Raw genomic sequence first — 72089 nt, 5'->3', positions numbered from 1 at the left:
CATTTGAGGTTATTACACTACTACAAAAATAGGTGTTTAATAGCATTTTTTTTAACTTTTAACATCGCTTAAAAACGCTATGACTGAATCCGCTATTATAGGTCTGGGTGCCTATAATAGCGTTTAAAAACGCTATCAAATATGTACTTTTAATATCTGGTTTTCCAAAAAGCGATCTTGTATCTTCCTGCGCGCGACCAAAGACGTTTTCGGAGACGAGTTTCGATAGCGCTTTTTTGTAAAAGCGCTGTTATATATAATCTATAATAGCGCCCGCGTTTATAAAACGCAATTATAATTCGTTGTCTGGGCTAACATTTAACAGCGCTCGTGTAAAAAACGCTATTGTATGTCCTGTATTGTTTTTTTTTTTTTTTTACTAATCCTGACCCTTTTTTTTAAACAATAAATTGCACTTTTTTTTTGTTTGACAACTTGCTCTTGAACTTTTAAAATATATAGTACCAATATATATATATATATACTTTCAAAATATATATTATCAAATTTTTTTTAAAAAATAGTGTTGTACCACACAAGCTCTAATAAAATGAAAACTTTATAGAGGACAAAAAAGTAATATTTCCAATATATAACATGAATAATATACAAGATTTATGTGGGCTGAAACAATATTCAAGAAGCTAAGTACATATAACTCTCACCACCAAAACAAACTTATGCTAATGCTAATACAAAGGTTCTATGATCTCAAGAAGCTAGCTGAATATATAAAGGTGTTAAGTACAATAAGCTCCCAGCATACCATTTCCTGCAACCAGCTGATGAGTTCAAAACACCAAAGCAATCAAACTAAAATTAACCTAAGCACACTCCTCTGCCATTTTCCAAACCAAGTCAGCAGTACCTCTCATGTTTTCAAGAAGTCCCTGAAAAATTAAGAATATACTCAATACAATCAATATCTTGTGCTCAGGATAAGTTATTTTACAAAATGATGTCAAACAATAGCTATAACATTGCTGTGTGGCAGAATTTGACCAAACTGCTATTTGCGATACACATTTGACAACACTAAGGACCATTCATATTAGAAGACCAAGATGTTTGCATAAATGAAAAGACGTAGGATTTTTAGGAGTCCCTTGTATGTTCATACAAATGCAAGAAAAAGAAGTGATAAAAGAAAAACTACTTGTTCATTGCAACAATCTAGTAGTTCCATCTGCTGAATGCATCTTCTATGCTCAGTTTTTGAATTATATATGCATGAATATGATGAAAGAAAAAAAACCATAGAAGTATAAACGTAACCAACTAGCAAGAGGGAACTCATTTGTTATAATTCGATACCAGATTATTAACTATTGCAAATTTTACATCAATTACCTCATTTGCATCAGTTGATCAGGTTAGAATAGCTTCCTTAGCTTCTACATATTCTTGAACAGATACCAGGTCCTCCTTTTCTTCACTGTTGCTTTGAATCAATTGTAGGTTCTTCCCAACCATGTTTTTGCATATCAATTCTGCTTGCATTTGAAAGATCAAGATGAACATTTTCTTCCGTTTTTCAAATAAAAGTGAAATTCTAAGACAAGAAAAACTACAAATTATAGATCAATGTAACACGTGACCTACAAGTTATGGTATGAAATAACGACGCCGGCTAGGTGCAATTATACCAGAGTTGTTGACCAAATCTACAAGAATCAACATAAGTAACCCATAAGAAACATTAGAAATGATTAAATTAAAAATCCTACATTAAAATAAAACAAAATTTAAGTTGTATGCTGAAAATATCTCATCCAACCAGCCTTGGTCATGCCAATACCATTGTCAACAATGGTTAGAGTGTTATGTCTTGTCAAGAATGATGTGGAATCAGATAAACAATTCTGGCTGCCCATCGAGCTTGCTCTTGTCCGTTAAACTCTCAAAACATATTTTTTCCAAGGTTTACAGAGATTCACACAATTTTTGTAGATAATAACTATATAACAAAAACACAACTAAAATTCCAACAGATAAAGCACTTAGGATCAAAGGGAAACAAGGGTCAAATTCAATTCCAACTGAATAAAATTTACACTAAGATAATGCTTCTTCAAAAACAACCACCACAACAAGGATCAAAATTAATTCCAACCCATTAAGGTTGACACTAACTAAGATAATGCTTCTTCAAAAACAAACACAACAACAATAAAACAAAATAGACTTAGTAAAATTCACACTAACCATCTTGTTTTGTGGAACTTTAAAGTTAATTCAACCATTTTGGCCTGCATACAGATAAACCCTATTCCTAAAAAAACCATTAAAAATTAATTAAAAAAATCCCACAAGAGTTTAATCTTAAAAATTAAATTACATAGAGAAATTGAAATTACTTTGAGCACCTGCAAAGCAACACGAATTTCCCCAAAGCTAGCCTTTCCAGGTATGTTGATTCTTTGCCTTTCGCGTAACAACCTAAAACATATACGATAAAAGAAGGGCGTGAGGGAAACAGAGGTATTCATAGCAAGAATTTAGGGTTCAACGGTGGGTTCTTTCTGGAGGTATTGAGTCGAAACAAAGGAACTAAGGATTTAGGGTTCAATGGAGATTGAGGTGCTGGGTTGAAACGAGATGGAGTTCAACGGAAAGAAGATGGAGGTCCATCGTGAAATCTGAAGATGTATTTAATTTATTTTTGTTTTATTTTATTCTTTCCTATTTCTAACAAAAAAAAAAAAAAAACTACCAAGAGGTCAAAGGTTCGACACTCACTAGTAGCGAATTTCTATTTTTTAATTCTTTTTATTATAGCGCTTTTGTCAAAAGTGCTATTATAGGCTATCAAATTTAATAGCGCTTCTCCTAAAGAGCTATAATAATGTTCCGCATTCGTAATTATGATAGCGCTTTTAACAAAAGCGTTGTTATATCGTCCTTAAATTCCAGGCTTTAATAGCGTTTCTTCTTAAAGTGCTATTATAGGGGCTCCGTCTTACCTTTTAAGAGCGCTTTTTAAAAAAGCGCTATTAAATTGGCGCTATAATAACTCAAAATTGTAGTAGTGTTAAAAGATGCTCATCACTTGAAGAGTTGTATTTCAAATATAGTTTCAATGAATTTTGTAAGGAAATAGCCTTACCTGAGTTGAAAAGATATCATATCAATGGTAGAAGTTCCTTTTATTCGGAAGGACAATCCAGGTTTTCCAAATATGTTGTGTTTTGTGGTGATGAAAAGTGTCAATTTTCAAAAGGAACACTCAAGTACTGCATGCAAACAGCAGAGGCTCTTTTTCTAGAAGGAATTAAGGGGGAATGGAGAAATCTCATGCCTGAGATTTTTCCTTTAGAACACGGTATGAATGATCTTGTTGAACTTCATTTGGGTCGGATTTCACAACTACGGTGCCTCATTGACACCATTGGTTCTCATGTACCGATCTTGTCCAACTTGGTTGTACTAGAACTGGAAAACATGGAAAATTTGGAACAACTATTCAATGGTAAGCTAAACCTCTGCAATCTAAAGAGAATCACACTTAAGAATTGCCCTATGTTAATTTCTATACTACCTTTCCTCTCTGCTAAAGACCTTCCAGCACTAGAAGCTATCAGAATAAGAAAATGTGATGGATTGCAATATGTGTTTGGTCAATCTCAACATGTTGAACTGGTTTCACTAACTGAATTGGAGCTCTCTGAATTACCAAACTTCATTGGTATTTTTGAAGAATGTGTGAAGGGATCATCTTCCACTTCCAAAGCACAAATACAATTAGATCCTATGCGTGATAGGGATCAACCGCATGACTGCTCAGTGGCATCGGTAAGCCTTTCTTTCTAGTAGGTTGAATCTTATATTTATTTATACATAGAGTTTGGCATAAAACACCCCATAATTGAAGACTACTGTTAATATTGTTGGAAGGAAGCTTTAATAGGTGGAGAAAGTGTTTAAATAATTTGAGAGAGGATATGAAACTTGTTGGAAGGGAATTCTACTTATATTATTGAGTGTTTGTAATTTTTGGCTTGATTTAAAAATGACTACCTCTCCCCTATTTATAGTCTTCAAGGGAGAGTTCTACATACTCCTAGAGACTCTTCTACATACTTCTAAGAGAGAGTTCTACATAATTCTATGAGAGACTTCTACACACTTCTCTCTACTACTACATATTATAACTTCTACTAGTTATTTCTACATATCTCTAGAACATTCTTTAGACTTACTACTTATTACTAAGTTTGGGCTTAAAATTCCTAAGGCCCAAAATTAACAAACCCAAAATCAATTTACATATTCAACACTCCCCCTTAAACTTGATTTTGCTACTCCAAGTAAATATCTTAACTTGACAAAGTGTTCACGCTTGAGAGGCTTGGTGAAGATATCAGCTACTTGGTCATCTGTCTTCACGTACTCCAACTTCACATCATTGTTAGAGACACACTCTCTAATATAGTGATAGCGTGTATCAATGTGCTTACTTCGATCATGGAAGACTGGGTTCTTTGCCAAAGCTATTGCTGACTTATTGTCTACGAATATCTTGGTTGGCTCCTTTTGCGGCAGACTTAACTCCTTTAATAGGTTTCTCAACCAGATTGCATGACAAACACATGAAGTGGCCGCCACGTATTCCGCCTCACATGTGGAAAGAGTGACAATCGGTTGTTTCTTTGACATCCATGTGAAAGCTGTGTTTCCAATATAGAAAACAAAGCCGCTTGTACTTTTTCGGTCATCCACGTCTCCTCCCCAGTCACTATCGCTATATCCAACGAGCTTGTAATCATCAGAAACAGAGTAGTACAAGCCTAAGTTTGTTGTACCTTTGATGTAGCGAAGAATCCTCTTTGCTGCCTTCAGATGAGTTGTTGTTGGATGCTCCATGTATCGACTTACAACTCCGACCGCATACAAGATGTCAGGCCTCGTGCATGTTAAATATCGTAAGCTTCCAACCAAGCTCTTAAAGAGTGATGGATCCACTGTTTCACCTTCCTCGTGCTTTGATAGCTTGATTCCACATTCCATTGGCGTGCTAACTGGGTTTGCATCATCCATCTTGAACTTCTTGAGTACCTCCTTAGCATAACCTTCCTGAGTGATTAGGATTCCATGATCCTCTTGTTTCACTTCAATGCCAAGATAGTAAGACATGAATCCAATGTCGGTCATCTCAAACTCCTTTGTCATCTCTTTCTTGAACTCTTCAAACATGGTTGGATTGTTCCCCGTGAAGATCAAGTCATCTACATATAAGCACACAATCAAAATATCTTCGCCTTGCGCTTTGATATAGAGTGCATGCTCATATGGGCATTTGATGAAGTTCTTATCTTGGAAATACTTGTCAATTCGAGCATTCCAAGCTCTTGGGGCTTGTTTCAACCCGTAGAGTGCCTTCTTTAGCTTCAACACCTTTTCTTCTTCTCCCTTGACTTCGTAGCCTTGTGGTTGCTCAATGTAGACTTTCTCGAACGTGTCTTCATCTAATCCTTGATAGATTAGACAGAGAGCCTTCTTGTCTCTCTTCCTCGAGTCTCTCAAACTATCCTTTTGAGTTTGAGATAGAGTACCTTCATTCTCCGGGATTACAAGGCCTTTCTCGACTATCTCCCACACGTCGTGTGCGCCAAGGAGAGCCACCATTCTTAGACTCCAATTGTCGTAGTTGCTCTTTGTGAGCATCGGGACTTGGAGAGGAACACCACTATTCGCCATCTTTAAGAGGACCTTCAAGCTCTTGATACCACTTTGTTGGAAGGAAGCTTTAATAGGTGGAGAAAGTGTTTAAATAATTTGAGAGAGGATATGAAACTTGTTGGAAGGGAATTCTACTTATATTATTGAGTGTTTGTAATTTTTGGCTTGATTTACAAATGACTACCTCTCCCCTATTTATAGTCTTCAAGGGAGAGTTCTACATACTCCTAGAGACTCTTCTACATACTTCTAAGAGAGAGTTCTACATAATTCTATGAGAGACTTCTACACACTTCTCTCTACTACTACATATTATAACTTCTACTAGTTATTTCTACATATCTCTAGAACATTCTTTAGACTTACTACTTATTACTAAGTTTGGGCTTAAAATTCCTAAGGCCCAAAATTAACAAACCCAAAATCAATTTACATATTCAACAAATATATCAGAAAATCATCGATTATAATAGCTAAAATTTGAATAGTAACTTTTCCTTAATTTTTGTGCACATTACAACAATGTTTGCTTTGATTGAATTCGATCCTTTTTCATTGGGATTACATAACTACATTGCAGGAATCAAATTCATATGGCCTTAACATATGGGAACGTCTTGGAATACAATCAAAGATCCTCTGCAATATTAAAGAGATTGTGCTGACTCATTTTCCGAAGATGAAATCAGTATTTATCCTATCTATTGATCTAATAATGCAGTTGGAAACTTTGAAAATTAAGAATTGTGATGAACTGAAGCACATAATAATAGATACTGGATATCATAACATTGGTGGCAACATCTGTGTCAATGTCTTCCCAAAATTGAAAGAGCTCTCTGTTGAAGATTGTGCTCAATTGGAATACATATTTGGACATGACACTAGTAGTGATCATCAAAATGATATGGGGATTCAGCTTCATCTTCCAGAATTGAGAAAACTCCATCTTGCCAGTCTGCCAAGTTTGATCGCCATGTGTCCCAAACAATATCGAATAACATATCCTTGTTTGAAATATCTTTGTATCTGGAAATGTTCCCAGGATAATACAATCATTAAGGTATCCCTCTTTCCATATATCTTTGTTATTTGGTATCCCTCTTTAAATTTATAAATAAAAATACTTAATTTCTAGACAAAACATTTAAAATATCATGAAATAGATATATCCATAAATCCTAGAGATGAAATTTTTGAAATAGCCAAGAAAATATGAAACTAAGTTAATCAAGTATCATTGAAGTATGCAAAGAAAACCTATGAAAAAAAAATCATGGCCAAAGAATACTAAATAAATTCCTATGATCTTTTAACTGCCTATAATTCATATTTAATTTTATAAATGTTTTTCCATTGAATTCTAGAAATTCTATTATCTTACTGGTAATTTATTTGATGTACGTACATGTAGGAATTGAGTGGGAACATTGATCTTTTTCTCACTTTGGAAACACTCACGGTATACAATTCCAATGTAGAAAATATATTTTCCCTGAATGAAATTGATGAACAGCAACTGGACTTAGCTTTGCGATACATTTTCTTGATTGATCTGCCTATGATGACTTGTCTTTTTGTGGGTCCCAAATATTCATTTGCCCTCACAAACCTTACACGCATAACAATCATGCGATGTGACAAATTGAAAATTGCATTCTCCACTTCCATTTTAAGATTTCTACCACAGTTGTTTTATTTAACAATAGGAGAATGCAAAGAGTTGGAACATATTATTGAAGATCATGATGGTTTGGAGAATAAAAACAATTCAACAACATGCTTCCCAAAGCTAGAAGGACTTGCTGTTATAAAGTGCAACAAGTTGAAATTTGTCTTTCCATTCTCTGTATGTAAAGAGCTTCCGAAGCTAACTTTTCTGATGATAACAGAAGCAAATGAGTTAGAGAAAATATTCAAAAGTGAAGATGATCAGAAAGTTGATATTCCAAATCTAAATGTTTTAGTATTTGATATGCTGCCAAGCCTCTGTTGTGCTCAGGGAAATCAATTCCAGACTGTAAAAAATCGCTTCATGCGGGATTGTCAACAAATCAAACTGACTTCAGCATCAACAACCAACACCTTCATAGAAATTGAAATTGAAAAGATACGTTACATCATGGGTACCGTCATAGGTACCGTCATAGGTACGCTTTGTGGGTCTCAGTTTGATTTTACCAATATGTGATTTTTGTTTTACCTTTATGTGATTTCAATTGCTTTTAATTAGTCCTTAACTACATTCTTGGCTGATTAAAATTCATCTCTAATTGAATTTTATATAACAGTGGTAAATTCTAATGATTAGGCACACCTGGACTTCTTTAAATTTTAATTTACGATTGAAAGTAGTAGATATTTTGATTTTATAATATTAATGCTTATCTATCTAATGATGTTCATAATGTATTTTTCTATAGATTATGGTTTGTATGAGAAAGTGGTAGATCTATTTAATCAACCACGAAGTGCAGAATCCACCAAAGATTTTGATACTGAGTCGAATTTAGCAAGTGTTGAAATTGTTGAAAATGCTGGGATTGAACAACTGCCAAGTGCAAAAATCACTGAAGATTTTGAACTACCAGTTGATCAAGGTATATATTTTTTGGATCGATTTTATTTTCAAATGTTACCTCATCATTCTTTGAATTTTGAACTCCCTTCTTTTCCAAATGTTGTTCAGATTCTCTAAATAAATGATAATGTTTTCATGAAAATAAACTCAAATGCTGTGGAACAATTTTCTAAGGGTGATGAAATTATTGTTTCCAAATCTAAACCTTGTCCTAACATCACATCTCTTATTGCATCTATGTTTTATTTTTAATTAATTTGTTGTGCTCAAATTGGCATAATAATTCTCTCATATACTTTCAGGGGATCCTTCTCAAAAAGTAGAAGATTTAGCAATACTACCAACAAACTCAAAAGTAAGTAATTTTCAGGCCATGTCAGATTTATAGTCTAAACCCATACTTATAGTAATACATGAAATTAATAATTTTAATAATAATCACCATGACTATGTCTTTGAATCAAACATGCTATTTATTGTACAGATTCAAATGAAACAAACACCAAAGACAGAGCATGAATTTGTTGAAAATGTTCCAGATTTAGCAATACTACCAACAAAATCAGGAGTAAGTAATTTGCAGGTGCCATGTCAAATTTATAGTCTAAGCCCTTACTTAGTGATACATGTATTTAATAATTTTTTATCTTATTACAGGAGTTGCAGAATGAACAATCACTTGGAGAAACTGATACTACATTCCAATTTTCTCAAGTAAATAATATAATATAGTACCACACCACCTCATTTTGCATATAAAGCTAAGAATAACTATTGAAAAAACAATTTTATTTAAAATACTACTTAAATATTATATGCTGCAACTAATCTACATTTTACGCGCTATAAAATTAGTTGGAGGGATCAACATCAGAAAAAACAGCAGTTGCAACTGTGTCTTCCATTTCAAGAACAAAGAATGAGCCACCAATGCAAGTAGTTACATCTAAACAAAAGGCAATTCCTCTTATTTTTCCTTGTATTCTTTTGACTCTATTTCGAATGTACGAATTGAATTATACTTTAAACATAAACATCCTTTTAAATTTTAAGCAGGGTATTGAGATAGAAGGAACTTCTAAGACTAATAATGATCAAGGTAAACATTTTTTGGTCAATTTTATTTTCTTATATTATCTCTCCAGCCTTTTAATTTTGAACTATCTTCTTTTCCACATGTTGTTTAGTTTCTCTAAATGGCGATGCTTTGATGAAAGTAAACTCATATGTTGAGGAACAATTTTCTAAGGATGATGAAATAATAGTTTCCAAATCTGAACCCTCTCCGAGCATCACATCTTCTGTTGCATCTAAATGTATTCTATTGCTTTGTTTTATTTTTAATCAAATTGGCATAATGATTCTTCCGTATACTTTCAGGGAATCCTTCTCAAAAATTAGAAGATTTAGCAATACTACCAACAAATTCAAAAGTAAGTAATTTGCAGGCCATGTCAAATTTATAGACTAAGCCCTTACATAGTCTATAAATTTTGATCATAATCACCATGGAAATGTCTTTGAATCAAACATTCTATTTTTTGTGCAGATACAAATGAAACAAACACCAAAGGCAGAGCATGAGTTTGTTAAAAATGTTATGGATTTAGCAATAATATCAACAAATTCTGAAGTAATTTGAATGCCATGTCAAATTTATAGTCTAAGCTCTTATATAGTAATGCTTGTAATTAATAATTTCGATCTCATTACAGGAGTTGCTGAATGAACAATCACTTGGAGAAACTGATACTATCATCAAACCTTCTCAAGTAAATAATGTAATATAAAGCTAACAAGAAATATTTGAAGAAATAATTTTATTTAAATATTATATGCTGCCACTAATTTACATTTTCTTGCTATGGAATTAGTTGGATGGATCAACATCAGAAAAAACACCAGTTGCAACTATGTCCACCATTTCAGGAACAAAGAATGAGCCACCTATACAAGTGGTTGCTTCTAAACAAAAGGCAATTATTCCCCTCATTTTCGTTGTATTCGTTTGACTCTCTTTCGAATGTAGGAAGTGAATTTTACTATAAACATAAACTTCCTTTTTAACTTATGAGCAGGGTATTGAGGTTGAGATAGAAGGTGTTTCTAAGACTAATAATGATCAAGGTAATGTATCAATTTTGTTTTCTTATCTTACCTCATCACCATTTTAATTTTGAACTCTCTTCTTCTCTACATGCTGTTCAGTTTCTTCAAATGGCGACGCTTTCATTAAAGTAAACTCAAATGTTGCCAGATCTAAACCCTCCTTTCCTAGCATCACATCTCCTATTGCATCTCAGGGTATCTTATTGCTTTGTTTTATACTTTCAGGTGACCCTTTTCTTGTCAAGAGGGAGCTTGAGGAACTGGTCTCCAAGAATCATTTGGATTATGAGAATATGTCTTTATTAACTGATTTTCTTGTTAGGAATCCTTCTGTTCGTTTAAAAGACACTTCACTTGGTGATATATACAAGGGTTGTGCCTATAACTTCCTAGCTAAGCTATTGAAATTCCTCGAAACCCATAGTTTGCTGGAAGTATCAGGCTCGAGCCACTCTGAATTTGTGGAGCTATTACAAGTTGTGCGAAACTTTGCTTTTGATAAGGAATGGTTGGTTGGTGTCGAGAGGCGTGTTTTATTTCCTGAAATACAAGTATCTCAAGATGCCTTTGAAAAATTATTGGATTCCAAGAAACGGGTTGCTAAGGATGTTGAAGACTTGCGTTTGAAGATAGATTTTTTAAGTCAAGTGGCTGAAGATCTTAAGCATCAATTGACATCCTCTGAAGCTGTTTTGGAGAGTATCATTCAACAAGAGGCAATTTTAAGTGCCCCTATTGGTTATTAGACTATATTTTCATTGCTAATTTGCTATGCTTTTCATTGTGTGTGTTATTGTCCATCAGTATTGTTTATTCCTTGAGTGTGAGGTTTCATCATTTCTCATATGAAATGAACTTATGAACCGTCTTATTTTGTTTGTGTTGGGTGGATTCATTCCTCAAGTGGAAATTAAAAGGAAAAAAAAAAAAAAGAAGAAGAAAAGAAAAGAAAAAAGGAGAAAAAGAGAAGAAAAAAAACGAAAAATAGGTACGTATTTGTGTTTTAATAGGTCATTTGTGTGGAATTTGTGTTATTAATTGATTTCTACCTTTGGTGTGTATTGTTGTTCCCTAGTGTTTACTAGGTAGACTATTGTGTGCTTGTTATTATTCATAGTGGAAGATTTATCTGGCTTTGGTCCCGTGGTTTTTTATTCTCTTATATTGAGAGGATTTTCCACGTAAAATTCTATTGTGTGATATTTATTATTCTGCTTTGGAATCGAATTTTTTTGGTTGTCTATTTTTTTCCACTCAAGAATTGCATTGGTGAAATAAATCAAGCAACCAATCAACACGTGACATCTGTGACTGCTAATGTTTTAGATGAATTTGGCACATTCATAATATTTTCCAATGTACTACTGTCTATTGCACTGCCTACTGATACATAGTTAGAAGGATCTTTGTTGGTTATATATGATGGATGATACAGAGCCTTTAGGAATCTATATTTGGTTCCATTTATGTGCAAATGTGAATGATAAGAAAACGATTTCAGAATGAAATTGATACTTTATACAAAAAAGAACATTTATATATATATATATATATATATATATATATATATATATATATATATATATATATATATATATATAGTTAGTGATTTTGTCTAAATTTTTGTCTTGAATAGTTGGTATAATTATAAATTTTGCATTTGTTGTTCATTTAAAAGAGGCTAAATCAAAGTATATCTTCAACTATCTTCTTCTCTTACTAAGAAACATCATTTAAAGAATTCAAGTTGAACAAAGTCAACACTATTACTACTATTTTTATCTTTATGTATGCAAGTGGAGCATATGTGGAAATGGAAATGTATATGGAATTTTTATCTTTAGTTAGTGAAGAAACACAAGAAAGGAGATTTCAGCATTGCGAGTCAAGATGATTGTTTATATTTATATTTTTCATTTCAAACATTCACTATGTCATTTGTATGATAATATAAAGATATGTGAGTCTGCTTGATGAAGGGTTCTACACTTCTACTACTCTTTCTCAAGTCATGGATGGACTGAAGCAAGTTGATTAAGGTACCGTTTGACCTAGCTTTTTTTCCTCTTTTTTTTCGTTAGAAGTAAGAAGACATGTCAAACAACAATTATTAAAAGCTCCATTAAAAAAAAAACAGCTTCTATATTTTAAGAAAAATTATAATATATTATCAAACATATTTTTTAACTTTTTTGTAAAAAAAAGTAAGATTTACGAAACAACTTTTATTTTAGTTTTAAAGCTATTATTTCTAGTTTTATGGTTAAAATAACATCTACACCTAAAAAAAGCAGGGTCAAACGATACCTAAATATAGAAAAACAAGTTAACTGCGCTTTAAACAAGGTTGTAGATATTTTTTATTATGAAAATAAATGGTGTTATGTTTTTCTTCTAAGACGATCTCTATTTGGCTGTTGCTTCTCCGGAGAAAAAAAATACCCTCTCTTTTGGATTGCCTTCAAGTACCTCTATTTGATCTAAAGGACATCCAAATGGAAGATGTTTGTAAATTGAGGCTAGCACCGGACATTCGAACATAGGAGTTATAACAAATAGCGTATAACTGATAAGGTAGGTGATAGATTATAACTTATGGTTGATGATTGATAGCTGATAGTTTATAGCTCATAAACTAATTGAAATGTTTGATGAAATTAGTGGTTCCAAGTTGTTCGTTGGTCGATTTTAAAGATATTAGCTGATAAACTAATTTCTTAATTTGGTGATTGTGCAATGGTCGATTTTAAAGAAAAAATGTTTTGATCGTTTTAGTGCGGAAAAACGTTGCTTGTTGGTCACGTTATGGCATTGGCAGATAAAAGTGTTGTTTGTTGATCGCTTAGAACGGATATAAAACATTATTCTTAGGTTGGTAGAACAAAGAGATATTCATTCAATTAATCTTTTTTTAGTCCAATTTTTGTTTTTGTTAAAGAGCATAGCTCAGTTGGCATGGATATTGCATTATATATGCCAAAAGATCGGGATTCGAACTCCGGTAATCTCACTTACCCATCTTAATGGTGAAATTTCTAGTCACTATACTACTCGTCTTTTCAACTTATATTGTATTTTTTTAATCCTATTTGTAGAGGAGAGATATTCTCTTTGTTCTGTTCTGCCTCCCCCTTCCTCTGTTTCGGTTTGCTTTTATATTCTGTTTTTGTATTTCCCTGTTTCCAAAACCTGTTGCTTGCAAGCTGTATCTAAGATGTGGGATTGGCAAATAAAACTAGACTTACAAACTAAGGGGGTGTATTGGATTGAGATTTCAATGGATTTTAAAAGACTTTTTTATAATAAAAAAGTCTTGTGGTATTCAATCAAGAATTTTATAAAAGTTAAATAAATCTTGTGGTATTCAATTAAGACAATCATGATTTTTTTTCCAGGGTAATAAAATCTGTTGGTATTCAATTGAGATTTCTTATCACTTTTAAAATGTCTATCGGTATTCAAAAGTCTATAGATTTTGATGGACTTTTTTTGAGATGGATTTCAATGGACTTTTTAGTTGAAAATATAAATACTTTTGTCATCTAACAATCTCACTCAAACCCTCAAGACTTTTCTTTTCTTCCAAAAACTTTTTTCTTCTTGCAAAACTGGAGTTCACGTTCTTTCTTTTACTACATCCTATACTTTTCAATCATCTTCTTGAATGATTATCATTATCATATACAATTCCAATTTGCAATTGTTCATCGTATACATTCATCTGCCAAAATAAACAAGCAAACCATATATGTTTCATCATTTCAATCATTATATATGCCACTTTAAAAAATTCCGGAACATAATTTTGCAACAAAAAATTATTCTGCAACGAAGCCTTTTTCTTTTATAATTCATAGTTGTTTTTATAGAATTTTTTATGATTCTGCAACGTCATAAAAAAGTGGTAAGAATCATAAAAAGACCACTGTTTTCTTTACAACGTTTTATTTGTCTTTTTTTTTTTTTTATAATTTTTTTATTAAAATATTCATTTATTTGATATTGATGATTGTTGATGTTTTTAAGTAATGATTCATTTTCATTGATTCATTCATTATTATTTTAGAATATATTTGTATCGAATTTATTGAGTCATTAAATTTTAAAAGTCTATAAGGTATTTTGAAATCTCAAAAATCTGTGTTATAAAGTCTTACAAATTCTTGTGTTAAGAATCATGATTGTAAAAAGTCTTTCAAAAAAATCTTCTAAAATCTCATAAAATCAATACAATCTCACAAAGTCTTTTAAAATCTTCAAGATTTTTTTTGCTAAAATTGTCTTATGAAATCCTAATCCAATACACCCCCTTAAGTGTATAAGTAAATAATTAGTTGTTTCATATTGAAAAATATGTAAGAAAGGAAAGATAAAAACGACTATAAAGTAATAAAAAAAATAGGCTAAATTGGTTACCTGGTCTCTTAACTTATTTATTGGTTTTATTTTCATCCTCTAACTATTTGTTGTTACATTTAGGTCTCTTAATTATACTTCAGTTAGTCAAATTGAATGATAAATTTTTTTAACTCTGATGAATAACAAAAATAATAAATTTTTTTATTTATTCAAATGGAAGAAAGTACATTTGTATGGTTAATCTGAAAATTTTCTCTATGTTGGGTTTTTGTATGTTGGCTACATTTTGCAAAAACATATTTTAGCCAAGTGTTGAGACATATGTGCTGACCCCAAGTGTTGTGACAAATGTTGGTACACTTTGGAACAACACCTATCTGTGTATCTGTGCGCGCCAGCTAGCGGGTTTTAATTTCTACTCAATCTTTTGAAGATTTGATTGAAGAATGAAATCTGGCACGCAGTGAACACAATGCTGCACAAGATGCTATAGCACACGTTGCAGCAAGACAGTCGCAGAACACAGTAAATAAATAAAAAATTGCAGAATAATAAATAAGACAGGTAATTGTTAACCCAGTTCAGTGCAACGTCACCTACTCTGGGGGATACCAATCCAGGAATGAATCCACTATAATAGCTCTAGTTCAAAGCCCTCGACCAACACCCGGTACTTGACTTCTCGCCTAGACACTACCCGTGCAATCCTACCTAAGAACCTCTTAGATAATGAGACCCCGTCCCAAATTCCCTCTAACAACACGTACCATGTTGCTGTCAATAATAATAATCAAGATGGAGACACTCTCCTAGAAACTAGACCACACTCTTGCTTAAAAGCTTATGAGTGAATCACACACACTAACTCCGTGCTTCAAAGCTTAGGAGTAGTTTACAATAAACAACCAAAACACAGTCCTAAACTTGCATCAAATTGACACAAGAAAGGCTGACAAAAGACAAAAACTCTAAACCCTAAAAACTCACACTTTGTAAAGAACACGGTTTAGAATACATGAGTAGAATAGCTTGAGGCTTCACATATTTATATTCTTCAATTGTCTTGATGGGCAAGCTAGGTCTTCAGACAAATACAGCTGTAGGAATTGTGGCCAACCCTAAATTATTTCCAGAAATATAATTCATGTTGTACCAAACAAAAAAAAACGCCAAAAATATAATATAATTATATTTTTGTTTTAAATAACATTCCTTCAACCGACTTCAATAAAACTTGCTGAGCAAGGCTCGTTTTGCCCAGACGCACGTGCCTGAATATATAATTGAAGCAAATCTTGACTCAGATTTGAAATAAAAATTCTGCACGAAAACAGAGTATCAGTATGCTGTACTATAATGCTACAGCATCTCAGTCCAGCATCTGGCTGGTTGGCTTTTGCAAAATGTAGCCAATCAAAACACCAACAATCTCCCCCTTTGGCAAATTTTGGCTAAAACAACCTTAGGCCAGTGCATAGAGAGATACAGTCTAAACTTTCCTTCGAGTCAACATAAGCACACAACTAAGAAAGAAAGTAGGAAATTCATCAGATGAAAAGATAGCTAGCACGTAAGCATCAGAGGCATGCAACAGCAGAACATAACACATCTTAGCCTCAAAGTACAGATAGAGAGAAATAAACTCTCACATAGTGGATTCAAGATCGGAGAAATAAACTCCTTAAAATTTAAGCAACGCCACAGAGAATAGGAAAAATAAATTCCTATATGAACACTTCAGACATGCATATCATAAGTAGTAGAAAAATAAATTCTACCTACTCCCCCTCAATATATGCATAAACTTCACTCCCCCTCAAAACATGCATATCACATAAAACCAACAACATGCTATACTAGATGCTATAGCATTATGCATCACATCATGCACAACATTTTACTCCCCCTTTTTAGCCATAAATTCTGACAAATAAAGTCAGTATCACATAGTAGGAGCAAAATACATATTTCCACAGAGTTATCAGATCATAGAGAACATAGAGTGCAGAGAGAGTCAGAGCATAGGAACTCATAAAGTACATATACAAACCATCAGGGCATAGAAAACCTGGAGTATCGGGCCCAAAAGACATGGATTGTGCATGTTACAATCCAGAGAGCATCAGGGCGTAGCCCACAAATTAAAATCCAAAAGGACATGCAAATAAAGCATAAGCAGGTCACATAGAAGGACTTGCGTCAGAGTCCTCCTCCTTTACCTCAGTATCACCACCTGCAATATCATTAAGAACACCAGGATTGACATTGAAAAAACACCTTGAGGTCAACAATCATTTGCTTCCTAGGCAAAACATCAGTTGACTGATTGACAGATGATGCAGCACAGTCTGCAGCATGTGTACCCTCAAACAGTCTAAAATCAAAAGACAAATCACAACCTTTCTTACTAGGAACACCAGCCTTAGTACAAATGTCAGGATGTTGAGCTAGAATAATGTCACACATCAGTGTAGGAAAGACTATAGGCATCTTCACAGTACATGACTTACCATGCAGAACAGTTTCATCAAGAATATAAGAACCAAAGGCAAAAGGTGATCTGGTCTCTACAACATATATAAACCTAGCCAAACCTGTAGCCACAGTATTAGAATGAGTAGTTGGAGCCCAGTTGCAGTTTTCATCAATCCAGCTGCATTAATCAAATCAACAAGCTTTTGGCATTGTAAAAAAACTTCACTTAAATTCCTTTCCACAGCAAGCTCCTCAAAAGCTTCTTCTTTGGCTCAGAGGGCCCAGTAATCTTACTCCACTGTCTTTTAAGACCATAGATTTTCTTTTCCTTAGCAGTCTTGACAGGAACATTAGAAACAGCTACACCTTTACCAGCATTGCTCCTTAACCTCCTAGTACTAGGAGCAGGAGTCCTCTCTGTAAGGGTGAGATTGTCCACATCAATAACATTGGAATCTACATTATTATCTTTCTTAGCAGATTCATCATGCACAGACAAAGTATTCAAACTTTCATCAGACTGAGAGATAACAGCAGTGTTACTATCAGAATACTTCCCTTTATCAGGGATAATAACATCATTTGGAGATTGAGGTACAACTATGTTCTCCAAATTTTCCTGTGCTGCAGATGTTGTAGCATCATGTGCAGCATCCTTCTCATGAACACTCTTCTTGACATGTTCCAACATAAAGTCAATATCATCACCAATAGTAACATCTTCTTCTTTTTCATCTCCTTCCTTAGAATTTGTTAAATACAGCAGGGGAGAACACCACATAACTTCTACTAACAAATACTTTCTCACCACAAGAAACATCTTTATCATCAACAGACACAAAATTATTACCAAATCTTCAGATGTTTCAACATTACCCATAATAGCGTGCATTACTAAATAAGTTGAAGAGAAAACTGCACGCCACACTTGCAATAATTGCTATAACACTTCAGATAGGCAAATCCCAAGTTTGCCTCGCAATTTTTCAAATTGGACCGCATCTAGAGCCTTAGTAAAAATATCAGCCAATTGTTCTTCAGTTGAAATATGCTCAAGAGTCACAATACCTTCTTCAACTAGGTCTCTAATAAAGTGGTGTCTAATATCAATATGCTTCGTCCTGCTATGTTGGATAGGATTCTTTGAAATATTGATGGCACTAAGATTGTCACAGTACAATGCCATAGCATCTTGTACCACATTGTACTCCAGCAACATTTGTTTCATCCATAATAGCTGGGAGCAGCTACTACCAGCAGCTATGTACTCAGCTTCAGCTGTAGATAAAGATACACAGTTTTGTTTCTTGCTGAACCAGGATATAAGATTGTTGCCTAAAAAGAAAAAAGCTCATGAGGTGCCTTTTCTATCATCTGCACAACCTGCCCAATCAACATCACAATACCCCTCTAGCATAGACTTGTTCTTGTACACCCACTTGGTACCAATCACATTAGTATTTTCTGGTCTAGGAACTAAGTCCCAAACTTCATTCTTCTTGAACTGATTTAGCTCTTCTTGCATAACATTTATCCAAAACTCATCGGTGAGGGCTTCCATCACATTTTTGGGTTCAAACTTAGAAACAAAACAAGCATTAGGAACTAAGTCAAGTGTCCTTCTAGTAGTAATTCCATGATTATGATTACCAATAATCAGATCTGTAGGATGATTCTTTTGAGTACGAATGGATGACCCTTTATTTAAAGTAGCAAAGATTGGTTCAGGTGTAGTAATCTCTGTATCATTCTTGAATTCCTCAATAGTTTCAGAATCTATACTACCTGGGATAGATGCTGTAGCATCTTCTGTATCATCTTTCACAACTTCACTCGAAATATCATCTATTACTACATTTATAGATTCCAACATGGTTTTGGTTCTGTAGTTATATACTCTGTAGGCTCTGCTATTTGTTGAGTATCCCAAGAATATGCCTTCATCACTTTTAGGATCCATTTTAGTTCTTGGTTCTCTATCAGACAAGATATAACATTTACTTTCAAACACATGAAAGTACTTAACAGTAGGTTTTCTACCTTTCCACAATTCATACAGAGTAGATGTAGTTCCAAATCTCAAGGTGACACAATTATGAATATGACAAGTAGTGTTCATAGCTTCTGCCCAAAAACCATGAGAGAGTTTCTTTGCATGTAACATTACTCTTGCAGACTCTTGTATAATTCTATTCTTTCTTTCTACTACACCATTTTGTTGTGGTGTAATGAGAGATGAAAATTCATGGATGATGCCTTCAGAGGCACAAAAGTCAGAGAATCTAGAGTTTTCAAACTCCTTTCCATGATCACTTCTGATCCTTAACACAACATTGTTTTTCTCTCTTTGAAGTAGAATACATAGATCTTTGAATACGTCAAAGGTCTCTGATTTCTTTCCAATAAAATTTATCCAGGTATATCTAGAGAAATCATTTACAACAACATAGGCATACCTTTTTCCTCCTAAGCTTTCAGTTTGCATAGGTTCCATCAAATCCATGTGTAGAAGCTCAAGAACTCTGGTAGTGGTAAGATGCTGCAGCTTTGGATGTGGCTTCTTGGTTTGTTTTCCAATTTGACATTCACCACAAATGCTTCCTTCTTCGATCTTGAGATTTGGCAAACCCTTGATGGCTTCTTCAGGTATAGCTTTCTTCATGCTTCTTAGGTTGAGATGACCAAGTTTTTGGTGCCACAATTTTATTTCATCTTCTTTCGTGATTAAGCATGTCGACACATTTGCCTCTTCTTGGGGAACCCATAAGTAGCAGTTGTCTTTTGATCTGACGCCCCTCATCAAAATTTCACCCTCATCATTTGTAACCAAACATTCAGACTTGGTGAAGTTTACCTTCATCCCTTGGTCGCATAATTGATTGATGCTTATTAAATTTGCAGTCAATCCTTTTACTAACAACACATTGCTTAGTTTAGGCAAGCTATTACTGTTGAGCTCCCCTATACCAACAATTTCTCCTTTAGTACCATTACCACAAGTTACAAAACTAGTTGAGTAAGACTTTAAATCAACAAGAAATTTTCCAATTCCGGTCATGTGTCTTGAACAACCACTATCGAAATACCAGTCTTCCCTTGATGAAGCTCTAAGTGATGTGTGAGCAACCAGAGCAGTAATCTTCTTCTCAAGTTGAGCACCATCACTGGTCTTCACATTCTTATCTTTAGGTTTCCATTCTTGTTGAGTGGAGGCAGTTGTGGAAACTAGTTTAGGCTGATGATGCCTGTTAGGGTATCCAAACAATTTGTAACAAAAAGGTCTTATATGCCCTTTTCTACCACAGTAGTGACATACACTACTAGAAAAGCTGTTTTTAGCGTCGGATGAAAGCCAACTCTAAAGGGCTAAAAACCGACGCTAACACTCTTTTAGAGTCGGATTAGCGTCGGGGTCGGGGTTGAAGCTAAAACGCTTGAAGCTAAATCATAGCGTTGGACAACTACCATCCGACTCTATGTTAGATTCGGCTTAGCCGATTCAAAGCCCGACTCTATTAGTATCCGACGCTTATTATATACATTTCTGAAAAGTCAACAAAATTATGTAGCCTCGGTCAGGCCGACTCTAAAGTCAACATATGAAAAGTCAACAAATTTTGTAGAGTCGGATCAATCCGACGCTAAACAGCATAATTATTTTAAAAAAAATTATAAAAAACTACACCTGATAACCATTATTGCATCTAATACAACAATATAGGAATCACACATCAAATCCACCACAAAAAGTCATAATGCATAGTTAGAGACTTAGAGTAATAAATTTTTTAGTAAGAAACTAAAAATAACAAGGTACTACTAGCACAACAAAATTGATGTCAGTTGACTATGTTCAAACTTGTTCAATCTTAAAAGTAAGTTGAAGCCATACTTTAATACAACGTACACATAATCATCATGAATAAAAAGCTTAATAAAATTACAGTATATGGTAAGCAAGATTTACTGTAATTGATGTACACCAACTAGCTCTCTATAAAAACAAATACCTTGTAACATATATTCTCTGGTTCTTATATATACATTATGAAAGTCTTGACTTTTTCATTGCAATAAGCTTGAATCTGAACCTGAACAATGAAGAGTATTAGCAAAATGCCAGATTTCCTCTTATGTGTTTATAACAACTCATCAGGGAACAAATCATTTTCAAGATTATTGGACTGCAATTGAAAAAATTAGCATATCAATAATTAATTTCTCAAAAAAACTGTACTGCCACAGCACATATCTAAATTAAGAAAAACATAAACAACTATGAATAAATTAGTAATAAGTTGTACAAATGTGAAAAGCAAAATCCATAAGAGAATGAGTACACAAAGCAGTAGAAGGGTGAAGTTATTCGGGAATGAAGCAAAGAAACTACACCACTACAATCATACATATAAAAGCAAAAGCTTACCCTACAAATAATTTCAATTTGTCAAATACTTACCCAAAAAAAATTAAACCATTCTTTTAAAGTGTCTCTGTGTTCCTCTTTGTCGAATAGACTCCAATTATAGATAGGCATATAAAACGTCTTTCGTATTGCGTAATTTATGGCCTTTGCCACTTCACCAGAGCCTGCAAAGTATTGAAAGAATCTGATTTATCAATCAGTCATGAAATAATTGCACACTTAAAAATAAAAATGCATCATGTAGTAATACTAGATATATAATCATATATGTAACTTACCCTTTACCCAAAGGTCGTATAATGATCTTCCCATTTTCATCAGTCATATGCACAAAAGGAAGAACATTCCCTTGACCCACCACCTCCTCATCGGATATTTGTTGCACATTATTCTCCTCTATCAGAGCCTCACGTGAGGCGCATTGTGAAGTTCCAACCATTGTTCGAATGCCCATTCTTGGAGTTGGCATAAACATGAATACTTCAGGGGTAGAACTATGGGCCGATGCTGCAGGCTGAGCCAATGATGCAGGCTTAGCCGATGCTTCAGTATGAACAAATGACTCGGTGGTAGACTTCTGAGAAGGTGCTGCAAGCTTAGCTGGTGCTTCAGGCTGAGTCAGTGCTGCAATATGAACAAATGACTCAGTGGTTGACTTCTTGTGACAAATGCGATTCCGCTGATCACTAAGTTTTCCCGGTGGTCAACTGTTAGTCAACTTTTGTCATAAAATACAAAAGGTTAGAACAAAATTAAGTAAAAATAAATCGTTTCATATGAATTCATCAACGACAAAATTCAAGGCCTATAAATTGGAGAGAAAAACAAGTAAAAAAGGGTGGACAAAGAAGAGTAGAATAATAATACTACCTACCTTCAACTATGGTATCTCCTGCTCACTTTTTTGCAAATGCTATAACGAAATTGGCTTCCTTTTCCTATTGCTTTTCTACTTGATAACCAGTAAAAAATAAGATAAAAAATTCATTACTTAACCAACAAATGTTATAATGTAAATTGCACATAAATGAAAACGTGGTTGAAGAATTACTATGTAGAAGTGAATGTAAATTGCTATAAATAGGCACTTAACTATTGACCAAACAAACAAGTAAAAATTCTGCACTGATAATGAACAAAAGGTCCAATTTTTTACACTGATAAAATTTTACTTAAGTAAAACTACGAAATATTCGTGAAATTCTGCACTATTAGAGATACTCTCTCTTAACATTCTATTATGCACTGATAATTCTGAAGTAAAACTGGGAAATTTTACACTTGAGTCTCTTTCCACAATCTGATAGACTTTTAAGTGTATGCAATGAATCTATAGTAGTTTTAAGAGGGATTTTATAATTAAAAAAATAAACGAGTACAAGGAGTGGAAACTTTGATCATCATATTAGAATACACATAACCAAAGTACATCAAAACTGAACAAATCTAATAAAAAATTCTGATAAATCCACTTTCAGTGTAGAATGATATTATTAGTTCATTTCTACTAGTAATACTATGTGATATTGTAGAAAGAAATAGTAGCTAAACAATAACCAATTCTATATTCCTTGCAACCCCCTAATACACAATATAGTAGCTAAACAACATTATTGCTGCTAAACACTAGTCTCAGTTACAAGTCTGTATCATGTCTCAAAGAGGAAAAAAACATTAAATTTCAACGCTTCCATTCAAGAAGATTGAGCTGGAATATTAAAAAAATTCAGTCCAATCTCCAAATTTACTTCTAAAGTCACACAACAACACTTTTAAAGTTACAACACTACAAAACATATGAACAAAAGAGCCTTAATATTTTTCCAGCAACCATTCTTGACAAACATAATTCTTGCATAATTAAGCTTATTCCAAAACAACTCAGTTTGTGCAATATTCCCCTAGAATCCTTCAGGACAGATCATATGCAAAACCAATTTTTAACCCAATTACCTATTCTTTCTAAGGAGCTATTAGCTTTGAGCCATCATCTTCCAACAATAACCATTAAACCAAAGATTCATTTATTTAATTAATTGTTATGTATAATGAAAAGACAACAAAAATATTGTCTTATGTTTACAAATAATATTAATCAGAAATCAAAAGATGTGGGTGCTTCAGTCAACAAAAATGAAATCAACAAAAAACAACAATCACAAATCAACATGTTACCACTTTGAAAATAGATTCAAATAATTTCAATCAACAAAATTTCACAAATCAAATAGATTAAAAAAATCAGGAAACATAAATAGGTCTCTGTCAACAAACCTCTCCCACGATGTACCCAATATTCTTTTTCTCCAATTACAGTGGGTGCTTGAAGAAGAGACAGGTGACGTTTGAGAAAGGGAAAGAGGATACGATTGAGAAACCAGTGAAGTTTGAGATCTCCGGTGAGGTAAGGGAAAGGTGAGTGGTGAGTGATTCAGTCAACGGTGAGGGGTTTCGGTGGATTTCGGTCGGTGAGTGATACCGGCGAGGTCGAGTGATTCGTGAGTGAGTTATGTGACATTTCGGGATTTTGTGAGTTGTTGGTTCATCGAGTTAGGGTTTTGTGAGTTTGTGAGTGAGACACTTTGTTCAGAGGTTTTTTTTCTCTTGTGAGTGAGTTTGTAAGTGAAATGAAATAAAAGAGAGAAATATTGTTTTTTTCTTGACTAAGATAAGAGTTTTTTTTGACAAATGATAAAAGAAGAGTTTACAATTGGGATTGTGCCAAAAAAATAAGAGGGAAAAAAATGAGGGAAATTATTTTGGGTAAAAAATATCTGCCAAAAAAATAAGAGGGAGAAAAGTGAGGGAAAAATTATTGGGTAAAAAATATCTGTCAAAAAATAAGGGAAATTCTTTTTGGGTAAAATAATATTAGAGTCGGATGGCCCCAGCTAAAATGTAGCGTGAGTCTTTTTGTGGCTTAGCGTCGGATAGGCCCATGCTAATATTTTAAAAAAATTAATTAAATAAGGGTGTTGTCTAGCGCAGGTCAAATCCGACTCTAATCTGACTCTATTAGCGTCGGTGTCGGGGGCCGACGCTAAAAACGGACTCTAAAATCCTGTTTTCTAGTAGTGATATCCAAGAGTGATGTTTTCTTTTGTTCTTTGACAAGGGATGCTGCTTATGATGCTGTAGCATCTGTTGAGGCATCTTTTGCTTATGAGTTTCTTTTGGATGCATGTACGTGAGATCTGAGCTGTAACCTTTGTGTTTGTTGACATTCTCATAACTAAGCCCAATATGTTTAGGCTTTAGAACATTTTTCTCTAAGATTTCTTCTAGTTGACCATCAGCTTTATGAAGTTTATCAAGATGATCATCATCTTTATACAACATGTCAGAGAATTTTCTCAAACGCCAAATGTCAGCATTTAATTTTTCAATGACTTCCTTAGCTTCATCAAGATCAGAGGATAGATAATTTACCTTCTTCTGGAGCTCATCCATCTTTGATATATTTTCAAATTTTTCTACCTTCAATTGATTGATGGTTACCTTTTGTTTCTCAATGACTCTGCATATTTCTCCACTCTTGAGGCAGAGTTCTTTGTAAGAATCAGCAAGTTCTTCGTAGGTTACCTCTCCATCACAAGATTCTGTATCAGATGTAATAGTACCTGTTAAGACTGAGATATGTTTGGCAGTCACAGATGCTGTATCATCTTCTGAGTCATCATCATCAGACCAACTGACAGTTAGTCCTTTCTTCGTTCTTTTCTGATATGTTGGACATTCAGGTCTGATGTGACCATATCCCTCGCATTCATGACATTGAATATTCTTGTTTAAGCTTGACTTTTCATCACTCTTAGGTTTTCCTTGATTCATAATGCTGCGCATAGTGCCTGGAGCATCATTCTTAGAATTTGGTCTGGGTCTTTTGTCCATTTGTTTTAGAACTTTGTTGAACTGTTTTCCCAGCAACTCCATAGCTTCAGAGATACTTTCATTAGATTCTTCTTCATCCTCCAGTTCTTCTTCATTATTTTTAGATGAGAAGGCAATGCTCTTATTTTTCTTTTCACTTCTTCCATTTGCAACACTTTCATAAGTTTGGAGTGATCCAACCAGTTCATCCAGCTTCATCTGAGATATGTTTTTGGCTTCTTCCATAGCTGTGACTTTCATATCAAATTTCTTTGGAAGTGATCTAAGCATTTTTCTTACTAACTTTTCTTCGGGAATTTTCTCCCCCAAAGCATCAAATTGATTATCATAGTCTAGAATAGTCATATGAAAATCTTGAATTGTTTCCTCCTCCTTCATGCGTAAATTTTCAAACTGAGTAGTAAGAATCTGTAATTTAGACATTTTTACCTGAGGAGTACCTTCATGAACAGTTTCAAGAATCTTCCAAGCTTCCTTTGCTGAGACACATTTTTTGATCAGTTTGAAGATGTGTTTGTCTACCCCATTGTATAATGCATATAATGCTTTTGAGTTTCCCAAAGCAAGCTCATCCTCTTCTTTAGACCAGTCCTCCTCAGCTTTTAGTTCAAGTGTTGGCTTTCCATCCTTGTCCATGACCACAGGGGGGTCCAATCCTTTCAGAACAACCTTCCAAGTTTTGCTATCCATAGATTTTAGGAAAGCAATCATGCGTGATTTCCAATAATCATAGTTGGAGACACCAACTAGAAGCGGTGGTCTGCTTACAAGCCCTCCTTCTTTTTCCATGTTGCCAGACATTCTCCCTGGAGCTCACCCTATAACCAGAAAGGGTGCCTGCTCTGATGCCAATTGAAATCTGGCATGCAGTGAACACAATGCTGCACAAGATGCTATAGCACACGTTGCAGCAAGACAGTCGCAGAACACAGTAAATAAATAAAAAATTGCAGAATAATAAATAAGACAGGTAATTGTTAACCCAGTTCAGTGCAACGTCACCTACTCTGGGGGATACCAATCCAGGAATGAATCCACTATAATAGCTCTAGTTCAAAGCCCTCGACCAACACCCGGTACTTGACTTCTCGCCTAGACACTACCCGTGCAATCCTACCTAAGAACCTCTTAGATAATGAGACCCCGTCCCAAATTCCCTCTAACAACACGTACCATGTTGCTGTCAATAATAATAATCAAGATGGAGACACTCTCCTAGAAACTAGACCACACTCTTGCTTAAAAGCTTATGAGTGAATCACACACACTAACTCCGTGCTTCAAAGCTTAGGAGTAGTTTACAATAAACAACCAAAACACAGTCCTAAACTTGCATCAAATTGACACAAGAAAGGCTGACAAAAGACAAAAACTCTAAACCCTAAAAACTCACACTTTGTAAAGAACACGGTTTAGAATACATGAGTAGAATAGCTTGAGGCTTCACATATTTATAGTCTTCAATTGTCTTGATGGGCAAGCTAGGTCTTCAGACAAATACAGCTGTAGGAATTGTGGCCAACCCTAAATTATTTCCAGAAATATAATTCATGTTGTACCAAACAAAAAAAACGCCAAAAATATAATATAATTATATTTTTGTTTTAAATAACATTCCTTCAACCGACTTCAATGAAACTTGCTGAGCAAGGCTCGTTTTGCCCAGACGCACATGCCTGAATATATAATTGAAGCAAATCTTGACTCAGATTTGAAATAAAAATTCTGCACGAAAACAGAGTATCAGTATGCTGTACTATAATGCTACAGCATCTCAGTCCAGCATCTGGCTGGTTGGCTTTTGCAAAATGTAGCCAATCAAAACACCAACAAAGAATTGTTTCAAGGTTTCTTACAGAGGAAGGCGCACGTGTTTAATGTGTTTCAGGAGGCAGCCGAAACCCTAGTTATATTTTCTAAAGGAATTATATTTTTGGAAAATATATTTTTGTGTTTCAAAAATAGAACTATTATTTTCAAAAATATATCACTGCTGCCGCAATTCAAGAAGCCCTAATTTTGTCTTGAAGCCCAAGTCGTTCTACTACTATAAATACGAAGGCAAGCATATGGTTTCAGGCATCTAAAATCGTGTTATCACAAAGCGTGAGTTTTAGGGATTTTAGAGTGTTAATTGTGAGCCTTTCTTGTGTCTCATTGATGCAAGCTTAGGACCTGAGTTTATTGAGTTGTATGTGTGAACTTCTCCTAAGCTTTGAAGTACGGAGATTGTTCTAGTGTGTTGTGTGGTTTGCTCGTAAGCTTTTAAGCAAGAGTGAATCCTAGTTTCATAGGAGTGTGTCTCCACCTGTTGTAATCGTTGAGGTTTATAACAACGCTGTCTGTGTTGTTAAGGTGTGAATTGGGACGGGGTCTCATATCTAGGAGTTCCTAGGTAGAAGTGTCATTGGGTAGTGATTAAGTGAGAAGTTGTAAACGGGTGAGTTTAGCTTCGAAGTAATACTGCTGATAGTGGACTTCATTCCTGCATTAGTATCCCCCAGAGTAGGCTTTAGGCTGAACTGGGTTAACAACTCTTGTGTGTTATTTACTTTACTGTTTGTATTGTTTTATGTTATTTGCTCTGTTTATAGACAAGTGTTGGCGCACCGGTAAACAACATCTGTCTACAACAGACAAGTGTTGATACACCTTGATCAACACCTGTCCACTGTGTGCCAGGAATTTCACTCTAGAAAAAAATTTTGGGTTTGTGAGATATTCAAAGTTTACATGCCGATGATTCAAGAATGAATAAATATTTTTCATCTCGCTCTATCATGTAACATCCTTAAACATATATTATGAAAATATTATCTTAATTTTATTGTAAAATTTTAAACCAAAATTTTCAAATAGTATTTCAAAATAAACACTTGAATGATATTAAAAACAAAAAAATCTTTGCATGGGCTACATACTAGTAATATCATATAGATCATTCATAATTGTTTTTTAAAAGAAATTAAAAATTATTTGATATATTATTAAAACACATCAAGATTAACGGTTTAAGATTGTTATTAATTATCATTAAAAATAAAGTATAAAGTATTTTGCCAAATATTAAAATAGTGTCTCAGGAATACTCGTTAAGAATTCAAATTTAAAAGTTTTTCTTAAAAATGATGGCGTCAACACAATAAAAATCTAAATTTTGATATTTTCACTTCAAATCTTTTCTTTTTATTTCTCCTTTTACTTTTATAGTTAATGATGACACGTATTGTGGAGTAAAGTATATACCTTTTTTTTTTGACAAAATGAGTAAAGTATATATATATACTAAAACACTTGTCGAAGTAAAGTATAAAGTATGCACATAAATAATTAATAAAACAAAGAACCGTTGGCGGAGTAAAGTATATACTTAAACATTTATTGTGGAGTAACTACTGTACACATATTTTTATTTTTATTTAAAGGGTTGGTTGTTGTAAAGCATAGATTATTGGAGTTAGAGAGATATTATAGTTTCTCTCTTGTTTAAGGTTTCTGCTTGCAATTTGAAAAACGGGGAAGGAAGGGTCCGGAAGGAAATATAGTTTGTTCACTGAACGGAAATGAGTCATGAGAGGTAACCATGCATTTCATTCAAAACATTTTTTTTTTGTTGTTGATACCTCCGGCCAGTTTTATAAATGAATTTTTTTTATGTGTATATATTCCGCGCCAGTTTGTGTTTATTACACAAACTTATGTCAAAAAAAAAAATGATATGTCATATATTATGATGAGTTTTTTAATAAAAGACTTTTGCTGCTAAAAAAAACTTATGTTATGGTAAGTTTGTTAATAAAAAAAATTTGCTACTAAAAAAAAAATGTTAAGAGTATTATTTTTTTTTGAAGAAATGTTAAGAGGACTATTGGTATTATGAAAAATCCACACCAAAAGTTTATATATATATATATATATATATATCATTAATTTATATTACTGTTAATATTTTTATTTGTATTTGAGTACATTTCTTTCATTAATGCACGCCTTGAGATGATTTTTTTTTGTCAGGTAGTCTAATCGCTAGAAATTTCACCCTTAAAGTGGATAAGCGGGGTGTCCGGGATTCGAACACCGGCCCCTGCATTTATTTATTTGTTATTTAAATTTAAATCCACCACGATATTTATAAATTTTTAATAAAAATAAAATGGTTTTTTTTTTAAAAAAAAAACAAAATGATTTTAATTTGTGTTTTTTGTGTTTTATTAAAAATTTATAAATATTCGGATGAATTTAAAAGTAAATAAAAAAATTACAAATACGCATGTCACATTACTAAAATGTACAGCTATATGCCAACATGTGTGGTCAGGGGTTATAAACATGAAATCTTTGAATTATAGGGGGATAAAAGATTTTTTTTTTACAAAGGGTAAAACAAAACTCCCAAAAGGCGGAGCTTCCATCCTATCCCCCTGGCAAGGATAACGTGGCCTTACGGGGGGGGAGAGTGGAACCTCGAGGACTAAAAACTGAGGGGGGTGGCAAAAGGTCTGGACTCGGGGCAAAAACACCTATTAACCCTGAGAATTTCTTTTAGCACCCTACCATTTTTCTAACACGCCTTGCTAAATTACTAAAATATTTATGTCCGCTACTTAACTAACAAACATAATCACTATTAAGAATAAGTGGAGTGTCTGAAGTTCGAACCGCGACTCCAATGATGTCCCTACCAACTAAGCTAAGCTGACGGGGCCGATAATGAGATTACTCTACTTGTGTGTTTTGTAATTTTGTATGTTTTCAATCAATATATTTTGCTGATTCTAAAAAAGAATATGTTACTTATTATTATTTTTTTTGCTAATCAGAGTATGTAAAATGGTGACAAATTTAAAGTGTGGTCAAAGCATTGAATTGAGCTTACACGTGTTATAGTGTCTATTGCTTTTGCTTAATGCATAACTTCAACTACATTAAACATCACATGATTCTTTGTGTGTAGATTGGACAAAGAAGAATATTGTTCATAAAACTTGATCATATGCACCGAAAGTACGCAAAACAAGGTATACAAATATTCATTGCCTTATACTCTTTTAGCTTTTTTCGTTGGATTTTGATGTACGATTAAAATTAGAGATAAATATATTATATGAAATTAGAATATACTTTTGAAGCAATAATTATGTTTATTAGAATAGTTGATATAGAAATCATCGATATGTTAAACCAAATCTTCCTTTGTCTGATCACATGCTACATGATTTGAAGTTATCAATGTGGCAAACCTCAGACAAACTTATTTCGGCGTGATGCTCGCCTGATAACGTGCTGGCAAATGAGACCTAACCTATCTATTTATAAGATAACAACCCTAGTTAGTACTACCCATCATGTACCCTAGGGTTGGGCCTACTCTTTGTTTCTGCACAAATCAGAATTAGTGTTCAAAAACCCATTATTACTGATCACATCGGGCCTAAACATCATCAAATGGATCACAATTTTTATTAAAACCAAAAACCGACAATTGATTGCAGCTCACAAAATATTAGAAAATATTCTAACATTGTCTCACTTGGACAAAATCAATTGTGTATATTTAATATCAAGAAAACATTTTAAAAATGACTCACTGGTTGATAACGTATTTATTAATGTGGCTACAATGATCCCAAGATGCATCATCTAATTAAGACTCCATCCAATAAAGTTAAATGATATTGAATCATGGTGGTAATTATATCCTTGTTGATACAACACCTTCCACCAAACTCCATCGACTAGTCGTTTGTGTAGAGTGTAGCGGGAAAATGCCTTAAAGCTAATTAAATTATAAGCTCTATTTGATTAAAATACTTTTAACATTACAAAGGAGTTAATATAAAATTTAAACTCCCACTAATCAAGCATATAAAATGAATCTTAATTATTTGTCACATACTCAAATGTTCTTTTCAAACTCCCACTAATAAAGCATATTAAAAGAACTCACAATTAATGTTTGTGCTTGCAATGTTACTCCTTAAAACAACAGACCTCAGTCTCCTAATTAGGGGATCAACTAATATAAAATTTTAATAAGATCAATGCGTTAATCAATTGTAATCAATTCTCTCCCACTTACCCAAATATTCCTTCTATTCAGGTGTGCTCTCCACATTATTCATAGACTCATTCTCACAAATCTTGCTTTCATTTCTCATAATTTTATTAAAACAAAAAATCGACAAATGATTGCAACCCATAAAATATTAGAAAATATTCTAACATTTGATTCCTTAAAATCCTATATATTTCTTACATTTAGCCTTTGATTGGTTTGAGACCGATAGAGACGAGATAGATAGAGAAGAGAGAAAAAGAAGAGAATTTGAAAAGTTCTCTTGTGGACAAGGAGAGAAATTGAGAACACGGAAGAATAGTTTAGAAGTCCCACATCGGCTGCGAGGGCTATCCTCACCTTACAAGCCGGTTTGTAGGGTTGATTTAGGCCAACTCTCAATTCTAAGATGTTATTAAAGTATCTCCACGATCCAAGCCGTCTACTATCAAGTTTCTGCCCTGAATATAGGTTTATAATTGAGAATAATTCTCACCTTACATGTCGATTTTCTAGGGTTATCAGGAAATATGAAAGATGGACCTTTTCATAGTAAAAAGTCATTAAAGTATATGGTGGGTCCCATATTATTACGTTAAAATAACTAAATTACTTAAAAATAAAAAAATAAAAAAACTCTCTTAGGTCGTTGTTATAAGGAACACTTTGAACAAATCACATAGATCAAGGAAACACATTGTACATAGTTATTTTCATTTAATACTTTGTAAATTTAAATGTATTTCATGTATACCCTTATTTAATTATTCTTAATTCAACTAACTTAGTTATTTTTAATATTCTCTCTCATAATAAATAAGGGCATGAGTGAAATTAAACATTTGAAAATTGATCAAACTTTCTTATAAAAATGACCAATTGTTTTTCACTTTTGTTTCTTATATAAATAACCGTAGGGAGTATAAGGATGTTATTTTCTTTTTAATATTAAATAATATTCCCTCTCTCTCTCTCTCTCTCTCTCTCTCTTATTTCTTTTATACCAATCAATATATCAAATCTACTCTATTTCTCATCATTTTCTCTCTTCTTATACTCTATCTCTCACCTATTTCTATCTTCTCACAATTTAAGATATTTTTTTGTCTTTACGATTAACATAAATGCACTTATGCTATACATATTGAAAAGACAACGAAAATTCATACATTTTTCTCTTTAACAAACACACACTCTCTCTTTTTATGCATATTTTAGTCAAATACCCTCATGTTTTTATAAATTTCAGTCAATTATTCTCATGTGAAAAATGACATATTACATAAGCACTTTACATCTGTGGAACATATATCAGATGTGAAAAGCTATATTGAGTGGTCTTTTCATCTGGTTTCAATATCCACAGAAGTGAAAAATACATGGGCAAAACATTTTACATCTGATTTCAATTTCACCAGAAACAAAACTGAACGCGGTGGCAATCCTGTAATTATGACGAAAATTGTCTAAAATAAATATATATCTGTGCATAATATCCACAGATGTAAAAGGTCAAAAAAATAAAATATTTTTTTTGGAATCAAATAAGTCAATTATAAGAGTAAAAAAAAAAACTCAATCTTATCTCTCTCGATACCCAAACATTCACGCGAACAAACCCTCAGCCTTCCTCTCACACCAAACTCGATTGATTCCTCTCACGCCAGCAACCTAAAATCAACTCACCACCACCCGCTTCTCTCAGCCGTCCTCTCTCTCTCTCTCACTCCCTCTCTCTCTCTCTCACTCGTTCTCTCGAACTTGTCAAATCAAAGCTTCTCTCTTGAACCCTAGCTCCAAATCGAAGCTATAAGGGGAACGAATTGAAGCTTCTCTCCACTCTCACTATTGTCATCCTTTCTCTTTTTTCTCACCGGTCTCTGCTCTCACGAATCGAAGCTTCTCTTTCTCTTTCACTATTGTCGAACCTTCATCGATTCAGGTACTCTTTTTTATTTTATTTTATTCCTTTTTAAATATTTCCATTTTCTGTATATTTATTGATGATTCTAGAATACTTGTAGAACTATTTCTAGTAGCGGATTCAGGTTTTTATGTGATTTCTTTGTGTTTGTGGTTTGTTACTTGGTTTTAGCTCTTAGAACTGTTTCCATTCTGGTTTTACTGTGTTGGTTTTTTCTAAAATTTTTCATTCGTGCACTTCATGTGTAATGTCTCTTTGTAACTTAATTTGTTGCCTTCAAGGTGTTTGTTATTTGACTTATTTTTTCATTTGTGCACTTAAAATGCTGGTGTACATCTTTGTGTTGTTATTTGACTTATTTGCACTTAATGTGTTGCCTTCAAGGTGTTTGTTAAATGTCCTAAGTGGTGTTATTTGAATTTTTGTTATCTCAATTGATTGGAAATTTTATGATGGTGTTTTGTGGATTTGAATGAGGTTTAATCTAGCAACTTGAAAATTTACTCGGTGCAGAGTTGAGATCAATTGTTGGTTCTAAAGTAATTTGGTGGAAAAATTATCTAACCATCGCTTGTGAAAAGAACAAATATTCTACTCTGTTAGGCTATAGTAGTTTCAATTCAGTTTCTAAAGTTATTATATAAAAGTTATTATATTTTTGAAGCTCCCTCTCACTCGAACCCGTTGAATTTTGTATATGCTGAGTTCTTGAAGATAACGCGTACCTTCTCTTTCATTTCTCAGGGATCCCTACTTAGAGTGTGTCAATTCAGACCATCAAAGTTTGTTGGCTTAGCTATGAGCAAGGTCAGTCATTAAAGTTTTCAGTTTATTCTAGGATTGGACTATGTATAATATTTCTCCTTACCAATATAAAATAATGCATCAGTTGTTATAGTAACAACAATATAAGTACTAATAACTAAATGTTATTTATGTCTTTACTTGAGTGTTTACTAGTGTACCAAGAACAAGGAAAGTGATTTCCTTGTCCCAATCCATTGGTGTTTTTATCTTCATGGGGTGGCAGACATTGTCTCATATGCTATGCAACAATGGTTTAATTTCAAGTCTTAAATGTAAAGAATATACTTGAATATGCTAGAATTTTTCAAATTGTAAGTAGCATGTGTTGTAGGTGACATTAGCATGCCTCTTTTTCAAATTGAATATACTCAGATTGTAATTATTGGGATTATGGTAACCGTTGATTCTCGATTGTATTTGTTATTGTGTAGTTTCTAAAAAGACTCATAATTTTTGTCTATAACAGGAGATTATATAACTTGGTCTGTTTGGTTGAGAGAGATCAATGGTTGCTATGGCCGGGCAGAAAGTAATGCACTATTGTCATATGGTCACAAACTAGAGTAACTAACAAATGTTTCTGATATGACCAAAGGACCATAATAGTTTCTATGTAAAGCTGGTGAGTTTAGAGTTTTAAGTTAAAAGGAAAACTTTTTATTGTCATAGCCTGCAATGTTTTTATTTCATGTGTCTTTGCGCATGTAAGAACTAAGAAAGTGAGAAGAGTACATACATGAACGCCTATGAATGAATTTATATGTTATGAGAGGTTTCTCTTATTCTCTTAATCGAATTGGATTTTATGATAACATTGAAATTATGATGGCTTTATTTGTTTGCCAATATCATTATTTTTATTGGTGAAAGAAATGAAATTTTACAATGGTTAGCATTAAAGGAGCTCTTGATTCCTTGTCTTACATATAAAAATGTGTACAAAGGTATAATGTGATTACTTATATAATAGGTTAGTTTTACATAATTTATTTAAGTGCAAATATTTTGAACATATTTCTATGATATGTGTGTATTCTGAATGTGTAAATTTTGCCCATTAAGTATGTAAGAATGATACTAGAATGCTTCAGGTATGCTATATATAGTTTTGTTTTAGACAATTCATGCCACTGTTGTCATGTTATGTTTAGATGGCCCTAATTATTGTGTTCTGGCCTTGCTGTAGTGGGATTTGGCAGGAATGTAGTAGATGCCACTCTATATGAATTATAAATGCATAATTTAGCATAATGAACTAGAGAATAATGTATATGGTACTTGAAGTTTCTTTTGGTATGTTCTTCATGTGTATATTCGTACTTGGTGATGCTACATGCTAGGTTTCAAGTTTGCAATTAAGGGATAACTCATGAGACAACTGGTTCAATGTTGACTTGGACACTTTATCTTCCAAGTAAGCTAATAGTGTAAACCATAATTAGTAGAATAGAAGAGACTTTAGTCAGAAGTAGGAATGAAAATTTCTAATTTTTTTACAGAATAAGTTATTATTTTAATTAGTTTGCCTTAGTTTGCCTTGGTTTGAAATATTGTATGACATTTGGTATTTTGGATGATGTTGAATTTTAATGACATTTGATTATATTATGTAATTGTATTTTGGTTGAATGTTGAATTGTAATGCTATTTTAGTTTTTTTTTAATTACAAAATAGGATTTAAAATATATATATAAAAAAAAGCAGGTTTTTGAAAAGAAAAAAAAAATAAAGTTAAGATTTCACATCTGGTGGACTCGGTCAGATGTAAAAGGTCCAATTTAATTTTAAAAAAATAATATTTGATTTTCGCCTTGGTCAGAGGTAAAAAGTGTTTTTTTACATCTGACTACGCCAGATGTAAAACGTATATACTTACTAAGTCTCGTGCGCCTACATCTGACATTTTTCAGATGTAAAAAGTGATTTTTGCCAGATGTAAAAAAGCTTTTTTCTACTAGTGCCTATTTCTATCTTCTCACAATTTAAGATATTTTTTTGTCTTTACGATTAACATAAATGCACTTATGCTATACATATTGAAAAGACAACGAAAATTCATACATTTTTCTCTTTAACAAACACACACTCTCTCTTTTTATGCATATTTTAGTCAAATACCCTCATGTTTTTATAAATTTCAGTCAATTATTCTCATGTGACACATTGATAAGTGACATATATGCAGTTAACGCTACATATTATCACCATTAATGGAGTAAATGGCAATAGAGTGTAATTTGATAGATGAGACACAATACAAAATTTTAGAGTGAGATTTGACATTTAAAAAAGAGGATGTTTGACTATGAACTCCAATATTTTCACTTTCTTGATTATCTTTTTGGTGAATATAAGTGAATTTATGAAGCTCAAATGTAGAGACTAATAGATTTAACTAGTCTTCATGCCCGTGTGTTCGCACGAGTCAAAAATTATAGATCAATTATATTATATCTCTTTGGGCTATAAACAAAGTAATTTATACACGTAGAAACCAAAAGTATTTATTGTCTAATTTATTTCCACCAACTTACATAAACATGAAAGTACAAACAATCCTACAAATTATGAAAAATTTCTTTATAAACTATATTTGAAGTGGTATTTATAAGGTTGTTGTTATCATCAACGACTAAAATCTTCAAACCATTTCTCGATGTGACTCTTGACTCTTAACTGACCATGTGAAAATACTAATCGCAGAAGATACACTCCAACATTTTTTAGTGACTGACCCCGACTCTTGTTAATAGTCATGATAAATGAAACAACGATAGGAAACTGCCGACGTTGAAATTTTAAAGGAATTCAGATATCATATGGTGTTAAGGATAATCCTACAAAACAATCCTACAAATTACGAAAAATTTCTTTATAAACTACATTTCTTTAAATAAATTGTTCACAAGAGACACACCCCGGGTTCGAGCTCTGCTAGTGTCTTTGGAGGAAGATAAATATAATTATTTTTGTAAGTTCTTTTTGAGCCCTAAGATCTTCTCTTCATTGGACTGTGGCACCATCCCCTCACCTTAAATTTTTCCTTACCAAAAAAAAAAAAAAATACAACTAGGACCACTATAAACAAATTAAAAAAAATGCACATCTCATAATACTCCTCTGTAAAAGGCATGATAGGCTCCTCCCTATCAGCATCACATACAATTCTCCATTTTGGTGGAATTTGGTATTTGAAATTCTTAAAAGAATTCCATGAATTCCTCTTGATTCCTCTTGATTATTGGAGTAAGAGTGATGTTATAGGTTCTTTCTCCTTCTAACTGTTTCTTTAAGGTTTCTGCTTGCAATTTGAGAAGATAGATAATTTGTGCAGTGAACATAAATGAGTCATAAGAGGTAATGAAGCATTTCATTCGGATCATATTTTTTTCATGCTGTTCATACCTCCATTTTTATAAATGCATTTTTTCATGTGTATATTTATAATTTGGGTTATGCTAAATGGTGTTTTCGGACACTTGTTAAAGATATTAAAAAAATAAAGTTAAGAATAAAATTAATGTTAAAAAGATATTATTTTTTATGTTTTTAAGCTATTAAATGTATAAGTTTCAAAATAAAATTTCTATATTAGTATACTTAACTAGTGTCGGGATCCTGTTTAACATTTTTCAGTATTTTTATGTGTTTGAGACACTTTGAGTACACATTCCTTTCATTAATGCATGACTCAAGACGATTTTCTTTTTTTATTAATAATGTTAATAGTATTTGAGTTTATTTGAGAAGGTAAATAAGCTAGTTTATAAGTCCGTTTGATCTGCAATATATAAGTATTTGACAGAACAGTACATGACAGTACAAGACAGAACATCACATGACAAAATTTAAGGTGTTGAACAAATTTTATCTTTGTACCATGTTTGGTGGACAAAAAGTTGTCTCATGGTTCAATGAGGACAAGAATATAGGATTTTCTTATAAACTAATAACTCCCATGATAGATCAAAGTTTAGCGGAGTTAACAAAAAATAAAAAATAAGATTAGTGTGTTTCCGTTAAGAAACAAAATTAGTTATTTATGTTTAGGATCAAAATTACAAAATTAACCTTTATAGGGAGTGTTTGTTTTATGGTTAAAAAATTTATTTTCAAGAATATAAAACTTATAAATATAAACTCCTAAGTTTGTTACAAAGTTAGGAAATTAACTCCAAGGAATAAAACATTCTCAGCAAAAAAGTAATTTACGCCTTAATCTCAAAAAAATGGATAGGAATAAAAGGTTCCCATAAAAATGGGAATAAAATCAAAATAACTACCCACATACCCGCTCTTACATAACTCCAAGGAATATGATTTTTACTAACCAAACACATTTTCTTTAAAATACCTGAGAATAAAATGGCCATTATTATTTCTTGGGAAAGTTATTCCCGATAGTGAAATTTTCAACCGTGAAACAAAAGCCCTGTAGTTAATGTTGTTTTTTTTTTTTGAAGACAATGTTGGTTTAAAATAGCACCCACTCCGTCCTAAAATATAAGAGAGAGAAAATCAACTTTTATTAATCTTTTTTAAGAAATTTTTTGTTTATTTATTTATTTATACTTCTAACTATATATAAAGAGAATACATAAGTTTGGTGTGAACTTTTCATAATACCAATAATACCTTTGATTTTTTTAGTACCAACAAAAATATGTTATTAACAAACTTACCATAATATAAGGCACATCTTTTTTTTTAGCAGCAAAAATCTCTTATTAACAAACTGGCCATAACATAAGACATTTTTTTTTGACATAAGTTAGACACAGGCAGAAGCGGAACGCGCCTGCCTGACCCGCTAGTTCTCATAAGAGTAAATATAAATTGCATTTAATTTTTTTTTTGAAACAAACACAATCAACTTAATTCATTAATTATAATATGTTCAATACAATGAGGGACAAATCAAAAAAAGTGCGACAAGGCCAAGAAAAGGCCGCCCTAGCTAAGGTATGGGCCGCCATATTTGCTTGATGCTTTGTGAACTTGGTCTCAAAGTTCGGATTACACTGTAACAATAAATTAATTGACAAAATAATATAACTCAATTCCGATACGCCTCTATGGCTAGCTTGTATAGCATCCACTACAATTTTGGAATCACTTTCAAAGATAATGTTTGTCCACCCTCTAGTTGAGGCTTCGCGAATTGCTTCCAAAATTGCCATGGCTTCACCTTCTAATATTGAGAGGTGATACTTGTTGATGTTTGTACCTGCTGCAACAAAGTTGCCATTAGAGTCACGGATGCACCAACTCCAGCCGGTATGGCCAGATGTGTTGAAGAAGCTTGCGTCAACGTTGCATTTCCACCAACCGACACGGGGCTGCTGCCATCGTTGAAGTGCATGAACTGGCGCAGAAATGATGCGCGTCTGCTGCTGTACATCATTTACAGCCTGCCATTCTTGTGTCATGTGAACAGCTCTCATCGCTATGCTCTTCGTCGTGTCCTTGAGTCCGTTCCAAACCCAATTATTACGATTATTCCAAATACACCAAGCTATTGTTGCAACGGCTCCTACAACATTAGGAGTCTCATCCCTGAAAATATCAAGAAATATAGATTTTACTTTATTAGTATGTTGCATCGTTGGCTCAATGACTCCCCTCAATCCGGCTTCAATCCACACACTTTTACTCTCTCTACAACCAAAGAAAACATGCCAGTCATCCTCCTCACTTCCTTCACATATAGGACATTCACTTGGGCACATCACATGACGCTCCCGTAAGCGAGTTCGGGTCGGTAAAATGTAACACCCTAACCCATACTACCCTTAAAAACGTAATTTTAAAAACTTTTCAACAAGTGTAAAGGCAGAGTGCCACGCGGTAATTAAAACACATGCATACACACAGAGCATCATGAAATTTAACATGAAAAGCAACAGCGGATTCCAATCAAACCAAGCATGCATATATATACATATATATATACATAAGCCATATTCATCTCTAAGGATGTCACTTATACAAGAACTAGCATAACAAAAAGGTAACACCGATATACGATGAATTCCAAGCGTAACCCCGACTCGATGTTACATTACCAGAGCATTCACTATTTACAAACTCTAGTCAAAAGCTAGTACTAAGAGGAGTAATCTATGCTAAGTCTCCTCACCAAAAAGTACTTCAACACCACGCTAGAACAGCAGTCTAAACGTCGGCACAATCCTTAGCCTGAATATCTGAACCCCCAAAGGTCCAGCAAATAACACAAAGCAGAGAGTTAGAAAACATAATCGCATATCATACGAGCATAAGAAAGACCTTACACTTTCGAACTACATCATACATATTCTAACTCACGTCAAAACATCGCACTAAACAATTATCAATTAATAAGGTTCAACACCATTCAACCAAATAATGTCACTTACCATTTATCAAATATATGCGCATTTACCCTAAGGTATCTAATGCCAATTAATTCACTGTCATGCCATCCCTAGACATAACTAAATGCATGTGGTACCAAGATGTCTCACCAACGGTGGACCAAGAACAGTTTTATATCATGCTGGATATGTCGGAACTTACCGAACCATCTTATCTCCCTTGGATAAGCCAAAACAGTTTTATATCCTGTTGGATAGCAGCTCTGGACTCATGGATTCATCTAATCCGATCCTCGGCTTCATTATGGACACATAATCCATTTTCGTTATTGGAACCCAAGTTTCCAATGTTCACATACAATCATGAATGCATGATTACTTTTAAACACATCAAATACATGACGCTATCTAGCTCGAAGCTATTCATTCACTGATGCGGAAACACAATTCCAACATCTAACACATTAGGATAACACAATATCCTATCACTCAATTCATAATTATTCACATGATAATTATCTGCATACTCATTTTTATACACACAAGGTTTCATTTACACTTATGACATAAAACATACATCATTCTCTTATCATTGCAAATTAATGCTAAAACATATACATTGCTCACTTTAAGCTACAACTTATTGCACACACGTTTATTGATCAAATAACGATTAACAATAAGCATTAACAGTATCAACATGTATCAACAATCATGTAAGGATACTCTTAAACCATGTTACAAGTGCCTAACCACACTTACAAACATCAACAAGAATTGCTGTCACAGAGGCCTTCGCTAAGCGAAGCCTTAGCGAGATATGGCGAACCACGTTCCCGGAAGTAACCTGCTCATGGCGAGCATTGGCGAGCTTCAACGAACTATTCGCTGAGCGAAGGCTTAGCGAGCCTCAGCGAACATCACCAGAGAATCACCTGCTCAAGGCGAGACTTGGCGAGATCCAGCGAACCTGTTCGTTACAGCGAACCCCTGGTCGCTTAGCGAACTACACCAGAACAGAATATCTGTTCTTGAGTTATCTAAGGCGGTTTAACCTTAAATCAACTCAAAAATTCATCTAAACATGTTATAAATTCATATAAACAGCCATTCCAAACATATATGGTATCAAGGAACATTAATCATCCCTTCCAAACATCCAAATACCTCTAACAATCAAAATCAAGCCAATTACTTGAGTTTTAAGTAACTTTCTCAAACTTAACAAAAATGATCCAAACACATACATATTCATCATGGAATCAAACTAGTGATTAACACATACAAAGTGATGATGAAGAACATCACACTCACATACAAAAGCTTAATCAAAATCTAAAAGAAATTGAGTGGGAGAGTTCGGGAACGGAGACATAGACAATCTCCCCTCTCCTTACCACTCAAGAATCATGAATTCTAATCTCTTACCTTAAGCAAAGATGATGATCCAAGCCTTCTCTTGCTCAAGCTTTCTCTCTTGATCAAACCCTAGCTTAGCTCTATGGTTTTGCTCTTGCTCTACTCACTCAAAACTCAAGGAAAATGAATTTATGAAACTATTCATAAGTTTGACTTGCTACTTATACTATTTCCCATGAGTCATGAACCAAGCCCAAATGGCTTAGGCCCATGCCTCTCACGCCCATAAGCCCAAAACAATGGTTCTCGCGTCTAATAACTTACGTTCGGCTAAATAATTATTCGCCGCTTACTAAAATAATAAAAGCCAATTAATAAATAAAATACATTTAATAAAATATACGAATACGAAAAACGGGTCGTTACAATCCTACCCCCCTTAAAAGAATTTCGCCCTCGAAATTACCTAGAAACAGATCGGGATAAGAATCTCTCATCTTGCTTTCCAACTCCCACGTCGCATTCTCACCAGCCGGTCCTCCCCACACGACTTTCACGGATGCAATCTCTTTGTTTCTCAACCTCTTCACTTCTCTACCTTCGATTCTCAAAGGCACAGTCTCGATGGTCAAGTCATCCCTCACTTGAACATTGTCCGATTCAATCACGTGTGTCGGATCAGACACATACTTGCGCAACTGTGATACATGGAAAACATCGTGCAAATTCGCCAATGATGGCGGTAATGCAATCCTATACGCAACTTTCCCAACTCGCTTCAAAATCTCAAACGGTCCAATAAACCTCGATGTCAACTTCCTTGACTTCAACGCACGCCCTACTCCAGTAGTCGATTTAACTCGTAAGAATACATGATCCCCTTCTTGGAATTCAATGTCCTTCCTCCTCTTATCATGATAACTCTTCTGTCGATCCTGAGACGCTTTCATCTTCTCACGAATCATCCGAATCTTCTCTGTTGTTTCTTGTACCATCTCAGGTCCAAGAATTGCACCTTCTCCTGTTTCATACCAACACAGAGGTGTCCTACACCTTCTCCCATACAAAGCCTCAAACGGTGCCATTCCGATACTAGAATGGTAACTGTTGTTGTATGTAAACTCTACTAACGGCAAACAAGAATCCCAATTCACGTTTTGCTCCAAAACACAAGCCCTCAACAAATCCTCTAAGGATTGTATCGTTCTCTCCGACTGACCATCTGTCTGAGGATGATACGCTGAACTCAACCTCAACTTCGTTCCTAAAGCTTCTTGCAAGCTTTCCCAAAATCTGGAAGTAAATCTCGGATCTCTATCCGAAATAATACTTGTTGGAATACCATGTAGCCTCACAATCTGCTCCACATAAATCTCGGCCAACTTAGGCACTAAAGTACCTTTCCTAATAGCAATGAAGTGAGCACACTTCGTCAAACGATCTACTACTACCCAAATCACCTCGTTACCTTTCTTGGTCTTCGGTAAACCTCCCACAAAATCCATTGCAATGCTATCCCATTTCCATTCTGGTATAAACATTGGTTGTAACAAACCAAACGGCTTCTGATGCTCAATTTTCGATTTCTGACAAGTTAAGCATGAATAAACAAATTCAGAAATTTGCCTCTTCATTCCCGGCCACCAAAATAACTTCCTCAAATCCTGATACATCTTGGTTACCCCAGGATGTATACTCAAACCACTTCTGTGACCTTCTTCCATGATCATTCTTTTCAATTCGGGTACATCCGGTACACAAACTCTTCCTTGAAATCTCATGACTCCACTTTCGTCAATCTTGATATTGGTCTCCTTGCCTTCATTGATGAGTACCATCTTCTCCATCAATCTCTTATCCGATTTCTGACGTTCTTTAATATCTTCAAGAAAAGGATTCGTCAATCTTAACATTCCAAGCTTCACACTTGAAGAAGTAACCTCACACACAAGACTCAAGTCTCGGAATTCTTCAATCAACTCTAACTCTTTCACCATCAATGATGACATATGCAAAGTTTTCCTACTTAATGCATCGGCCACCACATTGGCTTTTCCAGGGTGATAACTCAATTCAAAATCGTAGTCCTTTAAGAATTCGAGCCATCTACGTTGCCTCATATTCAACTCCTTCTGGTCGAATAAGTACTTCAGACTCTTGTGATCACTGAACACTTCAAACCTCGATCCATACAAGTAGTGTCTCCACACTTTCAAAGTAAACACCACTGCGGCTAACTCCAAATCATGCGTTGGATAGTTCCTCTCGTGAACCTTCAGTTGTCTTGAAGCATATGCTACCACATTACCCCCTTGCATAAGCACTCCACCAAGTCCTAACTTCGAAGCATCGCAATACACGACGAACGACTCTTTGGCATCAGGTAAAATCAACACAGGTGCAGTAGTCAACCTTCTCTTGAGCTCTTGGAAGCTCTCCTCACAATTACCATCCCAAACAAACGCTTGATCTTTCCTCGTCAACTTGGTTAACGGTAAAGCCAACTTCGAAAAACCTTCGATGAATCTTCTATAATAACCGGCCAAACCAAGAAAACTTCTAATCTCTGAAACAGATTCCGGCGTTCCCCACTGTGACACAGCGTCAACCTTCGCAGGATCTACCGCGATTCCTCCACTTGAAATTATATGCCCTAGGAAACTCACCTCTTTCATCCAAAATTCACACTTCGACAACTTGGCATACAACTTCTTCTCCTTCAAGACTTGCAAAACAATCCTCAAGTGCCCTTCGTGCTCTTCCTCGGACTTTGAGTAAATCAAAATGTCGTCGATGAACACCACCACGAATCTATCCAAAAATGAATGGAAAATTCGGTTCATATACTCCATGAAAACTCCAGGTGCATTGGTCACACCAAACGGCATAACTGAATACTCGTAGTGCCCATACCTCGTCCTAAATGCAGTCTTAGGTATGTCTTCCGTCTTTACTCTAATCTGATGGTATCCAGATCTCAAATCGATCTTACTAAACACACAAGCTCCAACTAGTTGATCCATCAAATCATCTATCCTCGGAAGTGGATATTTATTCTTGATCGTCACTTTGTTCAACTGACGATAGTCTATACATAATCTCATGCTTCCATCTTTCTTCTTTACAAGCAATACTGGCGCTCCCCATGGCGAAACACTCGGTCGAACAAACCTCTTCTCAAGCAGCCCTTCAAGTTGCTTCTTCAACTCATTCAACTCTGACGCTGACATTCGATACGGCGCCATCGATATCGGACTAGTTCCAGGTACTAGGTCGATAGAAAACTCTACCTCTCGCTTTGGAGGCACGTCAGATATATCATCCGGAAACACATCTGGGAATTCACAAACGATCGGTAACTCTTCTATCTTAACTCCTCCTTCGAGTTTCAATGATGCAAACATCATGAACATCTCGGCATGTTCTTTCAACGCTTCCGATACTTCCTTCCCGCTCATCAAATGCAAGTTCTCCTCCGGCTTCGGAAACACAACGGCCTTCTCACGACAGTTGATATGAATTCGATTAAAGATTAACCAATTCATACCAAAAATCACATCCATACCACTAAGTGGAATACACACTAAATCCATACCAAAATGCCTACCAAAAATAGTTACGGGGCAGTTACGACATACTTGTCGGGTAATCACTGAACCATTAGCAGGAGTTTCTATTTCCATCCTACCCATCATATCCGTTAAAGGAATACTAAGACGCTTCGCACAATCCAAAGAAACAAAAGAATGCGTCGCTCCCGTATCTATAATCGCAATTAAAGGAGTGTTATAGATGAAACACGTACCTCTAATGAGATTGTCCTCAAGGCTAGCATCCTCTCCACTCAAAGCAAACACCTTGCCCATCACCTTCTTGGGCTTCTTACAAGTCGGACTCTTGTGGCCTTCCTCACCACAGTTAAAACACACCACTTTTGTCCTACACACTTCGGTCTTGTGGCCCAGCTTTCCACAATTCTTACACCTATCTCCTTTCTTAGGGCAATCATAAGACATATGACCCCTTTCTCCACAGTTATAACAACTTCCATTCACTAGCTTCTTACCACCACTGGTATTACCCCTACCGCGGTTATCATAAGGTTTTCCGCGCTCTTGTCCTTTCCCTTTTCGGTCATTCACAGCCTTGTAGTAGTTCACCTTAGCTCTACCATCTTCATCACAAATCCTACTCTTGTTCACAAGGGTCGCAAAATCCCTTATCTGCGAAAATCCAATCATATGCTTAATGTCTGGACGTAGACCACTTTCAAACTTCACACACTTGTCGTTCTCCGCTTCCATAGTGTTGTAATGCGGACTAAACGCACACAAAGTCTCAAACTTGACGGCATAGTCAGCTACCGTCATATTTCCCTGTTTCAACTCCATGAATTCCACCACCTTCTTATTCTTCACATCCACAGGAAAATACTTAACCAAAAATTCTCTTTTAAACATTGCCCACGGTATAGCCATACCACCGGGTCCTAGCCTCAACTTGGCATTCTTCCACCACACGTTCGCTTCCTCACGCAACACATATGTCCCAAGGGTTGTCTTCCCTTCTTCGGAACAATCCATTGCTTCAAAAATTATTTCAAGTTCCTCCAGCCACTTGTGAGCTCCATCCGGGTTGTAACCTCCGGTAAACGTTGGCGGTTTCTGCTTCATGAACCTTTCCAACCTCATCTCTACCTCTCTTCCAGGTTGATGATCTCTAACCACAATGTTGGTAAGTGCGGCCAAAGCTTCCGCAATCTGAGCATTCGTTCTCGCAGCAGCCATGATTCCTGAACGAATCACAACTAGACGTTAGAAAGTACTAACAGTGTTCCCTACACATGCTCATACGGGGAAAAGAAAAGTCCTAATTGGTTCACACGAACCGACCTGCTCTGATACCACTATTGTAACACCCTAACCCATACTACCCTTAAAAACGTAATTTTAAAAACTTTTCAACAAGTGTAAAGGCAGAGTGCCACGCGGTAATTAAAACACATGCATACACACAGAGCATCATGAAATTTAACATGAAAAGCAACAGCGGATTCCAATCAAACCAAGCATGCATATATATACATATATATATACATAAGCCATATTCATCTCTAAGGATGTCACTTATACAAGAACTAGCATAACAAAAAGGTAACACCGATATACGATGAATTCCAAGCGTAACCCCGACTCGATGTTACATTACCAGAGCATTCACTATTTACAAACTCTAGTCAAAAGCTAGTACTAAGAGGAGTAATCTATGCTAAGTCTCCTCACCAAAAAGTACTTCAACACCACGCTAGAACAGCAGTCTAAACGTCGGCACAATCCTTAGCCTGAATATCTGAACCCCCAAAGGTCCAGCAAATAACACAAAGCAGAGAGTTAGAAAACATAATCGCATATCATACGAGCATAAGAAAGACCTTACACTTTCGAACTACATCATACATATTCTAACTCACGTCAAAACATCGCACTAAACAATTATCAATTAATAAGGTTCAACACCATTCAACCAAATAATGTCACTTACCATTTATCAAATATATGCGCATTTACCCTAAGGTATCTAATGCCAATTAATTCACTGTCATGCCATCCCTAGACATAACTAAATGCATGTGGTACCAAGATGTCTCACCAACGGTGGACCAAGAACAGTTTTATATCATGCTGGATATGTCGGAACTTACCGAACCATCTTATCTCCCTTGGATAAGCCAAAACAGTTTTATATCCTGTTGGATAGCAGCTCTGGACTCATGGATTCATCTAATCCGATCCTCGGCTTCATTATGGACACATAATCCATTTTCGTTATTGGAACCCAAGTTTCCAATGTTCACATACAATCATGAATGCATGATTACTTTTAAACACATCAAATACATGACGCTATCTAGCTCGAAGCTATTCATTCACTGATGCGGAAACACAATTCCAACATCTAACACATTAGGATAACACAATATCCTATCACTCAATTCATAATTATTCACATGATAATTATCTGCATACTCATTTTTATACACACAAGGTTTCATTTACACTTATGACATAAAACATACATCATTCTCTTATCATTGCAAATTAATGCTAAAACATATACATTGCTCACTTTAAGCTACAACTTATTGCACACACGTTTATTGATCAAATAACGATTAACAATAAGCATTAACAGTATCAACATGTATCAACAATCATGTAAGGATACTCTTAAACCATGTTACAAGTGCCTAACCACACTTACAAACATCAACAAGAATTGCTGTCACAGAGGCCTTCGCTAAGCGAAGCCTTAGCGAGACATGGCGAACCACGTTCCCGGAAGTAACCTGCTCATGGCGAGCATTGGCGAGCTTCAACGAACTATTCGCTGAGCGAAGGCTTAGCGAGCCTCAGCGAACATCACCAGAGAATCACCTGCTCAAGGCGAGACTTGGCGAGATCCAGCGAACCTGTTCGTTACAGCGAACCCCTGGTCGCTTAGCGAACTACACCAGAACAGAATATCTGTTCTTGAGTTATCTAAGGCGGTTTAACCTTAAATCAACTCAAAAATTCATCTAAACATGTTATAAATTCATATAAACAGCCATTCCAAACATATATGGTATCAAGGAACATTAATCATCCCTTCCAAACATCCAAATACCTCTAACAATCAAAATCAAGCCAATTACTTGAGTTTTAAGTAACTTTCTCAAACTTAACAAAAATGATCCAAACACATACATATTCATCATGGAATCAAACTAGTGATTAACACATACAAAGTGATGATGAAGAACATCACACTCACATACAAAAGCTTAATCAAAATCTAAAAGAAATTGAGTGGGAGAGTTCGGGAACGGAGACATAGACAATCTCCCCTCTCCTTACCACTCAAGAATCATGAATTCTAATCTCTTACCTTAAGCAAAGATGATGATCCAAGCCTTCTCTTGCTCAAGCTTTCTCTCTTGATCAAACCCTAGCTTAGCTCTATGGTTTTGCTCTTGCTCTACTCACTCAAAACTCAAGGAAAATGAATTTATGAAACTATTCATAAGTTTGACTTGCTACTTATACTATTTCCCATGAGTCATGAACCAAGCCCAAATGGCTTAGGCCCATGCCTCTCACGCCCATAAGCCCAAAACAATGGTTCTCGCGTCTAATAACTTACGTTCGGCTAAATAATTATTCGCCGCTTACTAAAATAATAAAAGCCAATTAATAAATAAAATACATTTAATAAAATATACGAATACGAAAAACGGGTCGTTACATAAAACACCTCGGCACACTCTCCACATTAGATGTTTATTTTTTGGGGCTGTTTTGATACGCCATAGTGACCCCCATTCCTTTTCTAATGTGTAGTTTTGTTCAATTGCTCTATTTTTTAGGTAAGTCTTGTACCCGGATTTCACTGTGTAATTCCCACTATTTTCAAATTGCCACAACAAACAGTCCTCTGTCACTTCCTCAAGTAGCGGTATCCTAATTATACTCTCTGCCACTGATGCTGAAAAAAGAGAATATAATTTCTGAGTATCCCATCTTTTAACTCCCTATAATAATAAATTATTCACATTTAAATCATACATACTATGGTTTTGAGCAGCCTGCATCCAAGGATTGTCCTCCCCCCGCAGCCATGGTTCAGACATGATATTGATTCTACTCCCGTCACCAATTTTCCACCTACATCCATTAATAAGAACATCACGTGATTTTCAAATGCTTCGCCAAGCAAAACTAGGATTTGCACCGATCTTTGCATCAAATAAAGAGGACCGAGGAAAGTACCTAGCCTTATAGATTCTAGCCACCAATGTATTGGGTTTTGACATAAAGTTCCATGCTTGTTTTGCAACCATCGCCATGTTAAAAGCATGAAAGTTACAGAAACCTAACCCGCCGTCAGCTTTTGGCCTAGCCAATTTATCCCACCGCTAACCACATAATCCCTTTATTATTAGTTCCTCCACCCCACCAAAATGAATTCAACATTCTCTCTATATCATTGATTATAGAATCCGGGATCAAAAAAATACTCATAATATAAGATGGGATAGCCTGTAAAACTGATTTTATCATAACATCCTTACCCGCTTTGGATAGTGCTCTCCCTCGTCATGAGTTAATTTTCCTCCACATTCTATGCATTTAATTTACTCTCTTTCTTATCTTTTTATAAAACCTATTTAAAAAAAAAACACATAAAAATATACTCCAAATTATTAGGTTTTTATTTTCTTAATAAATTAGTTTAAAGACATGTGCATTCGCTCATGCACAGGTCCACTGATTTTCTTTACTCTCTTTCTTATCTTTTTTATCTTTCTATAAAACCTATTTAAAAAAAAAACACATAAAAATATACTCCAAATTATTAGGTTGTTATTTTCTTAATAAACTAGTTTGAAGACAAGTGTATTCGCTCGGGCACGGGTCCACTGATTTTTATTCAATATTTGAGTGTGTCACTATATTAATGTAAAAAAATATTAAATTAAATATTTAAAAATTTATAATTTTTTTTATAGATGTTATATAATATTGTTAAAATATAACTGAAATTATTATGTTTTTATCTATAATCTATTTTTTATTCAATTTTTTTTCTATATTTTTTATTTATTTTTATTTTAGTGAAATTACAATGAAACGTATAAAACTTGCAACGTGGTTAAAACTAATAGGGATAAATTAGTAATTTTGGTGGTAATTGATTTTAATATATTAGTAATAGATGTGATTTTTATTCCTATTTTTAAGCATATTATCTTTCTATTTTTATTCCTATAAATAGATGTTATATAGATTGTTATGTTTTGTTTCTATCTATAATCTATTTTATTCTTATTTTTAAGCATATTATCTTTCTATATTTTTTATTTATTTTTATTTTAGTGAAATTACAATGAAGCGTATAAATTTGCAACGTGGTTAAAAGTAATAGGGATAAATTAGTAACTTTTGTGATAATTGATTTTAATATATTAGGTAATAGATGTGATTTTTATTTATATTTTATTAATTTAAAACAGAGCAAGTAAAATTATAATAGGAGCAAATTTGATATCTTTCTCTATAATAGTCGGTCTCGTCCCAATATATATTAAGATTTTTTGCTATTTATAGTATGTTGAATTGAACATACACTGCTTTTTTTTTACTGCATAACTTCAATTGCATTGAACATTACATGATTCTTTGTGTAGATTGGTGAAAGAAGAAGTCTGTTCATAAAACTTATGCATTGAAAGTACGGAAAACGAGGTATACAAATATTCATGCTAACTATTTACTACTTTTTTAGCTTTTTTGTCTGCATATTTATATTGATCCTAATACCTTTCATTCTATATATGCCTGACTTTGTTTTCTTGAAATTGATTTAGATGGCAAGTTTCCTCTGTGATTTGGTGAAGAAATATGTGGAGAAATTGATTGATGGCGCAATAGCAGAAGCACGTTATGTATTTTGCTTCACATGCATTGTTAAGAAATTTGAAGAAGAAAGAACTACGTTGGAACCACAAAGGATAACTATCGAGCAACGTGTCAAAGATGCAAGAGAAAGAGATAAAGATATTCAAGCTATAGTTAGTTCTTGGGAAAAAGATATTGATGAGCTCAATCAAGTGGACACAAAAACAAAACAAACATGTTTTTTTGGATTTTGTCCTAATTGTATCTGGCGATATAAAAAGGGAAAGGAGTTATCAAATAACTTGGAGAAGATCAAACAACTAAAGGGAGAGAAATTTGAAAATATTGAACTTCCTCGCCCTGTTCCAGGTGTTGAACGCTATTCATCCAAAGATTACATTTCTTTTGAAAGTAGAGAGTCAAAATACAAAGAACTGTTGGATGCATTAAAAGATGACAATAACTATATAACCGGATTGCAAGGGATGGGGGGCACTGGAAAGACAACAATGGCCAAAGAAGTGGGTAAAGAGCTAAAGCAATCTGAAATATTTGCTTATGTCGTTGATACGACCGTGTCATTTACTCCTGATATAAAAAAAATTCAAGATGATATTGCTGGATCTTTAAGACTGGAATGGGGGGGTTGTAATGAACCAGACCGACCCAAAAAACTATGGAGTAGATTAACAAATGGTGACAAAATTCTTGTGATACTGGATGATGTGTGGGATCGAGGCCCACCTCTTGATTTTGATGCAATAGGAATTCCAAAACAAGACACACACAAAGGTTGTAGAGTTCTTGTAACCTCGCGTAATCAAGAAACTTTCAACAACATGGATTGTGATAAGATAATTGAATTGGGTCTTTTATCAGAAGAAGAAGCATGGATCATGTTCAAAATGTATGCCAAGATAAGTGATAGCACCTCTCAAAAATTGATCGATAAGGGACGTAAAATTGCAAAGGAATGCAAACGATTACCTGTTGCAATTTCAGTTATCGCCAGTAGCTTAAAGGGCCACCAACATCGAGAGCACAAATGGGATGTGACATTGAAATCCTTGAAGAAGCCTGTATCCATGCATGGTGTTGATGATGATAAGGTTGGAATTTATAACTGTTTGAAGATTAGCTATGATAATTTGAAGGATGAAAAAGCCAAGGGGTTGTTTCTCTTATGTTCGGTTTTCCGAGAAGATGAAGAAAATTCTATTGAAGTTATAACAAGACTTTGCATAGGTGTGGGCCTTTTGGGGGAAGAGTATGGTAGCTACGATGATGCTCGAAACCTAGTAGTTCTAGCCAAAGACAAGCTCGTAGATTCTTGTTTGTTGTTGGAGGACGGTGAAAAACGTCTAAAACTGCATGATTTGGTCCGTGAAGCAGCTCAATGGATAGCGAACAAAGAGATTCAATGTGTAAAATTGTTTGATAAAAATGAGAAGTCATCGGTTGAAAAGCAAACAAATATCAAATATTTATTATGTGAAGGGAAGTGCTTGGATATTTTTAACTTAAAGTTTGATGGTTCCAAACTTGAGGCATTAATTATCAAGGCGGATACCGACCGCGGATGTACAGAAGTTCCAAAGTCTTTTTTTGAAAATGTTATCAAGCTTCGTGTTTTGAATTTTTCTGGCAATTATTATGACTCACCTTTATCATTACCAGATTCAATTCGGTCATTGACCAATATTCGATCTATGTTGGTTGATAAAGTGGATTTAGGTGACATCTCTATTTTGGGAAACCTACAAAGTCTGGAAACTCTTGATTTGGTTGAATGCACAATCAAAGACTTGCCAGATCAAATTACAAAACTGAGGAAGTTTAAATTGTTGAAGTTGGAACATTGTGAAATTAGAATGAATAATCCATTTGAAGTTATTGAAAGATGCTCATCACTTGAAGAGTTGTATTTCGAATATAGTTTCAATGATTTTTGTCAGGAAATAACCTTACCTGAGTTGCAAAGATATCATATCAGGAATGATTGGAAAGCCTTCTATTCAAACAAAACCAATTTATCCAAATATGTTGTGTTTTGTGGCAATCAAAAGTGTCAATTTTCAGAAGAAACACTCAAGTACTGCATGCAAACAGCAGAGGCTCTTTCTCTAGAAAGAATTAAGGGGGAATGGAGAAATCTCATGCCTGAGATTGTTCCTTTAGAACACGGTAAGAATGATCTTGTTGAACTTCATTTGAATGGGATTTCACAACTACGGTGCCTCATTGACACCATTGGTTCTCATGTACCGATCTTGTCCAACTTGGTTGTACTAGAACTGGAAAACATGGAAAATTTGGAACAACTATTCAATGGTAAGCTAAACCTCTGCAATCTAAAGAGAATCACACTTGAGAATTGCCCTATGTTAATTTCTATACTATCTTTCCTCTCTGCTCAAGATCTTCCAGTACTAGAAGCTATCAGAATAACAAAATGTTATGGATTGAAATATGTGTTTGGTCAATCCCAACATGTTGAACTGGTTTCACTAACTGAATTGAAGCTCTCTGAATTACCAAACTTCATTGGTATTTTTGAAGAATGTGTGAAGGGATCATCATCCACTTCCAAAGCACAAATACAATTGGATCCTATGCATGATAGGGATCAACCGCATGACTGCTCAGTGGCATCGGTAAGCCTTTCTTTCTAGTAGGTTGTATCTTATAGAGTTTGTGCATAAAACACCCCAAAATTGAATATTATACTGTTAGTAAATAATCAATTATAATACTATTATTACAATGTAATAATAACTTTTCCTTAATTTATGCTTATTTGATTGTTGAAAGATAGTAGTAGCAAATAGTGTGAGGATCACTTAGAGCAAGAATAGATTATATGCCTGGATGGCATGTTCAGATCCTTGCTTCAAGATCCTTCATGATATGTCCTAGTACAAATCTAGTACTATCTTATTCTACTAACTACTCAAGTAATCTAGAAAGTTTCATCACTTGATTACTATTAGTTATTCTACAACTTACTAATGAATTCAAGTAAAATCTAGAAATGTGCATCATATTCTAACAATTTATGTGCACAGTACAACAATATTTGCTTTGATTGAATTCGATCCTTTTTTCATTGGGATTACATAACTACATTGCAGGAATCAAATTCATATGGCCTTAACATATGGGAACGTCTTCAAATACAATCAAACATCCTCTGCAATATTAAAGTGATTGTGCTGACTCATTTTCCGAAGATGAAATCAGTATTTATCCTATCTATTGATCTAATAATGCAGTTGGAAATTTTGAGAATTGAGAACTGTGATGAACTGAAGCACATAATAATAGATACTGGATATCATAACATTGGTGGCAACATCTGTGTCAATGTCTTCCCAAAATTGAAAAAGCTCTCTGTTAAAAAGTGTGCTCAATTGGAATACATATTTGGACATGACACTAGTGATCGCCATGTTTGATCGCCATGTGTCCCAAACAATATCGAATAACATTTCCTTCTTTGAAATCTCTTCACCTCTTGGAATGTTCCCAGGATAATACAATCATTAAGGTATCCCTCTTTCCATATATCTTTGTTATTTGGTATCCCTCTTTAAATTTATAAATAAAAATACTTAATTTCTAGACAAAACATTTAAAATATCATGAAATAGATATATCCATAAATCCTAGAGATGAAATTTTTGAAATAGCCAAGAAAATATGAAACTAAGTTAATCAAGTATCATTGAAGTATGCAAAGAAAACCTATGAAAAAAAAATCATGGCCAAAGAATACTGAATAAATTCCAATGATCTTTTAACTGCCTATAATTATGCGATGTGAAAAATTGAAAATTGCATTCTCCACTTCCATTTTAAGATTTCTACCACTGTTGCTTTATTTAAGAATTGAAGAATGCAAAGAGTTAGAACATATTATTGAAGATGATTTGGAGAATAAAACTAATTCAAAGAAGGAAATCTAAAATGCAATTTCTTTTTACACCTAATTTCTTTTTACAATCGTTAAGGTAATCTAAAATGCAATTTCTTTTTACACCTAATTTTAAAAGGAGATCACATTTAATTTTATAAATGTTTTTCCATTGAATTCTAGAAATTCTATTATCTTACTGGTAATTTATTTGATGTACGTACATGTAGGAATTGAGTGGGAACGTTGATCATTTTCTCACTTTGGAAATCCTTGAGTTATGCAATTCCAATGTAGAACATATATTTTCCCTGAATGAAATTGATGAACAGCAACTGGACTTAGCTTTGCGATACATTATCTTGATTGATCTGCCTATGATGACTTGTCTTTTTGTGGGTCCCAAATATTCATTTTCCCTCAAAAACCTTAAAGACATAACAATCATGCGATGTGACAAATTGAAAATTGCATTCTCCACTTCCATTTTAAGATTTCTACCACAGTTGCTTTCTTTAACAATAGAAGAATGCAAAGAGTTGGAACATATTATTGAAGATGATTTGGAGAATAAAACTAATTCAAATTCCTTGTCTTCAACAACATGCTTCCCAAACCTAGACTTACTTATTATAAAGTGCAACAAGTTGAAATTTGTTTTCTCCTCTACTTCCATGTTAAGATTTCTACCACAGTTGAGTTCTGTAACAATAGTAGAATGCAAAGAGTTGGAACATATTATTGAAGATGATTTGGAGAATAAAACTAATTCAAATTCCTTGTCTTCAACAACATGCTTCCCAAACCTAGACTTACTTATTATAAAGTGCAACAAGTTGAAATTTGTTTTCTCCTCTACTTCCATGTTAAGATTTCTACCACAGTTGAGTTCTGTAACAATAGTAGAATGCAAAGAGTTGGAACATATTATTGAAGATGATTTGGAGAATAAAACTAATTCAAATTCCTTGTCTTCAACAACATGCTTCCCAAAGCTAGAAGTACTTGTTGTTAGTAATTGCGACAAGTTGAAATTTGTTTTCTCTACTTCCATGTTAAGATTTCTACCACAGTTGCGTCGTTTAAGAATAGAAGAATGCAAAGAGTTGGAACATATTATTGAAGATGATTTGGAGAATAAAACTAATTCAAATTTCTTGTCTTCAACAACATGCTTCCCAAAGCTAGACGAACTTCGTATTATAAAGTGCAACAAGTTGAAATTTGTTTTCTCCTCTACTTCCATTCCATGTTAAGATTTCTACCACAGTTGCGTTTTTTAAGAATAGAAGAATGCAAAGAGTTTGGAGAATAAAAACAATTCAACTACATGCTTCCCAAAGCTACAAGCACTTCTTATTATAAAGTGCAACAAGTTGAAATCTGTGTTTCCATTCTCTGTATGTAAAGAGCTTCCGAAGTTAAATGTTCTGTTGATAACAGAAGCAAATGAGTTAGAAGAAATATTCAAAAGTGCAGATGATCAGAATGTTCATATTTCAAATTTAAATGTTTTAGTATTTGATATGCTGCCAAGCCTCTGTTGTGCTCAGGGAAATCAATTCCAGGCTGTAAAAAATCGCTTCGTGCGGGATTGTCAACAAATCAAACTGACTTCAGCATCAACAACCAACACCTTCATAGAAATTGAAAAGATACGTTACATCATAGGTACACAATATATCCAATGTCTCAGTTTGATTTTACAAATATGTGATTTTTGTTTTACCTTTATGTGATTTCAATTGCTTTTAATTAGTCCTTAACTACATTCTTGGCTGATTAAAATTCATCTCTAATTGAATTTTATATAACAGTGGTAAATTCTAATGATTAGGCACACCTGGACTTCTTTAAATTTTAATTTACGATTGAAAGTAGTAGATATTTTGATTTTTTAAAATTAATGCTTATCTATCTAATGATGTTCATAATGTATTTTTCTATAGATTTTGATTTGTATAAGAAAGTGGGAGATCTATTTAAACAACAACGAAGTGCAGAATCCACCAAAGATTTTGATACCGAGTCGAAGTTAGCAAGTGTTGAAATTGTTGAAAATGCTGGGATTGAACAACTGCCAAGTGCAAAAATCACTGAAGATTTTGAACTACCAGTTGATCAAGGTATATATTTGTTCAGATTCTCTAAATAAATGTTACCTCATCATTCTTTGAATAAATGATGTTCAGATTCTTTAAATAAATGATAATGTTTTCTAAGGGTGATGAAATAATTGTTTCCAAATCTAAACCTTTTCCTAACATCACATCTCTTATTGCATCTATGTTTTATTTTTAATTAATTTGTTGTGCTCAAATTGGCATACTAATTCTCTCATATACTTTCAGGGGATCCTTCTCAAAAAGTAGAAGATTTAGCAATACTACCAACAAAATCAGGAGTAAGTAATTTGCAGGCACCATGTCAAATTTATAGACTAAGCCCTTACTTAGTATAATAATTAATTTGTTGTGCTCAAATTGGCATAATAATTCTCTCATATACTTTCAGGGGATCCTTCTCAAAAAGTAGAAGATTTAGCAATACTACCAACAAATTCAAATAATTTTAATAATAATCACCATGACCATGTCTTTGAATCAAACATGCTATTTATTGTATGTACAGATTCAAATGAAACAATTACCAGAGACAGAGCATGAATTTGTTGAAAATGTTCCAGATTTAGCAATACTACCAACAAAATCAGGAGTAAGTAATTTGCAGGAGCCATGTCAAATTTATAGTTTAAGCCCTTACTTAGTGATACATGTATTTAATAATTTTGATCTTATTACAGGAGTTGCAGAATGAACAATCACTTGGAGAAACTGATACTACAGTCCAATCTTCTCAAGTAAATAATATAATATAGTACCACACCACCTCATTTTGCATATAAAGCTAAGAATAACTATTGAAAAAACAATTTTATTTAAAATACTACTTAAATATTATATGCTGCAACTAATTTACATTTTACGCGCTATAAAATTAGTTGGAGGGATCAACATCAGAAAAAACAGCAGTTGCAACTGTGTCTTCCATTGTAAGTAGTTACATCTAAACAAAAGGCAATTCCTCTTATTTTCCTTGTATTCTTTTGACTCTATTTTGAATGTACGAATTGAATTATACTTTAAACATAAACATCCTTTTAAATTTTAAGCAGGGTATTGAGATAGAAGGAACTTCTAAGACTAATAATGATCAAGGTAAACATTTTTTGGTCAATTTTATTTTCTTATATTATCTCTCCAGCCTTTTAATTTTGAACTATCTTCTTTTCCACATGTTGTTTAGTTTCTCTAAATCACTACTAAAAAAGTACAATTTAGTGACGGAATTTTGTGAGGGAAACATATCCCTCACGACTTGTGATGGAATTTGTGACGGAATCTTATATTTTTAAATAAATTAAAAATGTTAAAGTCTAGCGATGGAATTTGTGAAGGAATATATCCCTCACTAAAAATCCGTCATAAATTCCCTCACAAAAACTAACAAATAATCGTTAGGGAGGGATTTGAATACAAGGACAAATTCCGTCACAAATCCCTCTATTAATTTTCAAGTATTTTAAAGCTGTTTTTTGAATATAAAAACCAATGAAAATGACCAAACCCCTGAATATATGGCTGAGTTTCAAAATTCAAATCCCTCGCGTGTTCATTTCCTTTCCTAGATTCATCGATCGTCCTCTCGCGTGTTCATCTTCCTCCAACAACACCGTTTCACCGCTAAACCAAAACTCTCCGATTGAGTTTCAACCACCGCCACACAACGAAGAAGCGCCACCTCCACCTCCGCTTCTTCTCTCTGATAAAACGACGTAACGGAAGAGACGTTCATAAATCATACTTCTCAATTTTCAATTTTAATTTCACTTTCTTTGATTCGATTTGATTTGATTCGTTTTGTTTTTAGGTTTTTGAAGAGAAAGCGTATCTTGTTGGTGTTGAGCAGCAGATTCATCTTCCTCTCGCGCCTCAGTCCCGGCAATGCCGCCACTGCTTCATCTTCTCCAAGTAATGTCTCCGCTGCTTCTCTTTATAAATGAAATTAGGGTTTCATTAACCGCCGTTTTTTTTATTCCCTTAGATGAAATTAGGGTTCTGCTTTGATATTGTGAAGATGCCTCCGCTAGTATTTTGAATTTGGAACATTAATAACGTTGCAATTCTTCAAAAGTCTATTTTAGCAATTTCAGGGTTGATTGTTATGGTATATTGGTCATTGCTTACTTGTAGAATTCATCCTTACTTAGCTTGACAATTTACTTTCACGTGAATCTGCCTTGTGTTGCTTAATGGTAAATTTGGAAGCATCACTTAAATTTGGATTGGTACAAAGAACTCACATGGCTTGGAGTTAATTTGAAGCATATATATTAAAAATGTGCTTGATTCATGTTACTGGATTCAATAGTCATATTCATAATTACAATGTTCGAAATTGGTTTTTTCTTAAAATGGTTGAGTGAAATTGGTTTTTTAAGGTATATCATTTTGTAGAAGACAGTTACCAGTCACCATTTTGTGGTTGTGTTCAACAAAGGGAAAGCGAGCTACTTGATTTGTTCTTAAAATGAAGTTATTGGTATTCCTGCTAGTGAGGATCTTTTAGGACTGGTTAGTAACAAGGGGGGATTTTAAGGGTAAGGTTATGAGGAACTTTTGAAATTTGAATTTATGTCACTGAGAAGCCATTTAAGTATAGGTACACTTTTTTTTTGAAGAAGCCATTTAAGTATAGGTATTAGGTACATTACCTCAGACTGTGATGATGTGGCTACTGTTTATGAGTATCCATATTTTTTCTTTCAATTGTTTCATTCAATTTTTCTTGCATTATCCATATTCTTTCTTTGGACATTAAAACCATTAATGTTTTACTTTTATACTTTTTGAAAACTCCATAATTCATGATGCTGAATCTTATATTTTTTTACCTAATAATGTAGGAATTCCTTGTTTTCCTAAAAGCTTATACGAGGGACTTAAGGAATACTGAAAGACGATATCCTACGCATTTGGTTGCCGTGATGTACAATGTGACTCTGAAGACGGTTTTACTGAAACTTTAATTCTTATAAGTATACAGGTTGATTAACTGTTAATACTTTGATATAGTGTTTGTTTACCGTTTTAATGATATTCTGAATGCTTCAAGAGTTGTTGATTGTATAATGATGTGTTGTGTTTCATGATCTGGTATACATTTGGATTGTGAATTGTAATATGATTTAATATATATATGATTTTCACCAGGTACTATGAACATTCTTTAAGAGTTACATTTTGACATTGATCTTTTCTTTGTTCCTTGATGCAAAAGAAATTTGTGTCCTGTAGATTGTGGAAAATGATACTGGGTTGAGATTGCACTGCAACTACTGAAGTTGTTAGAATAGAACAAAAATATCATATTATATTGACATCATCTTGAACTATCTAATAGTAATAGTATAAGCTTTTTCTCTTATAGTATCTTTTAAGATCAGTTTTTCTATTAGTAAACCAATTTTTTGGTTGAAAAACCAATATGATTTGCTTGTTTTAAGCATTCTGTTTATTAAAATTTCAGGCTGGTAGCAGCGTGTATACTTGCCGTTTACTTGGCTTTACTTTATGAAATATATGTTTCAGATTGGCACTTCACTGTCCATAATCCATACAACATGTATAAAGGCACAACTTTCACTGTAAGCTTCCGGTTCACGCCTCTTAATTTTTCTCTCTGCACATTCTTAAACATGAAGTGGGATTATTTTTTTCCTCTTTTTCAAATCTCTCTAATTTGTTTTCATTCAATTTTAGGTAACCTGTGGTGTTAGAGATAAACTTGACGCTCCTTGTAATGTGGGATATATTGACGGAGAGGTGCTTGGAATTAATCATGAAATTTTTGCATACAATTTTGAGGACTCGCATATTCAATCTTCTTTTGTTTGATTGCTTGGTTAGAGCATGCCATGAAATTTTTGCATACAATTTTGAAAGGCTTCCTTTTAAGGATTGTAATATGATTATGAATTACAACCGATGTATAACTTGTTGTTCCTTAGAGTGATATCATATGCAACTGCAGCTTAATATCTGCTATTTTATCTACAATCATCGGATTGCATTACGGACATGTACTAATACACTTTCGGGTAAAACCTGTGACTCAAAGTAACCAACTGGTGCTTCAAATCTCCTTAACTTCTGCTCACCTCTTCACTTTTTTATATTTTAGGATCATCTTTCTAGATTGAAGCAATGGTATGAAATCTTACCTCATTGTTGGTTGAAATTTACTATCTAACCAAACATCCGTCCTAATTTTTTCTGATGCTGCAACCATTCCTTTGAATTAACAGTTGTACACACTAAGCTATGTTTGCGTAACATCTGGTGCTGCGACATTAGTTTTTTCAGCCTTCGATGTGATGGTAATTTCTTGACTTCCATTTCATTACAAAAGATTTATTTGCTTTGCTATATGTTGTATTTTTTCTTTATTCATTCTCAAGCTCTAATCCATGTTCTAATTTGTATGCTTATCTGTTCGACTCTGCAGGGTGACTTAAATGATACTCTTGAGCAAGCATTTGGTGAAGAGTTCAATTTTTATGTTTTAGTTAGGTTATGGGAGCATTCCTAGTATAGTTGTTGTAAGAGTTCCATGTTTTATTTTCCCTAAAGTGTATCTTTACTCTATTTTTGAGTAATTTGTTTTGAGAATTTGGATGTAACTATTATTTTCAAGAATGTAGTTACTCTATTAAATTTATATGGATAAATTTTATGTATTTTATTGAATACTATATGATACTTATGGATGCAATTAAATTATTAAAAAAATAATTTAAAAAACACATTAGAAAATGAAAAACCAGGTGACTGATTTACTTTTTTGTTATATATTAGAGAGGGAAACAATCCCTCACAAAAATACATTCTTTTATATTAGTGACGGAAATATTCCCTCATAAATATTTCCCTCATAAAATCCCTCACTATTAGTTACGGAAATATGCTCTCAAGTTGAATTTTGGTTTACAAAATAGTGACGGATTTGATCTTTGAGACGGTACAAATCCGTCGCAAACTGCCACGGATGTCAAAATCCCTCACAAATATTTTGCGACGCTCATTTTCTTTACGGATTTTGGTGCCTCACTAAATCCGTCGCTAACTCAGTTTGTGAGGGAATTTGTTGATTTAGTGACGGATTTGTTCCCTCTCTAAATTTGATTTTTCTAGTAGTGAATGGCGATGCTTTGATGAAAGTAAACTCATATGTTGAGGAACAATTTTCTAAGGATGATGAAATAATAGTTTCCAAATCTGAACCATCTCCGAGGATCACATCTCCTGTTGCATCTAAAGGTATTCTATTGCTTTGTTTTATTTTTAATCAAATTGGCATAATGATTCTTTCGTATACTTTCAGGGGATCCTTCTCAAAAATTAGAAGATTTAGCAATACTACCAACAAATTCAAAAGTAAGTAATTTGCAGGCCATGTCAAATTTATAGACTAAGCCCTTACATAGTAATACATGTAATTAATAATTTTGAGCAAATACAAATGAAACAAACACCAAAGGCAGAGCATGAGTTTGTTAAAAATGTTATGGATTTAGCAATACTACTACTACCAACAAATTCTGAAGTAATTTGAATGCCATGTCAAATTTATAGTCTAAGCTCTTATATAGTAATGCTTGTAATTAATAATTTCGATCTCATTATAGGAGTTGCTGAATGAACAATCACTTAGAGAAACTGATACTATCATCAAACCTTCTCAAGTAAATAATGTAATATAAAGCTAACAAGAAATATTTTAAGAAATAATTTTATTTAAATATTATATGCTGCCACTAATTTACATTTTCATGCTATGGAATTAGTTGGATGGATCAACATCAGAAAAAACAGCAGTTGCAACTATGTCCACCATTTCAGGAACAAAGAATGAGCCACCTATACAAGTGGTTGCTTCTAAACAAAAGGCAATTCGACTCTCTTTCCAATGTAGGAAAGTTAACTATACTATAAACATAAACATCCTTTTTAATTTATGAGCAGGGACTGCAGGGTATTGAGGTTGAGATAGAAGGAGTTTCCAAGACTAATAATGATCAAGGTAAATAATTTTTGTGTCAATTTTATTTTCTTATATTATCTCTCCAGCCTTTTAATTTTGAACTCTCTTCTTCTCTACATGCTGTTCAGTTTCTCCAAATGGCGATGCTTTCATGAAAGTAAACTCAAATGTTGAGGAACAGTTTTCTAAGGATGATAAAATAATAGTGTCCAAATGTAAACCCTCCTCTCCTAGCATCACATCTCCTATTGCATCTCAGTTCCCTTCAATGCCTTCTAAAGGTATCTTATTACTTTGTTTTATATTTAATTAACTTGCTCTGCTCAAATTGGCATAATAATTCTTTCCTATACTTTCAGGTGACCCTTCTCTTGTCAAGAGGGAGCTTGAGGAATTGGTCTCCAACAATCATTTGGATTACGAGAACTTGTCTTTGTTAACTGATTTTCTTGTTGAGAATCCTTCCGTTCGTTTAAAGGACACTTCACTTCGTTATAGATACAAGGGTTGCGCTTACAACTTACTTGCCGAGCTATTGAAGTTCCTTGAAACCCATAGTTTGTTGGAAGTATCGGGCTCATGCCACTCTGAATTTGTGGAGTTATTACAAGATGCGCGCAACTTTGCTTTTGATAAGGAATGGTTGGCTGGTGTCGAGAGGCGTGCTTTATTTCCTGAAATACAAGTATCTCCAGATGCTTTGGAAAAATTATTGGATTTCAAGAAACAGGTTACCAAGGATGTTGAAGACTTGCGTTTGAAGATAGATATTTTAAGTCAAGTTGCGGAAGATCTTAAGCATCAATTGACATCCTCTGAAGCTGTTTTGGAGAGTATCATTCAACAAGAGGCAGTTTTAAGTGCCCCTATTGGTTATTAGACTATATTTTCATTGCTAATTTGCTATGCTTTTTATTGTGTGTGTTTTTTATTGTCCTTCAATATTGTTTATTCCTTGAGTGTAAGGTTTCGTCATTTCTCATATGAAATGAACTTATATGAACCGTCTTATTAAGTTTGTGTTGGGTGGATTCACTCCTCAAGTGGAATCCACACAAATTATATTAAATGAAAAGACAAAAAAAAGTGAAAGAGAAAGAGAAAAAAAGAGGGAAAAAAAAAGGAGAAAAAGAGAAAGAAAAAAAGAAAAGAAAAAAGGTGTATTTGTGTTTTAATAGGCCATTTGTGTTGTTAATTGGTTTCTACTTTTCTTGAGTATTGTTGTTCCTATTGTGTACTCATTATTATTCATAGTGGAAGATTTATCTGGCTTTGGTCCCGTGGTTTTTTATTCTCTCACATTGAGAGGATTTTCCACGTAAAATTCTGTTGTTTGATATTTATTATACTGTCATTATTATTCTGCATTGGATTTGGATTTTTCTGGTTGTCTATTTAATTGCACAAGCTTCGGCAAGAATAATTGTGTTTTGTTACGAACCCAGAAATTATAGATGGAAATAGTGAAATGATGATGAAACAGAACTAGGAAATAGAGTTTTATTGATGAATAAAAGATGGAGAATAATACAGATAATGAGGAGATTGTGATCCTAACAATATCTGACCAGAGCTAAGCTCAGTGAAAGCAAGGTTAGACTTGCCTTTCCATTCTAACAACTTAGCTATAATCAAAAGATAATTCTCAACTCTCTATCTAGCTCCTTATATCGTGGAAGGAATGACTCTATCCTTGTACTTCTCTCTCCCCACGTCACCTCACTTGTAACTAACTCTTGACAGCTTTCCTTCTTCTAGAATAGACTAACCATTCTCTGGGTCCCACAGAATAATCATTAGCTAATGATTGGGTAGCTGAGTCATCATTTGGAGTTTGAGTCCTAACAATACTCCCTCCAGAAATCACACCCTTGTCCTCAAGGCAGAATTGAGGAAATTGGCTTCTCAACATGACAGTGTCCTCCCAAGTAGCTTCCTCTAATTTCTGTCCTTTCCAATGTATGAGAACTTGATCAACCCATTCATTCTGCACTTGCACAGATCTCCTTGCAAGAATATCTTCTGGTTCAATCAAAGTACCCTGTTCACCCTCCAATTCAGGAAGCTCCTCCTCATCTTGGTAGGTCCCCACAGCCTTTTTCAATAAGGACACATGAAAAATTGGGTGTACACGTGATCCAGCTGGCAATTTCAGCTTATAGGCCACTGCTCCAACACGTGCAAGGACAGGATATGGACCATAGTATCTTGCAGCAAGCTTAGCATTGATCCTACAGACTACAGAGTGTTGCCTGTGAGCTCTAAGCTTAACAAAAACCCACTCTCCTACCTCAAACTTTCTGTCACATCTTTTCTTATTTGCCAACTGTGCCATCCTATCTTGGGCTTTTTGTAGCTGCTCTCTGAGTTGTCTAAGAGCCTCATCCCTGTCTTCAAGCTCTTTCTGTACTGCTTCCACCCTAGTTTCACCCTTTACCCAGCGTGTAATGACTGGTGGAACTCTGCCATATAACACTTCATAAGGAGTCTTGCCAGAAGAGTTGTGATAACTGGTATTGAACCAATATTCAGCCCAAGAGATCCAATTTGACCATGTTTTTGGTTGATCAGTGACAAAACACCTCAAATAGGTTTCTAAACAACGATTCACCACTTCAGTTTGGCCATCAGTCTCTGGATGATAGGCTGTACTCATCTTCAGCTGGGTGCCCTGTAACTTAAACAACTCTTTCCAAAAATTGCTCATGAAAATGGGATCCCTGTCACTCACTATGGACAGAGGGATTCCATGTAACCTTACTACTTCCCTTACAAAGGTTTCTGCAATGACCTTTGCTGTATAAGGGTGCTTCAAAGGTACAAAATGAACATACTTTGAAAGTCTGTCTACTACTACCAGAATGGCCTCATAACCCTTGGATTTTGGTAATCCAGTTATGAAATCCATGGAAAGATCTTCCCAAACACGATCTGGTATTGGGAGAGGTTGTAGTAAGCCTCCAGGTGAGCTGGTCAAGTATTTCTGTCGTTGACATATGTCACATGCTCGTACAAATTCCTGGATTGTATTCTTCATCCCTATCCAGTACACATTTGCAGCTATTCTTCTATATGTCCTGTAAAAACCAGAATGACCACCATGAGGAGTAGCATGAAATTCTGTCAATAACTGATCAATTAAAGAGGATTTGTCAGATAGCACTAGTCTCCCTTCATACAACAACACCCCCTGCCTGTACACATAACCAGGTCTGGAGTTCACATCCTTCTGCAGATCCTTAATTATTTGTTGCAGTTTTGAATCTTCTTGAATTTCTGCTCTCACTATCTCTTCATCATTCCATTGCACACTAGTAATTACTTGACACAATTCACCACTTTCTTCTACTCTAGAGAGAGCATCTGCCCCTCTATTCAGTTTCCCTGGCTTATAGATAATCTCAAAATCATAGCCAAGTAACTTAGCTGCCCAGTTTTGTTGTTCAGCAGTTACCATCCTTTGTTGCAGCAATTGTTTCAAACTTTTCTGGTCAGTAGAGACTATGAATTTTCTTCCTATGAGATAGGGTCTCCAGTGTTGTATTGCCAAAACCACAGCCATCAATTCTTTTTCATATGCAGATTTAGTTAAATTTCTGACCCCTAAAGCCTTACTAAAGTAAGCAATAGGTCTTCTTTCTTGCATAAGAATGGCACCAAGACCACACCCTGAGGCATCACATTCAATAATGAAATTTTTATTGAAATCAGGCAAAGCAAGTACAGGAGCAGTGGTAAGAGCTTTTTTCAACATATCAAAAGCAGCATGTGCTTTCTCACTCCAGATAAAAGCATCTTTCTTGGTTAACTCTGTCAAGGGTCTAGCTATTTTCCCATAGTCTTTTATAAACTTTCTGTAGTAACCAGTGAGTCCTAGAAAGCCCCTCACACCTTTTACATTCTTGGGGACTGGCCAATTAGTCACACTTATTACTTTACTAGGGTCTACAGCTACCCCTTGTCCAGTAATTAGGTGACCCAAATATTCAACAGACATTTGACCAAAACTACACTTTTTCTTGTTAGCTACTAGCCCTTGCGACTGCAGAATTTTTAATACTTCCTCTAAATGCTTAATATGATCAGACCAAGTTCTACTATATACTAGTATGTCATCAAAGAAAACTAGAACATATTTTCTTAGCAAATGTCTGAATACCTCATTCATTAAGCTCTGGAAGGTAGAAGGAGCGTTCATCAACCCAAACGGCATGACAAGGAACTCATAATGCCCTTCATGAGTGCGAAATGCTGTCTTGTGTATGTCTTCCTCCTTGACTCTCACCTGGTGATATCCAGATTTCAAGTCTAGCTTGGAAAAGTAGCAAGCTCCATGGAGTTCATCTAATAGCTCCTCAATCACAGGAATGGGAAACTTGTCAGGCACTGTAGCTTTGTTCAAAGCCCTGTAATCGATGCACATTCTCCAAGTACTGTCTTTCTTCTTAACTAGAATCACAGGACTTGAAAATGCACTAGTGCTAGGACGGATCACTCCAGCAGAAAGCATTTCTTTGACTTGCTTTTCAATCTCATCCTTGTGGTGATGAGGGTATCTATATGGCCTGACATTGACAGCTTCAGCTCCCTCTTTCAAGACAATAGCATGTTCTTTCTTCCTCTTAGGTGGTAATCCCACAGGGTCTTGGAAAACATCTGCACACAAACTCAACAAGTGTTCCAAGGCCTCAGATTGATCCACCTTTAAGGTTTGAAAGACTCCACAACTTGTCTTCTCCTCTTCCTCCTTCCTCCTGTTCGCTCTATGTCTCTTGGGTTTGCAAATTACACTGTATAGTGTATCCATCAGATTCAAATGACCTTCAATACCTCTCATGGTCACCCATTGTTTGTTATACCAGAAACTCATCGTGTGTTTCTGCCAATTAACAATCATGTCTCCCAACGTACGAAGCCATTCAATACCCAAGACAACATCCACACATCCCAATTCAAACAACTGCACATCCACCTCCACCTTCATACCCTCCACATTAATTTCTAACCCTCTGCAAGTACCCTTGGTGTTGGAACAAGATCCATCTCCCAATTTGATACTCATAGGGCAACTGTCTTCAATATCCCAACCCATTTTACGCACCAACCCTTGTGAGATAAAGTTGTGTGAAGCTCCACTGTCAATTAAAATCACTACTGGAACTTCATGAATGGTGCCTTTTAGCTTAATTACCTGGGGTTTGGACTGACCATGGCGATCGAGTTGATGCAGATTCATCATACTCATCACTCCTTGAGTCACTTCCTCTTCATCCTCCACCTCTACTGCCAACAACCTTCCTTCTGTGTCTCCTTCTTCATCATCATCCACCACCAATACCTTAAGATGTCTTTCAGGGCATTGATGTTTCAGATGATTTGCTCCTCCACACCTAAAACATAATCCCTTCTTCTTTCTCTCCATAATCTCATTATAAGATAATGAGGAGTATCCCCGATCCCTTGTGTTATTATTTCTCCTTGTGTCATTCTGATTGGGCTTATCTTTCCTAGGCCCATTTCCACTATCTTTGGACCCATCACCAGATCCAGATTTCACAAAGACCCAATCGGCCTTATCTCTCTGAGACCCATAACTTCCGGTTCGGTTTGAACCGTGACCCGGTTTATTAGATCTATTTAAACCCGGTCCATAGTCTTTCTTCGTCTCCCTTTCTACTGCCCTCGTCACCTGTAACACCTTCGAACGCGACAAATCACCCATCACCGAAAGACTTCGCACCTTCCCCCGTATCTCCTCCTTCAATCCATGTAAAAAGTAACCCAGAAATTGCTTATCAGGCAATCTAGGTATTTGAGCAGTGAGATACTCAAAATCATTGATGTAATCGTCCACATCTCCTCGCTGTCGGAGCTCCGTCAATTGTTCATACACATCGCCCTCCCCATGACCTCCATATCTCTCCAATAGGGCCTGTTTCAATTGATCCCAACTCAGATTCTCATTCTCATTGATTAATGAGTTGAAAAAATGAATCGTTGGTCCCTCCATACACAGTTGTGCTAAATTCACTTTCACCTCCGATCGCGTGTTCTGGACCCTGAAATAAACTTCAGCGCGTGAGATCCAACCGGCCGGATCCTCACCGTCGAAAGTAGGGAGCTCTACGTTCTTTACTGAACGACGAAACTCAGCCAACGCCTCTCCCTCGAGATGGTTATTACTCGATTGGGTGTTGCTGTGCACCGATGCTTCTCCGGCGTTCTTGATTCCTTCGTCAACGACTCGTTCATCCTCTGTGGTAACCTTCTTACCCAAACTCTTTTCAAAAAGAGCAATGAGTTTCTCTTGGTTACGTTCCATCGCCGCCATTGACGTCTTCATGCCACTGATCTCTGCTTCCAACGAAGCAACCTTCTCATCCATTCCTCGAATCAATTGAATCTGCGATGTATTCTTAGGCATTCACTGATCCACGATTCGTATCCGGCAGGTCGGACCAAATTGTTACGAACCCAGAAATTATAGATGGAAATAGTGAAATGATGATGAAACAGAACAAGGAAATAGAGTTTTATTGATGAATAAAAGATGGAGAATAATACAGATAATGAGGAGATTGTGATCCTAACAATATCTGACCAGAGCTAAGCTCAGTGAAAGCAAGGTTAGACTTGCCTTTCCATTCTAACAACTTAGCTATAATCAAAAGATAATTCTCAACTCTCTATCTAGCTCCTTATATCGTGGAAGGAATGACTCTATCCTTGTACTTCTCTCTCCCCACATCACCTCACTTGTAACTAACTCTTGACAGCTTTCCTTCTTCTAGAATAGACTAACCATTCTCTGGGTCCCACAGAATAATCATTAGCTAATGATTGGGTAGCTGAGTCATCATTTGGAGTTTGAGTCCTAACATGTTTAAGAGACTCTGCAATCTGATTTGTGGAATATGGTCTGTTTTGATGTTTTGTTGTGGAATTCTGTTAGAGTTAACTGAGTTTGTATAAAATGTAGAATTGAGTCAAACTCAAGCATTGTATTCATTCTTCAATATTCAAATAGGTGAAATCAGAGCCTTTAGAAACGATCAATCATGTTTTAGATGAGATATGATGGATGATATAGAGCCTTTAGAAATCTATATATGGTGCCATTTCTGTGCAAATGTGAATGATATGAAAACCGTTTCATAATGAAATTGATTTAGTTACTGATTTTGTCTAAATTTTTATCTTGAATAATTGGTAATTATAAATTTTGCATTTGTTCACTTAAAAGAGACTAAAACAAAGTATGTCTTAAAATAACTTCTTCCCTCTATGTCTCTGACTAAGAAACATCACTTAAAGAATTCAAGTTGTCCAACCTTCTTCCCTCTAGTACTAGTATTTTTAATTATGGGCAGGTGGAGCATGTGGGCATGGGAATTTGTATAGCCATGGATATGGAACCAGTCAACCAACACAGCAGCTCTAACAATGGTGGTTGGTGTAACTCTCTCCTTTGCAACATTGTATTGTAGGTGAGTTGATCTTTTTTATTAAGAAAAATATAATTCATGCACTTACATATATAAGATAATCATAAAGTGGATTGATAATGAATCAAAATGAATCAACAACTATCATGTTCATGTCATCAACAACATCTTAGCATTTCCAAACTGTTTTGTTTGTTCCCAATTATTTCAGTAACTGTTTCCTTTACTTTCTGCACAAGTTCCTCCCTGTAATTGAATTCAACATATTTAGAGACATAAGTACTATTAATGTGAAACTTGTTGAAAAACAACAAAAAGTTAATAATAGCCTTTCTTAGAGATGGTATACATTAAGAGGCATACTATTGGGAAAAACTCAAATCTCACATTAAAATAGATAAGCCTCGAAACGAGTTTATATAGAGTAACATTAATCATCTTAAAAGTTAGTTTTATTAGGACGAGATAGGTCCAAAAGTCTATTCATCGGACCATCCACCATTTATATCAACACATCAAGCCCAATATAATTTGTCATGAGGCGGTGTATTGAGAAAATTTAATTCGCACGCTGAGGCATCAACAAGTGTATTGAGAAAAACACTAGTTCTCATCCAATTATGATTCTCATGAAGTATAGAATTGTGTAACATATGCAACCAATTACGTGTATTAATTTGACTTACCCCTTTGTAGCCAATTCCTATTAACTCAAGAACCCCAGGAATTAAGGGAAGCCTGTCAATTGCCTGTTGATGAGACTTAAAAAAAAAAATAACAAAAGAATTGGAGATTCTTACAGCATCTTGAAGAGACTTAACAAACTCAGGCACCTCAGTTTCTGCTGGTGCATCACCTGTCGCCATTACCATAACATCGCGACCAATCTTTCGATCTAGAAAAACATCAACCATGAATATTTAACAAAAGATTCAAATAAAAATTTGACCAGCTACCTTAGCTTAATTGGCAGCTCCATTAGTAGTTCCCCACCTATTATTAGGTCCGTTAATACTGGTTACTTGCCCATTAAGGCATTAATATCTCCATTAATACTAGCTCCTCGCCCATTAGCTCCATGACTAGATAACGAAGGCCTCATATCTGTTGGTGAACCTGGAACTTGAAAAATATAAAATGATTCAACTTGTTAAATTTATCTCAGATAA

The 72089-nt window shown here is 34.5% G+C and overlaps 4 protein-coding genes and 2 long non-coding RNA genes across 12 annotated transcripts in view; 5 read left to right on the top strand and 1 right to left on the bottom strand.

Moving 5' to 3' along the window:
- The window catches only part of LOC123886413 (disease resistance protein At4g27190-like), a 1419-nt gene extending 1387 nt beyond the window's left edge, over positions 1-32 (top strand). The window contains exon 1 of the mRNA XM_045935731.1: positions 1-32. This exon is cut by the window's left edge and continues 1387 nt beyond it. Coding sequence (XP_045791687.1) covers positions 1-32 — 32 coding nt within the window.
- A 6362-nt stretch (positions 33-6394) lies between these two features.
- Positions 6395-11115, top strand: LOC123886412. The gene is made up of 15 exons (XM_045935730.1): positions 6395-6742; positions 7094-7829; positions 8103-8279; positions 8563-8615; positions 8745-8828; positions 8918-8974; positions 9116-9217; positions 9317-9359; positions 9448-9576; positions 9641-9693; positions 9810-9893; positions 9976-10032; positions 10135-10236; positions 10339-10387; positions 10469-11115. Exons 1-15 carry the CDS (start codon positions 6395-6397, stop codon positions 11113-11115), a joined length of 2721 nt encoding a protein of 906 aa, XP_045791686.1.
- A 9848-nt stretch (positions 11116-20963) lies between these two features.
- Positions 20964-24268, bottom strand: LOC123883619. 3 transcript variants are annotated; one of them, XR_006800329.1, is made up of 5 exons: positions 23904-24268; positions 22504-22581; positions 21908-22347; positions 21663-21793; positions 20964-21294 (listed from the first exon to the last, which is right to left on the bottom strand). It is a non-coding gene; the product is annotated as an uncharacterized LOC123883619 (long non-coding RNA). The 3 variants fall into 3 exon arrangements; XR_006800330.1 differs by having other exon boundaries at positions 20964-21387; positions 22504-22578; positions 23904-24093; XR_006800331.1 differs by having other exon boundaries at positions 20964-21288; positions 22504-22578; positions 23904-24093.
- A 4808-nt stretch (positions 24269-29076) lies between these two features.
- Positions 29077-64799, top strand: LOC123886411. The gene is made up of 24 exons (XM_045935729.1): positions 29077-29097; positions 30475-30538; positions 51249-51306; positions 51429-54113; positions 54591-54908; positions 55603-56569; positions 56783-57043; positions 57322-57498; positions 57724-57776; positions 58004-58087; positions 58176-58232; positions 58548-58604; positions 59303-59403; positions 60962-61079; positions 61195-61257; positions 61740-61811; positions 61940-62022; positions 62588-62751; positions 62816-62868; positions 63120-63185; positions 63279-63380; positions 63457-63514; positions 63604-63756; positions 63835-64799. Exons 4-24 carry the CDS (start codon positions 51429-51431, stop codon positions 64353-64355), a joined length of 6213 nt encoding a protein of 2070 aa, XP_045791685.1. The 5' UTR covers positions 29077-29097; positions 30475-30538; positions 51249-51306; the 3' UTR covers positions 64356-64799.
- LOC123883620 lies at positions 57324-58429 on the top strand. Its single transcript, XR_006800332.1, has 4 exons — positions 57324-57498; positions 57724-57776; positions 58176-58232; positions 58374-58429. It is a non-coding gene; the product is annotated as an uncharacterized LOC123883620 (long non-coding RNA).
- LOC123883617 lies at positions 58764-62193 on the top strand. Of its 5 annotated transcripts, none has more exons than XR_006800318.1 (5): positions 58826-59207; positions 59303-59403; positions 60339-60478; positions 60962-61079; positions 61195-61277. XR_006800318.1 is itself a non-coding variant. In XM_045932513.1 (4 exons), the coding sequence occupies exons 1-4, from the start codon at positions 58984-58986 to the stop codon at positions 61942-61944; spliced, it is 402 nt and encodes a 133-aa protein (XP_045788469.1). In that variant the 5' UTR covers positions 58764-58983; the 3' UTR covers positions 61945-62193. The 5 variants fall into 5 exon arrangements, 2 of the variants coding, with proteins under 2 accessions (XP_045788469.1, XP_045788470.1); XR_006800319.1 differs by having other exon boundaries at positions 58827-59207; positions 61024-61079; XM_045932513.1 differs by lacking the exons at positions 60339-60478; positions 60962-61079; positions 61195-61277 and adding exons at positions 61740-61811; positions 61940-62193 and having other exon boundaries at positions 58764-59207.
- Positions 64800-72089: the final 7290 nt, after the last annotated feature.

This window comes from Trifolium pratense, linkage group LG5 (genome assembly GCF_020283565.1).
Source record: "Trifolium pratense cultivar HEN17-A07 linkage group LG5, ARS_RC_1.1, whole genome shotgun sequence".
Taxonomy (NCBI): Eukaryota; Viridiplantae; Streptophyta; class Magnoliopsida; order Fabales; family Fabaceae; genus Trifolium; species Trifolium pratense.
The sequence above is the reverse complement of the archived record's forward strand: the minus strand, read 5'-3'. Positions and strand labels throughout refer to the sequence as shown.

What these genes read in the sequence shown, in the direction of transcription:
- LOC123886412 (XM_045935730.1), top strand. Translation starts at nt 6,395, where the DNA reads ATGCAGTTGGAAACTTTGAAAATTAAGAATTGTGATGAACTGAAGCAC. An exon ending in CGTCATAGGTACCGTCATAG is followed by an intron (nt 7,830 to 8,102) that starts GTACGCTTTGTG and finishes ATTTTTCTATAG; the next exon opens with ATTATGGTTTGTATGAGAAA. An exon ending in TACTACCAACAAAATCAGGA is followed by an intron (nt 8,829 to 8,917) that starts GTAAGTAATTTG and finishes ATCTTATTACAG; the next exon opens with GAGTTGCAGAATGAACAATC.
- LOC123886411 (XM_045935729.1), top strand. Translation starts at nt 51,429, where the DNA reads ATGGCAAGTTTCCTCTGTGATTTGGTGAAGAAATATGTGGAGAAATTG. An exon ending in ATCTCCTGTTGCATCTAAAG is followed by an intron (nt 62,752 to 62,815) that starts GTATTCTATTGC and finishes GTATACTTTCAG; the next exon opens with GGGATCCTTCTCAAAAATTA. An exon ending in CAAGACTAATAATGATCAAG is followed by an intron (nt 63,515 to 63,603) that starts GTAAATAATTTT and finishes CATGCTGTTCAG; the next exon opens with TTTCTCCAAATGGCGATGCT.
- LOC123883617 (XM_045932513.1), top strand. Translation starts at nt 58,984, where the DNA reads ATGAAAATGACCAAACCCCTGAATATATGGCTGAGTTTCAAAATTCAA. An exon ending in CTTCTCTCTGATAAAACGAC is followed by an intron (nt 59,208 to 59,302) that starts GTAACGGAAGAG and finishes TTTTGTTTTTAG; the next exon opens with GTTTTTGAAGAGAAAGCGTA. An exon ending in CACTGCTTCATCTTCTCCAA is followed by an intron (nt 59,404 to 61,739) that starts GTAATGTCTCCG and finishes TTGAATTAACAG; the next exon opens with TTGTACACACTAAGCTATGT.